The 55,610-nt window shown below is 58.2% G+C and overlaps 3 protein-coding genes and 1 non-coding gene across 7 annotated transcripts; 3 read left to right on the top strand and 1 right to left on the bottom strand.

Moving 5' to 3' along the window:
- Positions 1–6,740: 6,740 nt before the first annotated feature.
- Positions 6,741–26,256, top strand: EHD2 (EH domain containing 2). Its single transcript, XM_036302858.1, has 6 exons — positions 6,741–6,845; positions 9,173–9,660; positions 10,151–10,248; positions 14,126–14,538; positions 21,512–21,676; positions 24,592–26,256. The coding sequence occupies exons 2-6, from the start codon at positions 9,257–9,259 to the stop codon at positions 25,144–25,146; spliced, it is 1,635 nt and encodes a 544-aa protein (XP_036158751.1). The 5' UTR covers positions 6,741–6,845; positions 9,173–9,256; the 3' UTR covers positions 25,147–26,256.
- A 1,375-nt stretch (positions 26,257–27,631) lies between these two features.
- On the top strand, positions 27,632–36,713 carry NOP53 (NOP53 ribosome biogenesis factor). The gene is made up of 12 exons (XM_036302859.1): positions 27,632–27,876; positions 28,367–28,431; positions 30,423–30,531; positions 31,201–31,400; positions 31,796–31,866; positions 32,768–32,863; positions 33,974–34,078; positions 34,177–34,401; positions 35,340–35,464; positions 35,678–35,744; positions 36,449–36,525; positions 36,653–36,713. Exons 1-12 carry the CDS (start codon positions 27,653–27,655, stop codon positions 36,711–36,713), a joined length of 1,425 nt encoding a protein of 474 aa, XP_036158752.1. The 5' UTR covers positions 27,632–27,652.
- LOC118652842 lies at positions 35,790–35,898 on the top strand. The gene has a single exon (XR_004966712.1). It is a non-coding gene; the product is annotated as a small nucleolar RNA SNORD23 (small nucleolar RNA).
- A 14,069-nt stretch (positions 36,714–50,782) lies between the features above and the next one.
- LOC118652788 (saoe class I histocompatibility antigen, A alpha chain-like) lies at positions 50,783–54,784 on the bottom strand. Of its 4 annotated transcripts, XM_036302906.1 has the most exons (8): positions 54,084–54,757; positions 53,684–53,968; positions 53,177–53,452; positions 52,332–52,607; positions 52,084–52,208; positions 51,662–51,694; positions 51,491–51,530; positions 50,783–51,342 (listed from the first exon to the last, which is right to left on the bottom strand). In XM_036302906.1, the coding sequence occupies exons 1-5, from the start codon at positions 54,175–54,177 to the stop codon at positions 52,105–52,107; spliced, it is 1,035 nt and encodes a 344-aa protein (XP_036158799.1). In that variant the 5' UTR covers positions 54,178–54,757; the 3' UTR covers positions 50,783–51,342; positions 51,491–51,530; positions 51,662–51,694; positions 52,084–52,104. The 4 variants fall into 4 exon arrangements, with proteins under 4 accessions (XP_036158799.1, XP_036158801.1, XP_036158800.1 ...); XM_036302908.1 differs by having other exon boundaries at positions 51,491–51,694; positions 52,332–52,520; positions 54,084–54,784; XM_036302907.1 differs by lacking the exon at positions 52,084–52,208 and having other exon boundaries at positions 54,084–54,766.
- Positions 54,785–55,610: the final 826 nt, after the last annotated feature.

Raw genomic sequence — 55,610 nt, 5'->3', positions numbered from 1 at the left:
AGGAAGGGAAAGGGAGAAAGAGATAGAAACATCATGATGAGAGAGAGTCATTGATGGGCTGCCTCCTGCACGCCCACACTGGGGATCGAGCCCACAACCTGGGCATGTGCCCTGACTGGGAATTGAACCCATGACCTCCTGGTTCATAGGTCGACACTCAACCCCTGAGGCACGCTGGCTGGGCTAGGCAATTTTTTTTTTCCTTAGGTTTTTTTAAAAAATATATTTTTATTGATTCAGAGAGGAAGGGAGAGGGAGAGAGAGAGAGACATCAATGATGAGAGAATCATGGATCGGCAGCCTCCTGCACGCCCCCTACTGGGGATCGTGCCTGCAACCAGGCATATGCCCTTGATGGGAATCGCACCTGGGACCCTTAGGTCCGCAGGCCAACGCTTTATCCACCAAGTCAAACCAGCTAGGGCCAATTTTTTATTTTTTTTAAAGAATACTTCGATTTTTAGAGACAGGAAGAGAGATCAGAACATTGAGCGGCTGCCTCCTGCACGCCCCCTATGGGGGTCGAGCCCACAACCTGGGCATGTGCCCTGACCGGGCATCAACCAGCAACTCCTGGTGCACAGGACAACGCCCAACCAACTGAGCCACACTGGCCAGGTCAGGGCCAGGCGATTTTTTTTTTCTTTTTCTAAATATAATTTTATTGATTTCAGAGAGGAAGGGCAAGGGAGAAAAAGATAGGAACGTCAATGATGAGAATCATTGATCAGTTGCCGCCTGCATGCCCCCTACTGGGGATCAAGCCCGAAACCTGGGCATGTGCCCTTGACTGGAATCGAACCCGGGACCCTTCAGTCCGCAGGCCCTCACTCTATCCACTGAGCAAATCAGCTAGGGCAGATTTTCTTTTGTTTTTTTGTTTTTAAATCCCTTCTCCCCACCCCTTATCCTTTGGTAACCATCAGCTTGTTCTCTATGTTCACGCACCTGTTTCTGTTCTGTTTTGCTTATTCATTTATTTCGTTTTCTCCGAGATTCTGATTCATGTTAATGTTCCCTGATCTCCTGAAACATGAAATTAACGGATACTTCAAGCCTCTGGCCACAGCATTTTTGCCGAGTGATCGGAGTGTCACCTTGTCTCATGTGTGTTTCTGTTTAGAGACAACTTATCTATATTGTTGATTCATTAACATGAGGCTCACGGCCAACGGCACTCCAACTCACACCCGAGAAGAGGCTCATCCAACCCATATTTTCTCCGCGAGGCACGTCGCAGCCTTTCTGTGCTTAAACACACCAGCCAGCGCGAAGCCCCACGCCGGGGGCAGGGGCGTGGGGTGAGAGGCAAGGTCAGAGGGACCAAAGGGGGGCTGTGGTGTAGGACCTTGGGGTCCCTGACTCTGAGTGAGGCGGGAGCCTCGGGACAATTCTGAGCGGAGGGCTGGGAGCTGACAGGTGTCCCCGGCGCCCTCTGGTGGCCGCATGGGGAACAGACGCGAGGGAGGAGTCCGCCCAGCCAGGTCCCTGCCTGAGTACAGGTGACTGAGGGCTGGGGCGGGGTGGGGTGGGGGGGCGCTGGGGGGGGGGGGGGGGGGACAGACAGACTGTAGTTCTCTGCAAGCCCCTGGGGGTGTTTGTGGGGGGGAAGCTGATCCGTGGGGCCCCGGGGGTGACCCCGCCCCCCACCCCTGCGAAGGGGGCCCCAACTGATCTCCGTTCCTTAGGGTGAGCCTTGGGGACCAAAGTTGTTTGATAAGCACCCAGCTGCTGGGAACAGCTTGGTGGGTGTCTGTAGGGGGTCCCACTATCCCCCATCTGGGAAAAGGCCCCAAAGGTTACCTCGGAGCCCAAGTAACCTGGGCCCGGAGCAGGATTGGAACCCAAGACTAAAGAGTCCGCAATTCATTGAGTAACTCCGAGGCTCACTGGCTGCCTTCTCCGTCTTTTTTTTTTTTTAACTTATTTATTTATTTGTTATTGATTTCAGAGAGGAAGGGAGAGGAAGAGAGAGAGAAACATCTACCGGCTGCCTCCTGCACACCCCACACTGAGAATCAAGCCTGCAACCGGGCACGTGCCCTGACTGGGAATCGAACCCATGACCTCCTGGTTCATAGGTCGATACTCAACCACTGGGCCACACCAGCCAGGCTCCATTTTTTTAAAAATCGTGGTCAAATATACATAACATAAAATTTACCGTTCCGCCATGTTTGCTAAGCAGCTGGGTGGCATGAAGTACGCTCACACGGTGTAACCGTCACCACCATCCACCCTCGGAACTTGTTTCATCTTGCAAAACGCAGAGTTCGTCCCATGAAACATGACCGCCCGGGCCTGGCAGCCACCTTCTGTCTGTATGAATGTCCCTGCTCTAAGCGCCTCACAGGCGTGAAGCCACGCAGTATTTGGTGCTCTGGGCTGGCTTATTGCATTTGGCACAATGTCTCCAAGGTCCACCCATGTTGTAAAATGTGCCAGAATTTCTCCACCCGGTTATGACAGATGGGGAAAGAGGGAGGGGGCTCCAGAGGCTGTGGGGGCGTCGGGGAAGCTGTAGGCACGGGGGGCAGGCCTCCGAGAGCTCCTGGTGCAGGGAGCAGGCAGGGAGCTCGAGGAGACAGTAGCCCCTTATTAAGTCTCAAAGAATGTTTAATGAGGCAGGGCTTTCACGCCACGGACCCTGCCCAGAATAATGTCTTTACATTTTTGTTGTTGTTAATCCTCCCCCAAGGATTAATAACATAATAAATATAAGAAGAGGGTCACGCCTCCTGGGGGAAAGGAGATGGTCCATGGCAAGCTTTCCGGATAGACCTGGGCCCTGGCTGACCCGCTCAGTGGGTTAGAGCACCATCCCAATACCCCAAGGTTGTGGGTTCGATCCCTGGTCAGGGCACATACCAGAAGCAACCGCCAACGAATGCACAAATAAGTGGAACATAAAATATCAATGTTTTCCTCGATCTCCCTCCCTCTAAAAATCAATAATAAAAGAGAATGGAATAGGGCCTGCCTCTAAGTGGTAATATCATTAGTCACTGCACGTTCCATATCTATACTAATACAAGCCTTTGTGGTCGTCACGCCCTCACGCCGTGATGCCCTCAGGCCGTAACAATCCGTCACCAGGAGGCTGCATGCGCAGCGGGCGCGCACAGGTGAGCGAGGACGCGTGCCAGGCGAGGTGCGTGCGGGTGGGCGGGGACTTGACGCTGTGTGGGTGGCACTGAGGCGGCGCCACAGGGGGCAGAGGTGGGACCCCCCCGGCTCTGGCTTACCTCTTTGAGGCAATCTATCAAGGAGCCCTGGACGGGTGTGCAGGGCCTACCTCTTTGGGGAGATGGATCGCGGGGTTCCTGCGCTGTGAGAGGGCACACGCCAAGCTGGGGACCCCCCCCCCAGTGCACGAATTTCGTGCACCAGGACTCTAGTATTTACATATATGGCCATCGCTGCATTTAGCCACTTAAGTATTTCCTGAGAGCCTGCTGTGTGCCAGGCACTGTTCTAGGCGTGGGGGCAAGAAGAGTGAACACAGCAGACCCAAATCCCTGCCCCCGGGTAGATGACTTTCTTATGGGTTGGGGCTGGGGAGATGTTTTAAGTAACTTAGCCCTGGCCGGTGTGGCTCAGTGGATAGAGCGTTAGCCTTCCGACTGAAGGGTCTGGTCAAGGGCGTGTACCTTAGTTGCAGGCTTGATCCCCCGTCCTGGTCTGGGCACGTGCAAAAGGCAACCAGTCGATGTTTTTCTCTCACATCGATGTTTCTGTGTCTCTCCCTCCCTTTCACCCTCTCTAAAAATCATTGGAGAAATAGCCACAGGTGAGGGTTAACAACAACAACAAATAACATTAAAAATAAAATAAAAATCCATTTTAGAAAAGAAGTAAGCCCTAACCGGTTTGGCCCAGCAGACTGAAGGAGGGTTTCGGGTTCGATTCCGGTCAAGGGCATGTACCTGGGTTGCGGGCTTGATCCCCAATAGGGGGCGCGCGGGAGGCAGCTGATCGATGTTTCGCTCTCATCGATGTTCCTAACTCTCTATCCCTCTCCCTTCCTCTCTGTGAAAAATCAATAAAATATATTTTTTTAGAAAAGAAAAGAAGTAAAATAAGTAACAGACATACCCTGGCCCATGTTGATAAGAGCTGAGAAGGAGCGGGAGGAGGTGGGGACTGGGGAGGGGGTGGGGACGGGCAGGGCCGTCAGGGCAGGTGCAGGGAGGAGGTGCCTGGGGCGCCAGGGAAGGTCCTGGGAAGGAAGACAGACGAGGAACTGGGCTCAGGGAGGCAAGGAGGGGCCCACCAAGCAGGCAGCAGGGCGGGGCATTGACTGGGGCCTGGTGCTCTGAGCCCCCCCCCCCCCCCCCGCCCCGCCCCCGTCCCCCTGCCCTCCCCTGCTCCCGCCAGGAGAAAACACAGCTGGGGACCTGCATGATGAGAGCGGATGTTTCTTTCTTTTTTAAAAAAATATATTTTATTGATTTTTTTACAGAGAGGAAGGGAGAGGGATAGAGAGCTAGAAACATGGATGAGAGCGAAACATCGATCAGCTGCCTCCTGCACACCCCCTACTGGGGATGTGCCCGCAACCAAGGTACATGCCCTTGACCGGGATCGAACCTGGGACCCTTCAGTCCGCAGGCCAATGCTCAAACCGGTTAGGGCCATGGTCAACAACTGCAGCTCGCGAGCCACATGCGGCTCTTTGGCCCCTTCAGTGTGGCTCTTCCTAAGCCTTAGGAGCACCCTAATTAAGTTAATAACAATGTACCTACCTATATAGTTTAAATTTAAAAAATTTGGCTCTCAAAAGAAATTTCAATCGTTGTACTGTTGATATTTGGCTCTGTTGACTAGTGAGCTTGCCGACCACTGGCTTAGGGCAAGAGGGAGCGGATATTTTCTAAGCACCTGCCATGGACCAGGTATGGCGCTCTGGGTTTTTTGAATCCACTTCTCCCGGACTCAGTTGCCTCACCTGTAAAATGGGAATAATCATCCCTACTTCTCCGGGATATTTGAGAATTCAAAGAGCTTAGAGCAGTGCTTACCCATAGGAGGCGCTCTGTAAGCGTTAGGGCAGTGGTTCTCAACCTTGGCTGCACGTTAGAATCACCTGGGAATCTTTTTTTAAAATCCTGACTTCTGGGCCTCACCCTCCGGAAATTCTGCTTCTTTGTTATGGGGTGAGGCCACAACATTAGTAAAAAGAAACAGAATTTCCAGAGGATGAGGCCCAGAAATCAGGATTTAAAAAAAGATTCCCAGGTGATTCTCATGTGCAGCCAAGGTTGAGAACCACTGCGTTAGGGTTTCACGCAACAAATACTTACCGAGCCCCTCTCTCGGGTGCGGGGCACTGGGCTAGGCTGGGACACGGCCTTGAGCCGCCCAGTTGGAAACCCCTGCCCTCCTGGGCTCCTGCTGTTGTGGGGAGACAACCAACTTCAGGGGAGGAATGTGGAGCCCGTAGGGCGGGAAGAACTGGAGAGAAACAGAGCAGCCACAGTGGCCAGAGGGCGGCGCTGCAGTGAACAGATGCCGGAGGGCTTCTCTCAGGGGGTGGTGTCTGAGCAGAGACCGAGGGAGAGGCGCGAACAGCCATTCCTGCCAGGTGGAGGGAACAGCACGTGCAAAGGCCCTGGGGTCGGAGGGTTGCTGCTGTGTTTGTTGGAGGAACAGAGTGACTGGCGGGGAGCGAGCAAGGGGGACAGGGCGGGAGGTGCGGGCAGAGGGAGGGCGGGTTGTGGGGGACCTTGGGGGCTTTTGCTTTGAGTGTGAGGAGCCGGGGAGAGTAGCGAGCAGAGGAGTTTCCTGAACTCACTTAAGGCTTTTTTTCCATCCTCACCCGAGGATATGTTTTTTTAAAAAAATATATTTTATTGATTTTTCACAGAGAGGAAGGGAGAGGGATAGAGAGAAACATCGATCAGCCGCCTCCTGCACACCCACTACTGGGGATATGCCCGCAACCCAGGTACATGCCCTTGACCGGAATCGAACCTGGGACCCTTCATTCCACAGGCCGACGCTCCATCCACTGAGCCAAACCGGTTAGGGCTCACTTAAGCCTTTTAATCACCATTATTGTCGCTGCTGTTGTGGTTGTTCTTTTTATTCCCATGTTAAGAAGGTGGCAGAGCCCTGACCGGTTTGGCTCAGTGGATAGAGCGTCGGCCTGCGGACTGAAGGGTCCCAGGTTCGATTCCGGTCAAGGGCATGTACCTGGGTTGCGGGCACATCCCCAGTAGGGGGCGTGCAGGAGGCAGCTGATCAATGTTTCTCTCTCATCGATGTTTCTAACTCTCTATCCCTCTCCCTTCCTCTCTATAAAAAATCAATAAAATATATTAAAAAAAAAAAGGAAGGTGGCAGAGCCCAGCCGGTGTGGTTCAGTGGTTGGACCTACGAACCAGGAGGTCACCATCCCCGGTGGGGGGCGTGCAGGAGGCAGCCGATCCATCATCATTGATGTTTCTCTCTCTCCCTCTCCCTTCCTCTCTGAAATCAATAAAAATGTGTGTTTCTAACAGGGTGGCAGGGATCAGGGAGTGGCCCAGAGCCCGAGGTGGAGGTAGAACTTGAACCCGAATTTGAACGGGGAATGAAACCCCAGCTCCTACCCACCTCGCGAAGGCGCCCTCCCGCTCCCCACCAGGGGGCGCCAGAGGCCGGGCGCCGCGTTTGGGGAGGGGGGGCGCCTCGTCCCGCCCCCCCCGCCCCTCCCTTCCCTCCTCCTGGCTGCAGGCCCCACCCGGCTCAGACGGCTCCGGACGGGACCGCGAGCACAGGCCGCTCCGCGGGCGCCTCCGATCCCCGCGGGACCCCCGCCCAGCCCGCCCGCCCGCCCTGCCCGGCCGCCCGCGCGCCCATCGGTGAGTGGCCCCCGACGGCGGCGGTCGCTCCCAGCCTCCGCGACACCCAGCCCCGAGCCCGCCCGGGCCCCCGAGGCGCCCCTGCTCGCCCAGGACCCTCAGTCCCCGCCCGCGGAGTGTGCGGTCTCCCGCGCCCCCAGGCCCTCCTGAAACCGGCCTTTCCACGCCCCCAGCCCCTCCAGTCTGCAACAATGCCCCCCACTCTTGCGTCGCCCCCAGTCTCGCCCAGTCTCCACCAGTCGCTCTCAATTCCCCTCCCCGTCCTCTCCGCGGGGCGATCCCGTCTCTGGGTCTCCCTCCGCCGCCCTCATCCTTCCTGGTCCTACCCGGTCCTCCCTCACCCAAAAGTTCCTCTCCCACCTCCCCAACTCCATCGCCCTTCCAGCCACCCAGCACCCCTCCAGCCACGTCCCCCGGGCCCCACCCGCCCTAGGACACCACCCCGGCCCCCTCCCTCGGCCACAGCCCGGTCCCAGCTCCTGCCTCCTCTTTACCTCTCCTCCCTGACTCCTCCCTAAAAAAACATTCGTTATGATTTTAAAACATATTTGATCTGCAATTATTTTTTAAATATGTGCTGCTCCTCAGAGAGAAGAAGGGAGAAGGAGGGAGCGAGAGAAACATCGATGAGAGAGAAACGTGGATTGGTTGCCTCCTGCACACACCCCACTGGGGAGGGAGCCAGCTCGACTGGGATTCGAATTCGCAACCTCACGGGATGATGCTCAGCTAACGGAGCCGCTCCGGCCGGCCGGGCTGATTGGCAATTATTTTTGACGCTCAAACTGTCCAATCTGTAGCCAGTGGGAGTCCCTTCAGGCCGGGGCCGGTGCCCCTGTGACATGCCCCATCCCCCCTCTGTCTCTGAACACCTCCCCCCCATCTGACCCAGGCTCACTTCTTGCCCTGCTCCGGCCCCAGAATCAGCCGTGTCTCTAAGGAGCCCTGGTTTCTTCTGGTGGAAAAGGATATTTAGAGGCTCCAATATGGCGAGAAGCTGGCTGTGTGCAAAGATCAGTAAAACGATAAGCATCTACTCAGACTGATCCAGGAGGGGGGAGGGAGCAAAGACACCAGTGACTGAGCTCGGGAATGAACGCAGGGACATCACTACAGACCCTACAGAGGGTGAGAGGGAATACAGAGAACACAGTGTGGGGCCTGGGGGTGCTCCTAGCCGCTGGGTTGGTAATTATTTCTCTTCCTAATTTCTCAGACCGATGATAAGATGCAGGCTCTGAGGCCAGGTTGCCCGGAGTCCCAGCTTGAGCCCTTTCTAGCTTCTTGGGCACGTCACTGCTGCCGCTCTGAGCCTCCATTTCCTGGTCAGAGAAGTGAGGATAGTAACATCCCCGCCTCACAAAGGCTGGCATGCAGTGCTCACACATGCGGAGTTATTCTTCCGAACGCCCCCGGCCCCTCACGCCCCGGGCACACCTGGGCAGTGTCTCCGCTTTACTCCTCACCCCTCCTCCTCGCGCCCCTGTGTCCAGCCACCCGGTTCGTGCATTTCACACTCCAGGCCTCTTCACACACCATGCTCTCTGCCTATGCTCTTGTCCGGCCCACTCTGCAGGGAGCGGCTCTAAAATCAGCCCAGCCAGAGTTTGCGGATCCGTGGCCGGTTCGTCACGTCCACCCTGGGGCCCACACGTCCGCTGCCTGGCGTTTCCCGGGCATCCCTGACTGCGTGGTGCCCAGCCCTCTCCTCACGGGGAGCTCTGAGGGGGGTGGGGGGGGAGTGGTCTCTGGCCTGTTTCTGGGTCCATCATTCCTGACTCCTGGAGGGATTTCAGCGATGATGTGTGAGATGATGGGAGGGGAGAAGGGAGAAGAAAAGAGCGAAGGATGCCCTCGCCGGTTTGGCTCAGTGGATAGAGCGTCAGCCAGCGGACTGAAAGGTCCCAGGTTCGATTCCGGTCAAGGGCACATGTCTGGGAAGTGGGAGGCCTGCAGGAGGCAGCCAATCAATGATTCTCTCTCATCATTGATGTTTCTATCTCCCTCTCCCTTCCTCTCTGAAATCAATAAAAATATATATTTTTTAAAGGCGAAGGAATATATTTCTTCTGGTGGCCTCTGCATCCTTCCCTTGTCCATCCCTTGGTCTTCCACACCAGCCCCCCTTCTCCGTCATTCCGCCGTTAGACTGGGACAATCACCTCCATTCTCCTTCAGCCATCACCTCCTGCCAGGCATCGGCAGGGCTCGCTGCTCCTCCCTCTGCCCAGTCCACCGTCCTCCTCTTCCCGGCCCACCTCTCAGCTCCCTTCCTTCTCCTCCTCCACCAGGCAGTCCTCCGTCAACCCCCTCTCCTTCTCCCTCAGGCAGCTCTCCGCCTGCGCGTCTCCCTCAGCCGGTGGCGGCGGTGATCCCAGTGGGTAGCGCCCAGTGGGGAGTGTGCAGCCACCATGTTCAGCTGGTTGAAGCGAGGCGGGGCGCGGGGCCAGCGGCCCGAGGCCATCTGCACTGTGACCTCGGCCCTCAAGGAGCTGTACCGCAGCAAGCTGCTGCCCCTGGAGGAGCACTACCGCTTCGGCGACTTCCACTCGCCGGCCCTGGAGGATGCCGACTTCGACAGCAAGCCCATGGTGCTGGTGGCCGGCCAGTACAGCACGGGCAAGACCAGCTTCATCCAGTACCTGCTGGAGCAGGAGGTGCCCGGCTCCCGCGTGGGGCCCGAGCCCACCACCGACTGCTTCGTGGCCGTCATGCACGGCGAGACCGAGGGCATCGTGCCGGGCAATGCCCTCATCGTCGACCCGGAGAAGCCCTTCCGCAAACTCAACCCCTTCGGAAACACCTTCCTCAACAGGTGGGCACCCGAGGGGGCTCCTCTCCCTGTCCGGGGGGGGGGGGGCCCTTTCTGTCCCTTCCCCGCCTGTGTTTCTCCCCGATTCCTTTCTCTCTACCTGAACCTTCCCAGTCCGGCCTCGGCGCTTCACCGGGGGAGCCAGCCTGCCCAGCTGGGTTGCCTTGGGCAAGTGTCTTGACCTCTCTGTGCCTCCCTTGTCCTCATCTGGCAAATGGGGATCACCCTTGGCCCCCACCACAGGGTTGTTTGAGGACTAAGTGAATTACAATACATGAAGGTGCTGAGAACAGCCTCCAGCACAAAGTAAATGCGCAGTAAACACCAGCTTGGATTTTTAATGGTTTTTATTGTCTGTCCCATCTCCCTTTTCGCTTGAAGTCTTCCCTTCTCTGAGCCTGGTTTAAGCTCCGTGCCACCCTGGTTTCCCCTCTTTTGTGTCCTCTCCTCCTGTCACTCCCTGCACTGACCCCTGCCCTTCCTCCCACCCCAGGTTCATGTGCGCCCACCTCCCCAACCAGGTCCTGGAGAGCATTAGTATCATCGACACCCCAGGCATCCTGTCGGGTGCCAAACAGAGAGTGAGCCGTGGTGAGTGAGGCTGGACCTCTGGGCCTGAGGGAGGAGGGGCTGGGGGCCTGGACCCCTGGGTCTGAAGGAGGAGGGGCTGGGGGCCTGGACCCCTGGGTCTGAAGGAGGAGGGGCTGGGGGCCTGGACCTCTGGGCCTGAGGGAGGAGGGGCTGGGGACCTGGACCCCTGGGTCTGAAGGAGGAGGGGCTGGGGGCCTGGACTCCTGGGTCTGAGGGAGGAGGGGCTGGGGGCCTGGGCTCCTGGGTCTGAGGGAGAAGGGGCTGGGGGCCTGGACCCCTGGGTCTGAGGGAGGAGGGGCTGGGGGCCTGGACCCCTGGGTCTGAGGGAGGAGGGCGCTGACTACACGGGGACTCCCAAGTCAGAGGGAGGAGGGCCTGCTCCCTGCTAGGACTTGCCCTGTGTCAGCGCCCGGAATGGAAGGGAGCTGGTGGAGAGAGGCTCTGAGTCTCCCGCGTTGGCACACGTTGCCAGTGGGGGAGGCGGTGGGTGAACACGTGTGAACAGGCCGCAGCTGCACGTCTGGGCCCGAAGGACTGAGAGGGAGCGATGAAGAGAGAGAGGCAGGGAGAGATCCACAGCGTCAGAGACAGAGAGAGGTTCAGAGAGCGAGGCAGGGAGGCAGACAGGAGGCCCAGAGGGGAGGCCGAGCCGGCGGGAGGCCGTGGGCACTGGGAGCTCCTGGCTGGCCTGGGCCGATGGGGCTGGGAAGGGGCTGGGAGGGAACCTGGGCGGGGGCCAAGGGCGGCCTGGAATTTATAAACAGCTGTGCAGGGGGAGCGGCGGGGGGCGAATTCCAGCGGGGCCTCCAGAGCCCGCCCCACCGCTGCCCGGAGCGCTCCGCATCTGCGCCCCGCACCCCCGCCCAGCGTTCCTGCCCCCCGCCCCGCGCCCCGCGCCGGGGAGGCCAGGAATTGGGGCAAAGGAGGCAGCAGTGTGGGCCAGAGGGGACCGGGAGGCTGGGCGCGGGGCGGGGCGAGGGCGCGGAGGGTTACGGCGTCCCTGGCGGCGGCCCAGCGGCGCGCGTCCCCGGGGAGGAGGCAGGGGCAGCTGCAGGAGCGATCGGGAGGGCGCGCCGCCAGCCCCGCGGGGAGGCAGGGGGCGGGGTCCCTGGGAGAATGGAACCTAGCGGGTCTGCAACCAGAGCAGGGGTGCCAGGGGGGCCCAAAGGCCGTGTGTGTGTGTGTGTGTGTGTGTGTGTGTGGTGGGGGGGCAGGGTCTCCTTCTCAGGGGGGGAGAGTGCGCGCGCCTGGGAGTCTGTGCCTGGGCCTGGCTGTGACACTGTGTGCCTCTGGAGAACCGTGGGGGGCTGTGGGGACTCCGAGGGACTGTGGGTGACGGTTCTCTGCGCACAGTGTGAGCTTGTGTGTGCAAGTGAGAGTGTGAGGGGTGTGCCTCTGTGGGACTATGTGATCGTGTCCGTGCGGGCGCCTTGGCGCCTGGAAGGTTGCGGGGCTGTGCGCGCATCGTGGGTATGAAAGTGCCTCTGCTTGTGCGCGTGCTGGTGTCTGTGACGTTGTACGTGTCTCCGCGTCTGTGCCTGTGTGACCACGGATCTCTGTGAAGGTCCCAGGTTGTGGGCAAGAGTGTGTCTTGGCGTCTGCAACTTGTAGCCTGTGGCCGGGTGTGCGCTGGGTGGGCGCCTGTGAGTGAGCGTGTGTGTGATTGTAGCATAATGGAGCGCTCTGGCCAGGTTCAAATCTGGACTCCGCTATTTTTAAACAGTGGGACCTGGGCAAGCTACTTAACCTCCCCGTGCCTCAGTCTCCTCATCTGTAAAATGGGAATAATAATAGTATCAGCCTCCCAGGTTGCACTGAGGGTTAAAATTAGATGTCAGAATGTGCAGAGTGCCTGGCAGGCTCGGCTCAGCTGGCTGAGCGCGTGCAGGTTGGATTCCCTGGTCAGGGCACATTCCCGGGTGTCGGGTTCGATCCCCAGTTGGGGTGCGTGCCGGAGGCAACCGATCGATGTTTCTCTCTCACATCAGTGTTTCTGTCTCCCTCCCTCTCCCTTCCTCTCTCTCTAAAAATCAATAAAAATCTGTTTTAAAAAACCCGCAGAGCACTGAAAACAGTGTGTGCACACAGTAGGTGCTGCGGCAGTGCTAATGGGACTGTTTTCCTGGGTGAGTGCGCGCAGGCCCGGCCTGTCTCTGCCACGTCTCCAGTCCCACGCTGACTCAATCTCCCTCCGCCGGCCCTCCCGCATGAGGCACACTTTCCAAATCCGGGCTGTGTGTGTGTTTGTGTAGAAACGGGAGGGAGGGGCCCCAGCAGCCGTCCCTCTGGTGACCGGCCCTTCCTCCCCCCAAACAATGTCCCCCACCCGGCCCTCCAGGCCCAGCGGCCACAGGGGCCCGCTTCCTCCCCTCCCGGGAGGCTGGGCCGGCACCAGCTCCCCAGCTGGGCCTGGAGGCCCGTGGAGGCTCCTGGTCTGTGGCCTCTTACCTGTGTGTTTGAGGACAGCCCTTAATCCAGCGGTTCTCAACCTGTGGGTCGCGACCCCTTTGGCGGTCGAACGACCCTTTCACAGGGGTCGCCTATGACCATCCTGCAGATCAGATATTTACATGACGATTCATAACAGTAGCAACATGACAGTTAATAAGTAGCAACGAAAATAATGTTACGGTTGGGTCACAGCATGAGGAACTGTATTTAAAGGGCCAGGAGGTTGAGAACCACTGCCTTAATCTCTCCATGTTCTCATCTGGAAAAGGGGGGGAGGGGGCATAAGTGTGTGTCTTCCTGGGGCTGCTTGGAGGTTCAGTGAGTTTTCCAGCAGAGCATGAAGTGACGTCAGGGAATCAGCTCTGGCTCCCTGTTCTGCCAGTTAACCTCTCGTCCCCCAGGGGGCCACTCCGCAGCCCCTCCTCTGAGAAGCCCTCCCAGACTCCCCAGGCGGGGTCAGGCATCCCCTCTGGGCTCCCCCACCCCAGGTCTGTGTCCCAGTGGGCCCGGAGTCCGGGAAGGGCAGGACTGGGCTGCCTGAGCAAGCCGTGTCCCAGCACAGGGCAGGCGTGAATGACGCCCACCAGGTCTGGCATGCTTCCTGACTCGTTCCATGCACTCAGCGCTGCTGTGGGGTTTTGTTTGTTGGTTTTTTTTATTGATTAGGGAGAGGAAGGGAGAGGAAGGGAGAGAGAAACATCAATGATGAGAGAGAATCATTGATCGGCTGCCTCCTGCATGCCCCCTTCTGGGGATGGAGCCTACAACCCCGGCACATGCCCTTGACTGGAATCGAACCTGGGACCCTTCAGTCCACAGGCCGATGCTCTATCCACTGAGCCAAACCAGCTAGGGCAGCACTGCAGTATTTTAACAATCTGTACACCCGAACCAAGGCACACCACTAGCATCTGCTGAATGAATGAATGAGGAATGGATGGATGGATAGATGGATGGATGGATGGATGGATGGATGGATGGATGGATGGATGGATAGATGGATGGATAGATGGATGGATGGATGGATGGATGGATGGATGGATGGATAGATGGATGGATAGATGGATGAATAGAGGGATGGATGGATAGATGGATGGATGGATAGATGGATGGATAGAGGGATGGATGGATGGATGGATGGATAGATGGATGGATAGAGGGATGGATGGATGGATGGATGGATGGATGGATGGATAGATGGATGGATGGAAAAGGGAAGGGCTGATTGCCCCTGTAGCTAGATGGCTTGAGGGACTGGGGCCAGAGTGAAGGGGGGAATTCTGGGGGCTTCGGGAAGCAGGAGCAGTGGGGTACTCCCAGGACCTTGGCTATTTCACATAGACAGCGATTCTGATAGTCACCCCAAAGGGATGGCCGCCTCCGATGGCTGGAGGGGGAGGGGCTGACCTTTGCCCCCCCCCCCCAGGCTATGACTTCCCGGCGGTGCTGCGCTGGTTCGCCGAGCGCGTGGACCTCATCATCCTGCTGTTCGACGCGCACAAGCTGGAGATCTCGGACGAGTTCTCCGAGGCCATCGGCGCCCTGCGCGGCCACGAGGACAAGATCCGCGTGGTGCTCAACAAGGCCGACATGGTGGAGACGCAGCAGCTGATGCGCGTGTACGGGGCGCTGATGTGGGCGCTGGGCAAGGTGGTGGGCACGCCCGAGGTGCTGCGCGTCTACATCGGCTCCTTCTGGTCCCAGCCGCTCCTCGTGCCCGACAACCGGCGCCTCTTCGAGCTGGAGGAGCAGGACCTGTTCCGGGACATCCAGGGCCTGCCGCGCCACGCCGCGCTGCGCAAGCTCAACGACCTGGTGAAGAGGGCCCGGCTGGTGCGGGTGAGCAGGCCCGGGGCGCGGGGCAGGGAGCGCGGGAGGCCGGGGGTCGCCAGCCTTTCCTCCGACCCTCTTCTTGGCTGCTAACGGACCAGCTCCCTGAGTAGTTAGCTGTCCGATCTAAGAGAGTTCGCCAGGCTGGGCACTCTGGCGCCCAGGGGACTGGCGGGGGCGGGATTGCGTGGCGAATTGTTCCTCTACCATTGCATTCCTGTCTCTGTCTCTTTCCATGTCTCTCTCTCTCCTCTGTCCTGTTATCCCTTCATTCATCACCTGCAACCAGTCAGATTGTACCATGTCCCGCCCAGGACTCCTGTCTCAGCGAAAACCAAGCCCTCCCTGTGGTCCACAGCCATCCCTTCCACCCTCCACCCCACCCTGCTTTTTTTTTCCTCCATCATCTTCCACTCCCTTCTGTTATTCATTGCATGTCACACTGGCCTCCTCAGCCCTACCTCAGGGCCTTTGCACATGCTGTTTCTTCTTCCCATCATTCATTGCATGTCACACTGGCCTCCTCAGCCCTACCTCAGGACCTTTGCACATGCTGTTTCCTCTTCCCATCATTCATTGCATGTCACACTGGCCTCCTCAGCCCTACCTCAGGGCCTTTGCATTGCTGTTTCCTCTTCCTGGAGATCTCCCCCTACTCACCCCTCCTGGTACACCTGGCTCACTTGTCACCTACCTGCATCTTGTCTTTACTCAAGCGTCACCTCTCAAAGGCTTCCCTGCCTGCCCTCCCTTTTTATGAAAATAACACCCCCTTCGTCTCTCTCTCCACCCCTTCCCCCCTGCAAGTCCTGCTTTATCCGTCTTGCAGTTTTCTTCATAGGGTCTTGCTACCTGGTCCTAAGTTACCCAATCAGTGGGTTTTGCTCTTTATTGCTGTCTCCGCTGCTCGCATTTAAGCACCACAGAAGCAGGGATCTTTCTCTGAACGTGTTCCCTACGGCATCCCCAGCCCCTGGAACAGAGCTGGTGCTCAGTAAACATTTATTGAACAAATGACGCTGAACAAACGCATTTAACAAAATCTCTTCTGTGCCTGGCCCTGTGCCGGGTGGTGCAGGGCAGTCCCATCCCCAGCCTGTGAAGACCCAGCATGGTCAGGGCTGGGACTGGGGAGCCTGGGGGAACCCGGGAAGGCTTCTTGGAGGAGGGGGCACCTGTGCTGCAAACTGGAGGATGAGGACCAGGAGGGGAAGAGGTTCTAGACAGTGGGAGCCGCGAGCACATAGGCTGGAGATGAGAACATGGCAAGCTCAGGGAAGAGGGGAAATGTCCGTTGAACCCGGTGCAGGCGGTACTGCCTCTGAGGCTGGGAGGTGTGGGAGTCAGAGCACCCAGGGCTTGGCCAGGAATGTGCGCTTTGTCCCAAGACACTGGGGAGCCACGGAGGGTGCAGTCAAAGGGAGGGACAGCGTCAGACTAGCTGCCTTCTGGAGGGTGGATTCCCGGGCCGTGAGACGGGGCACAGACCAGGGAGGGGGCTGGGTACCGAGGATCTAGGAGGAGCCTGGACGGGGCCATGGGGAGGGCAGGGAGCCCTGGTTTCAGGGCGATTTTGGAGGCCAAATGGAACATTCGTGGGGGCGGCTGCCAGGATGGAGGTGGGGCAGGAAGCTGGGCGAGCAGGGAGGCCGGGGAGGTGAAGGAGCCAGAGGTTTAGGGAGCAGCTCGGAGCGGGTGAGTCAGAGCCCCCACCCCACCCCTGGAATCCTCTTTGGGAGGGAGGGGCGCGGTGTGGACCGGAGCCTCAGAGCCCACCTTTCTTCCCGCTCTGCCAGGCTCTGGGCGGTCTCCCTCCTACTTCTGCCTTTTTCTCAGCCTCTCCCTTGATCTTTTTCTTCCTCGCTCCTTCCCTCATTCTTTCTCCCTTTCTCTCCCTCTCTCCCTGCGTCCCTCATTCATTCTCTTCCCCTCTTCCCCCTCTCTTTCTAATTATCTCTTCCTCTCCCTCCTTCGGTCTCTCTCCTCTCCCTCCCTCATCCTATTATCTATCTATCTATTATCTATCTATCTATCTATCTATCTATCTATCTATCTATCTATCTATCTATCAATCATCTATCTATCAATTATCTATCTATCTATCTATCTATCCATCTATCTATCTATCAATCATCTATCTATCAATTATCTATCTATCTATCTATCTATCTATCTATCTATCTATCCATCTATCAATCATCTATCAATCATCTATCTATCAATTATCTATCTATCTATCTATCTATCTATCTATCTATCTATCTATCCATCCATCTATCTATCATCTACCATCATCTACTCCCTCCTCCTCTGTCTTCCTCCCAGTCTCAGCCTCCCTGGGGCTCGCCCTCGCCCCTCATGGACCCCAGCCCCCAGGCCCCTCCAGGGAGGCAGAGAGGCCGGAGCTGGATGGAGCCCAGGCCGCGGGGCCGAGGGGCAGGGTCGGGCGGACACCTGGAGCCCCGCCGGACAGGAGGCGGCTCCGGAAACCCGGACAAACCCCGGAGCCCTCCCACCTTATCTCTTCCTGGCACCTTCCCCCGCTTCCTCTCTGGAAAAGCCATCAGCGTCCCACCGCCTCCCGCTCGGGTCCCCCAGGAGCCGCCCCAGGGCCCCGCCCCCTCGCCCCATTGGCCCGCGCCACAGGCCACGCCCACACCGAGCCACACCCCTGCCCCGATTGGCCCCTCTCACCTCCCTGCTGCAGATCCAGCCGTGGCTCCCCAGTGCGGTGCCAGGCCCAAGTCCACTGTGACCAAGCCCCGCCCCTGCCCCCGTCACCTGCCCACGCCCCACGTGCTTCTGCCACAGTCAGTCCCGTCATCAAACGTGGCCAGAGCATCGTCCTGATGCACCAAGGCTGCGGGTCCCACCTCCCGTCAGGACACAGACAAGCGTCGACCAATGCATGCAGAATAAGTGGAACAGCCCATCGATCTCTCTCTCCCTTCCTCTCTAAAATCAATCAATCAAATCAAATCAAATGCTCTCGTCCTCGCCGGTTTGGCTCAGTGGATAGAGCATCGGCCTGTGGACCGAAGGGTCCCGGGTTCGATTCCGGTCAAGGGCAGGTACCTTGGTAGCAGGCTCCTCCCCGGCTCAGGCCTGGTGGGGTGCGTGCAGGAGGCAACCAATCAATGTGTTTCTCTCACATCGATGTTTCTCTCTGTCTTTCCCTCTCTCTAAAAATCAATAGGAAAATATCCTCAGATGGGGATTTAAAAAAAGAAAAGTCCTCCCCCCCAAGGATGCAAAGCCCTTCTGGACTCTTTTTGGCAGCCTCACCCCACTACCGCCCCCCCCCCTTCAGAGGCAGGGTGCAGATGAGTCCCCGGCTCTGCCCTTCCGCCAGGGGGGAGCTGCGCTGTGATACTTGAGGCCAAGGTCTTGGGAGGTCTGAGTCTAGCGAGGCCAAACGCCCTGGACCTTCATACCGAGCTGCTCTGAGCTGCCCAGTGACTTAACCAACAGTTACTGCCTGTTACTGACCTGCCCCCTCGCTGTCCCCTGGAGACACAGCAGCGAGCAAGCCGGACAGTCTTTCCTTGTTGAATCACTTTTTCTTAAAAAAAAAGTTATTTTTATTGATTTTAGAGAGGAAGGGAGAGGGAGTAGAAAAATTGATCGGCTGCCTCCTACACACCCCCATCTGGGGATGGAGCCCATAATCCGGGCGTGTGCACTTGACTGGAATCGAACCCAGGACCCTTAGGTCCACAGGCCAACACTCTATCCACTGAGCCAAACCAGCCAGGGCTAGAATTACCTTTTAATGGGGAAGTGGATATGAAATGAATCTGTAATATCGTATGCGATAAGGATTTTGAAGAAAAATGAGGCAGAGGACAGAGAGATGGGTGAGGGGCTGTTTAAGGGGCGTTAGGGAAGGCCTCCCCGAGGAGGTGATATTTGGGGAGGGGCCTGAAGGAGAGGAAGGGGGGCTGAGTGGAGATCTGGGGGGACCATACCAGGCAGAGGGAACAGCAAGCGCAAAGGCCCTGAGGAAGGAATCTGCTTGAACAGGAGCCCAGGGTGGCCGGAGGACACGGTGCGTGTGTGTGTGTGTGTGTGTGTGTGTGTGTGCAGAACCAGCCAGACTCACCAGAGAATTGCCAGCATTCTAAACGTATGATTCACTTAATAAGTGTTTTCAAGCCAACGGTTGAGACCGGCTCATGGTAAAGCATTCACGTTTGTCAGACACCCTCCCTCCCACCCCTGCCCCCAGCTCTCAGGGCTCCGCCCGCCCCACGATTGGTTTCTGTGCCTTTTCCTAGAGACATTGTTTTCGTGTAAGCACATACGTGCCATTCTTTAGCTTCCTATTTAAAATAGGATGTAGTGTGCTCATGATTCTGCTCTCGTTGTTTGCTTTTTGATAACGTACGAGACTGCGGCCCAGAGGTCCGCCAGCGCATGGGTTGCTGCTCCAAATATTTCTTGAGTGTTTGTGCGCACGTCGTGCCAGCGCGGAGGACAGAGGCCCAGGCAAGGCCCCGGCCCGCCCGGAGCTCCCCGTCTGATGGAAAGAGACAGGACAAGCCAACCAACATATCAGTAAAATAATAATGAATTGTGATAAATGCTGTGAACAAAACGATAAAGGTTGAAGACAGAAAATAACTGGATGGTGGCGGTGGGGGCACCTGCTTCCCAGAGGATGGCCTGTGTGAGGGGGTGACGGCAAAAGGAAGCTGAGGGAGCCGGCTGCAGGGAGCCCAGGCCAGAGTTCCAGGCAGAGGGTGGCATGTGCAAAGGCCCTGGGGTGGGGGATGAGTGGCATCTGGTAAAGCCAGGAAGGCAGGCGGGGAAGCTGAAGCAGCCAAGTCAGGCAGAGCATGCTTCTCAAACCTTCCATTCTCAGGACCTCAGTACACTCTTATTTTTTTTTAAAAAAATATAATTTCTTTATTGATTTCAGAGAGGAAGGGAGAGGGAGAGAGAGAGAGAGAAACATCAATGATGAGAGAGAATCATGGGTCAGCTGCCTCCTGCACACCCCACACTGGGGATCGAGCCCGCCACCTGGGCATGTGCCCTGACCGGGAATTGAACCCTGACCTCCTGGTTCATAGGTCAACGCTCAACCACTGAGCCACACGGGCCGGGCAAAAATTAACTTTTTTTGAAACAAAAAAAGTCAGGGAGGACAGGGTGCCTCTCCTACATTTTTGAAAATCTCTTTGCTGCCTGGCTTCCCCTATCTTGTAGCCTTAAGAATAACTCCACCGTCCACTCGGGCGGAAATGAAAAGTAAAAAAAGGAAAAAAGCGTCTTCTTATTATTCAAATACAGTCAGATCTCAGCTCCCCTCTGCAAGGCCTCCCATCGAACAGTTTGCTTCTCACCCCAACGCCCCTTTCGTGCTGATACCTGTGTGATCAGTCACGTCTCCCAGGCGACAAGCAAGCGAGAGAATGCGCGTCTGCCAGCCAGGAAATTGTATTGTGAATATTTTCGTGGGTGTTTTTGGCTCTTGTTGCGGCTTATGATTAGATTTTCCCTTTTTACTGCACAGTTCCTTTCCTTTCTGTTAAATGTTCATTCATATTTCATGTCCTTTTCATTTTTGAAGTGTTTATTTCTCAATTAACCAGTCCATTAGACATGTACTGTGTATAAGAAAGGTTAAAACAGGGACTCATTTGGGGTCTGGAACTAATTCAATGTACATTGTTGCTAATGGGAAGAATGACTCGGCTGTCAAACCACCTTCTGGGATGAATTAACTTTGAGAGCTGAGGTTCCACGGCACTTTGGGTTGGCTGAACCCCAAAAGGGTCTTGAGACCCCCTGGGGTTCCCCGGACCACACTTTGAGAACTGCTGCTGTAGGGACTTGTAGGAATTTTGAACTTGGATGGAAAGCAAATTGAGCCTTTGGAGCAGCATCTCTTGGTCTGGTGTTTGTTCTTTAAAAAATAAACAAACAGCCAAGCCGGTGTGGCTCAGTGGTTGAGCATCTACCTATGAATCCGGAGGTCCAGGTTCAATTCCCAGTCAGGGCACAAGCCCGGGTTGCAGGCTCGATCCCCAGTAGGGGGCGTGCAAGAGACAACGGATCAATGATTCTCTCTCATCATTGATGTTTCTATCTCTCTCACTCTCCCTTCCTCTCAGAAACCAATAACAGTATGTTAAAAACAAACAAACAAGCAAACAAACAACCAAACGAAACCCCAAAAACCTCCCGCTGCTGCTTCATGGAGAAGGGTCTGTAGGGACAAGAGAAGCCAGGAGGCCATGGGTGACTGGTGTGTCTCCCCAGGCAAGAGATGGCGACGGCCCGCAACAAGGACTCCCTGGGGTTGGAGGAGGCCAGGGAGCTGAAAGAAGATTGAAATCAGGACTGATTTCCTGACTTCTGGCCTCCGCTGGGGAGGGGTAGGTGGGGGTGCCATTTGTTCCCCAAGACGGGCACAGCTGAGGGGGACACAGCTCTGGGGGCTGGGCCCGAATTCCACAGAGGGCGCCCTAAGACACCGCGTCCCCCGGGAATGTTGACAGGCTCAGCCCGGGGCCGGAGGGGCAGGGCGAGGCTGGTCTGTATGTGGGTCTGGGAGTGGATGCTGCTGAGGGCGCTTCAGCCTGGGAGGGGCCCAGGCTGCCCACCAGAGAGGCGGGGCCCTTCCACCTGTGGCCGCAACAGCCCAGCAGCTCCCCGGTAACAGTCTGAAATGCAAAGATCTCAGGCCCCGCCCTGCACCTAGTGTATCAGCAACTCCAGGCAGGAGGCCTGGGAACCTTTTTAAAAAAAGATTTTGAGAGAGAGAGAGGGAGAAAGAGATGAGAGGGAGAGAAACATCGATTGGCCGCCCAGGGATCTAGACCGCAACCCAGGCATGTGTCTTGATGGGAAAGCGAACCGGCAACCTTTCGGTACATGGGAGGACACCCATCCCACTGAGCCCCACTGGCCTGGGCACCTGTGATGAGCCGCTGGGTGGCCTGCGGCAGGGCTCAGGCGAGAACTCCCCCCACAGGTCCACGCGTACATCATCAGCTACCTGAAGAAGGAGATGCCCTCCATGTTCGGGAAGGACAACAAGAAGAAGCAGCTGATCATGAAGCTGCCCGTCATCTTCGCTAAGATCCAGCTGGAGCATCACATCTCGCCGGGCGACTTTCCGGACTGCCAGAAGATGCAGGTGGGCGGCCGCCCCGGAGCGAGGCTGGGGGGCGGGGTGGGGGGGGGAAGGAGGGGGGCAGGCTTCTGTGGGCTCCCGGATGGGGCCTTGAAAACCAGAGGGATGCATGGCAGGTTCTGGAAGCACCTCCTGCAAATGGTTCCGTGGGAGCGTGGTTTGATGAGGTAGGAAAAGGGAGTGAAGACGAAAACCCCAAATAATTATGGCTTAATTAGGGTAGAAGTTTATCTCTCTCCTTCATAAATACAAGTCCTGGAAGAAGATTTAGGGCTGGTTTATGCTTCACAAAGCCAGGGACCCAAGCCCTTTCTTAGTTCCCCTCCAGGCCTGGCCTCCAGGCCCAAGAACCCCTCATGGGACAAAACGGCTGTGGAGACTCCAGCCCTTGCGTCTGCATTCCAGCCAGCGAGGAGTGGGGAGGGAAGGGGAGGGGAGGGGAGGGGGAGGTAATGGGACAGTCTCTCTCTTTATAAAGCAGTGCTGTCCCACGCACCTTCTACGATGATGAAAGTGCTTTATGCTGCGACCTCCAAAACGGTAACCACTAGCCACATCAGAACTGAAATTTTAGGTTGTATTTAATTTTAACTCACTTCAGTTTAAATAATCACATGTGGCTACTGTGTTGAACAGGGCGAGTCCACCAACGTTGCACTTGTAACTTGTGCTGACGTCCAGTTGGTCAGAACTTTGTCGTGGCCTTGGCCAACTGCAAGGGGAGCTGGGAAGTGGTCTCTCTTCTACGTGGCCAGGAATGCACGTAGCATTCAGGGACCCCAGTGCTGGTCTTGGGGGACGAGTGAGAGGCTCCTTGCGTATCCAGGCCCAGGGTTAACGGGTGCTGGGGAAAGCCGGGGGTCCGGGTGGACGGAGAGGAGGTGGGCAGATCAGGAGTGACCGTGGAGAGGAGTCCAGGCTCGGGCACGGAGGCGGGAGCAGCCTGGCCCAGGCTGGGCCTGTTCTGAGGGCTGACCCGCAGTGCCTGTGACCTTTGGGTCTGAGACGTCTCCAGCCCAGGACGGAGGGATTCTGGGAGAGTGCATTCATTCGTCTTGGCCGCTCACTTAGCTCCGTGAACTTGGGCAAGTGGCTTCGTTTTCTGAGCCTCAGTTTCTCCAGCTGGAAAATGGGCATCCTGGCAGCTCTGTCTGCCTGCTGCCGCGAGCACTGGGTGCTAATGCTTTCAAAGCCCTCAGAACAGGGTCTGGCTCCGGGTATGGACTTGCTCAAGGCCATTCAGCCTCACCCTGACCCGTTTGGCTCAGTGGATAGAGCGTCGGCTTGCAGACTCAAGGGTCCCAGGTTCGATTCCGGTCAGGGGCATGTACATTGGTTGCGGGCACATCCCCAGTAGGAGGTGTGCAGGAGGCAGCTGATCGATGTTTCTAACTCTCTATCCCTCTCCCTCTCCGTAAAAAATCAATAAAATATATATATTAAAAAAAGGCCTTTCAGCCTCAGCACTACTGCCATTCGGGGCCAGAGAACTGTCACAGGATAGTTAGTGGCATCCTGGCCTCCACTCACCAGTGGTAGCCCCCCCCCCCCCACCTCCCCCCAGCTGTGACAATCAAAAATATCTCTAGAGCTTGCCAACTGTGAACTGCTGGGCTAAGAGCAGCTGCTAATATTTTTAGAGTATTTTTTATTTTACTCCTCACCCGAGGATACATTTATTGATTTGAGATAGAGGGAACATTGATGTCAAAACATCGATCGGTTGCCTCCCTTATGTGCCCCAACTGGGGATCGAACTGCAACCTTTTTTGGTGCAGGGACGACCCTCCAACCGAGCCACCGGCTGGGGCTGCAGCTGTTCATATTACGTTGACATTTTTATCCAGACGAATTAATTTAGCTTTCCATCCCCCCAAATGAGGGTGGTGCTTGTTATCGACCTGTTTTACAAAGGTGGAAACTGAGTCCCAGAGAGGTACAGCCCTTGCCCGAGGACACACAGCCCCTAGTGGCAGCGCTGGGTAGGCGCCTGCAGCCTGGCCTTGGAGTCCTGCCTCCGCCTCACCATCACACCCCCACCACTTTTTGAAAAAATATTTTTATTGATTTCAGAGTGGGAGAGGGAGAGAGAGAGAGAGAGAAACATCAATGATGAGAGAGAATCATTGATTAGCTGCCTCCTGCACACCCCACACTGGGGATCAAGTCTGCAACCCGGGCATGTGCCCTGACTGGGAATCGAACCCCGACCTCCTGGTTCATAGGTCGATGCTCAACCACTGAGCCCCATCTCTTCACGGTCAGGATCAGTGGGTCTCTCCGCCTCGGCTTTGGAAATGGCGTTGCCGTTATTACGGGCGTTTGTCGTGACTCTGTGTGTGAGTGACCGAGAGCTGCCTGGGTGAGAAGCCCTGTGGCCTCAGGTCCAGCCCCACAGCTGCTCCAGCAAAAGAAGACACTCAAGGGCGGGGAGTCCCCAGGGCCCCCTAAGGGTCCCGAAGCGAACTCCCACAGGGGCAGCCAGCCCTTAGCCCTGCCCGTGCTGTGGGTGACAGAGCTAAGAGGGGCAGGAACCGCATTCTTCAACTTGCATCATGGTGGGGTGCTGGCCGGGCAGCTGGGGCGCCAAGGGGGCGGGCAGGGCCGAGCGCCGACTCGAGTGCTCTGGAGCTGATGTCAAAATGTTGCAATCTTCCTCCGCCCCCTGCCAGGCTGCTGCCTGAGTCACGGGAGGTCCCCGAGCCCCCAGCTGTCCAGTGATCCCAGGGCCCGCCCGGCACAGGGGGCGGCCGCCGGGACCCTGCTCCCCAGTCCCTTCTGAGTGGCGGGTACCAGGCGGATATTCACACACATCCGCGCCGCTGCCCGGGTTGCTCAAGCGTCCCGGTGCCACCAGGGGCCGGGGGGCCTTGAGATGGTGCCCCCTGACTTCCAGTGTCCTCTCCCCGCCCCCACAGGAGCTGCTGATGGCTCACGACTTCACCAAGTTCCACTCCTTGAAGCCGAAGCTGCTGGAGACTCTGGACGAGCTGCTGACCCACGACATCGCCAAGCTCATGCCCCTGCTGCGGCAGGAGGAGCTGGAGAGCACCGAGGTGGGCGTGCAGGGCGGCGCCTTTGAGGGCACCCACATGGGCCCGTTCGTGGAGCGGGGGCCCGACGAGGCCCTGGAGAACGGCGAGGAGGGCTCGGACGACGACGAGGCCGAGTGGGTGGTGACCAAGGACAAGTCCAAATACGACGAGATCTTCTACAACCTGGCACCGGCCGACGGCAAGCTGAGCGGCACCAAGGCCAAGACCTGGATGGTGGGCACCAAGCTCCCCAACTCGGTGCTGGGCCGCATCTGGAAGCTGAGCGACGTCGACCGGGACGGCATGCTGGACGACGAGGAGTTCGCCCTGGCCAGCCACCTCATCGAGGCCAAGCTCGAGGGCCACGGGCTGCCCGCCAACCTGCCCCGGCGCCTCGTGCCGCCCTCCAAGCGGCGCCACAAGGGCTCGGCCGAGTGAGCCGGCGCGGCCGGCGGGGCCTCCCTCCCCCCTGTCCTGCTGTGGCTCCCAGCTTCCGTCAGCTGCACGCACACCCCTACCCTGGCCACCTGCACTGCCTGCCACCCGCCCAGCTGAAGGGATGGGGGCCTCTCTGCCCCCCCACCCCCAGACAGAGGGGACCAGGGGAAGGGCCGGACTTCTCCGCTCGCCCTTCCCACCTCCACCCGCAGGCCCACTTAGGCACACCACACCCACACTAACACACAGAGGTGTCCTGCAGGGCGTCCCTCTTCAAGTATTTATTGAGCACCTACTGCGCTCTGTGTCCGGGGCCCGTTCTGGGCACCGGGGATCCCAGCAGAGAGCAGAAGAGGCACGGATGCGTGCCCTCGTGGAGCTGACCCTCCGGGAGAGCGCCTGCCTGTCACTCACACACACACAGACACACACCGGCCGAACCAGAACCAGTCCCGCCCTGCCTTCTGGCCAGGACCCCTCCCCCTCCCCATAGAAGAGCAGCCACTTGGTTGAAATGACTAATCAACAGGCCCCTGCCCCCCTTCCTCCTGCCCATCCAGGCAAGGACCCCCCCCCCCATGTCCTCAGGCCTTAGGGGACTCCCAGGGAAGACACAACCTCCTACATCCGCACATGGACCCCTTACCCCCCCCCCCCCAAATCCTCACCCCAGACTGTGAGGCATTTACATCCTCCGCCCGCCCGCCCTGGGCTGAAACCCCAAGCCCCCCCCCCCCCCCCCAGCCTCGCTGCCCACCATCAGGTCATATTTAAGTGGCGCCCCGACCGCACAGGAAAGACCCCAGGGCTTAACTTCAGTCCCCTTTTCAGGGATGTCTCGGGGGGACAGGCTCTTGGTGCTACAGCCCCCCCCTTCCCTGTAGGGGCCTCCCCCCCTCCCCCCTTTCCTGCCATCACCCCCCTATTAGTGCTTGACGCTGGTGGGACCCCATGGAAAAGACGGGGAAATAAATAGAAAACAGCTGCGGACGATGCCCGCTCCGGGGCGCTGGCTGGGATTCCCACGCTCCCCCCCCCCACACCCCCCTGTGCCGGGAGGGGCCCGGGACGCGACGGCGGCCCCAGCAATAAAGCCGAGGCTTCTCTCCACGGGGCAGTCGGCTGTCTTGGGACGGGCCGTGGGGGGATCGCCCTGCTCCGACCCCCGGGGGGGAGGGAGGAGATGGGGGGGCAGGACTTGCGGGGGTCCCCTCCGAGCTCTCAGGGGCGAGGGCGGAGGCCGTGACTCAACGCTGCGGGGCCTGATGACTCAGTCTGGGCCGCGGGCCAGAGCGACATATTTTCCGTAGAAAAGTTACTCCGGGGCCCTCCCCCCGGGACACCCCTCCCTCCGCCGCCCGCGCGGGGGCCTGGGAACCGGGCTTGTGAGCGCGCGATCGGGCGCAGCCGGCCCCGCCCGCCGACACCCAGCACCGGGCGCGCAGCTCCGGACACGTCGCCCCGGGGACGCACGGGCTCCTGGGGGGTTGGGGAGGGGCCGTGCTGCACCCCCGCACCCCGTGTGCGCTCTCGCGCCGGGGACTGGGCGGCGGACACACGCCCCAGGCCACACCCACGGCGCCCGGGACGCGGCTCCCTGCGCCCCCTGGCGGCCGCTCGGGGGCGGGGCGGGCGGCGGGCGCCCGGGCTTCCAGGGCCCGGCTCCTTCCCGGGGCGCCTCCCCGCTCCGCGCCTTTGCCTCCCTGAGACCAGAGCCGCCGCCAGGAGGCCCCGGAGCCCTGGGGCGGGTGCCAGGGCCCCCGAGCTTCCTTCCTTATTTGTAAACAGTGGACACGTCGTTGAATCCATGATGAAGCCACGGCAAGGGCCCACCTTCCGGCGCCGGGCACGCTCCTGAGCGCGTTGCAGAAATGCACGGACCTCGTTTCTGCCTCAGAAAGGCCTCCGAGGCCGAGGCGCTGCTATCGCCCCCATTGTGCAGGCGGGGAAACCGAGGCCGGGCCCCGTGGCTGGCCCCGGGTTCGCGGCCCCAGGTTCACGGCCCCGGCGGGGTCCCGACAGGGCGTGTCTAACATTCCCCGCACGTGCATTCCTGCGCCTCCACCTCCACGTTCCGAGAGCCCGCGGGGTCCCGGGGTTCCGGGGTTCCAGGGTGGGTACACGGACCGGCCGAGCGCTCTGAGGTTGGAACGTGTCTCGCTCCGCATCTGCCAGTCATGGTTCCGATTTTTCTTTTCTAAGGAGACTATTTTTTTAAAAAATAATACTCCGATTTAAAAATATTCCTGGGCGTCTGGGCAAGATGTTTGGCGAGGGCGCGAGCCAAGTACCCAAAAACCCGCGGCGGACGGGAATCCACGGAGGAGGGAGGAGCCATTTGCCCTTTCTCAAGATGGCTGCCTCCCCGCGCCTTCACCCACTTTACCAAGATGGCGGCCACCGACGTGGGTGCCGGGAGTGAGCCGCGGGGGGGGGGAGGGGGTCTGCGCGCGCATGCCCTACACTGCATTTCCGCTTCCGGCAGCCGGAGTCTTCCTTTAACAACATGGCGGCGGGCAGTAGCGGCGGCAGCGGCAAGCTCCGCTCGAAAAGCGAGGCCGATTCCGGCTTCCTGGGGCTGCGGCCCACCTCGGTGGACCCGGCGCTGAGGCGGCGGCGGCGAGGCCCCAGAAACAAGAAGCGGGGCTGGCGGCGGCTCGCTCAGGAGCCGCTGGGGCTGGAAATCGACCAGTTCCTAGAGGACGTGCGGCTGCAGGAGCGCACGAGCGGGTGCGTGGGGGCGGGACTTCCGGCTGCTGGGCCCAGTTCTGTGCGGTCCGGGGAGGCCGAGCGGGGGGAGGGGGGGGCTTCCGGGGTGCTGGGAGCGTCTGTGCTGGGGACCTGGGTGGGCGGCTGAGGGACTTGGTAGGGTGACCAGGTACGGGACTCCCGGTTAAGTTAGGATTCAGGTAAACCGGTGCTGTAACCTCCTAGAGTCAGTGTGACCCGTGCACCCGGCCTGGCGCCGTGGGCTTTAAGCATTGCGTTCTGTAAGCCGACGGCGGAAGCCTTAGCCTGAAGGGGTCCCACCCCGGCAAGAGGGTGCTTGAATGGGCATAAGCGGAAGCCGGGCCCCCCCTGCCAGGCGAAACCTACTCCTTCCGCAGCACCCTGCTCCCTCCCCGGCATCTGGAAGTCGATCAGTTCCTAGAGGATGTGGCTGACGTTCTTTATTTTATTTTTATTTTTGTGGCTGACATTCTGTATTTCCATCTCCCAGGGGCTTGGTGTCGGAGGCCCCCGATGATAAACTCTTCTTCGTGGATACTGGCCCCAAGGACAGAGGTGAGTGAGGAAGGGCTTTGTGGTGTGTTGCTAGGCAACGGTGGGTCGTTGTCCACCCCACCTCAGCCTCTGGGAGTGTCCGCGCCGATGACGTGGCTGGGATGGCAAACCCTTCCTGAAAGGGGCTTCACTGTAAACTGAAAGGTTGGGGGTGGGCCGGGGTCGTGCACCTGTGACATGAGGCCATAACGCATCCAAAAAGGTTTATTCCAGGCACCTGGGTGCAGGTGGGCTGAGACCGAGAAAGGCATCAGCCAAGAGAGCAGGAGAGAGAGGTTTTCATTTAATTTATTTATTTAAAAAAAATATTTTTATTGATTTCAGAGAGGAAGGAGAGGGAGAGAGATAGAAACGTCAATGATGAGAATCATTGATTGGCTGTCTCCTGCACGCCCCCTACCGGGGATTGGAGTTGGGCCCACAACCCAGGCATGTGCCCTTGACCAGAATTGAACCCAGGACCCTTCAGTCTGCAGGCTGACGCCCTATCCACTGAGCCAGACTAGCTAGGGCGAGAGAGGTTTTTGTCAATCCTTGCTGGCTGCCAGCCGCTCTGCCGACGTAAGGGTCCGGTCTGTCCTTGGCTCCTCCCATGCCAGGCGTCTTCTGGTTACCTGGGCTATGCTGTGCTCAGGGCTGCAAGCGTTCTGCAAGGTGTCCGCTGAGCACAAGAAGTCTTTCTCAGCCCCGGTTTATTCTCTTTAGCCCTTTCATAAACAAGAGGGCCTGGGCTGAGCAGAAAGCAGGCCAGGCCCTGCCGTAAAAGAGTCGGGTTTCCTTTTTGGGGTATCGGAGATCTCAGTGCACAGAAAAGCCGGCAGGGGTCTGTCTCGATGAGTAGATTAGACGTCAAATAGCGGGGCGCATTCGTTTGCCGAAAAGCAGGTCAAGGACCCGCAGGGAAGGAATCACCGGTTTTAGTTACTAAAACGTGCTTTGATAAGGAGTAGAGGGCGCACTTGAATGAGTAGGTGAGACAGTTGCCCAACCTGCTGGCTATCATTGGCTGGAAGGCAGGGCCGGGAGGTGCTGAGACAGGTGGGGAGTGAGTGAGGACGGTGAGGGGGTCCATGGCACCTGTAAACGGACCGCGAACAGGCACCTGCTGTAACGGGGGTCCGGGGGGGGGGCAGAGCAGGCGAAGGGGTCTGCTTCATGGGAGAGCTGACGGCCGTGTGGAGCACGTGGCAAGCCTCTAAGGCTTCACGGTCACGTTGGAGAGCAGTCAGGGGACCTGTTCTCACCAAAGCGAGTGGACCATGTCAGTGAGCAGGAAGACGGGCACCGGGCCGCCTCCAGGCAGAGGAGACCTTCACCGGGGGAAGGTGATGGACGAGGCGGGTTTCCCATCAGGACCTGCCCTCGGCCGGGGAGGAAGCAGGAGGCTCTGCCGGTGGGACGGAGGCTGGGAACAGGAGGGGCGTGTGTGGGTCCTGCTTTAGGTTAAAGAGGCGGCAGAGAGGCGGCAGCGGCTGCGCGCTCACAGGCTGCCCACACCGCCCTCGAGGTCGGCATCAGCCTCATTGTGGGGCGCAGAGGAGCCAGGTCGTTTCCACGTGGTGCCACGGTCCGTGGGCGGGAGCGGGTTTTGTCCCGGAGTTCTCGCTTCTCGCTGTGGGGTTTTGGAAGTAAAAGGCTCTTGTGCTGTCGGGTCCTGAGCCCACTTCCTGGCCTCGGTGTCACCTGGCCACCTGCTTCCTTCTTTGTTGGTCCTGGTTCTGTGGCCATGTCCCCGCTGTGTCTGGGAGCCTCTTGTGTGTGGGGCTGACCCCTCTGCGCCCAGCACAGGGCTGGCCCGGCTGGCCCGGGGGGTGGTGTGGTGGGAGGCAGAGCCTTGGGGGCGTCCTCCCCCAGGCAGGGGCCTGAGTCAGCCTGGGGCCCCCAGGTCTGCTGGGACGCAGGTCCCAGGAACGGCAATGTGGTGGGTGCGGAGCTGGTGTTGGGGCACGAGGAGGCCTCGGCCTTGACTCCTCTCCTTTCTCCACCCCCAGAGCGCGGCAGGAAGAGCACCAAAGGCCAGAAGAGGCCACTGCTCCTCAAGAAACCCCTGCGGGTGGACCTGGTGTTAGAGAACACGTCCAAGATCCCTGCCCCCAAAGAGTGAGTGCCAGTCTCTTGGGCCCAGCTTCCCCTCTGGGCGGGGCCTCCTGCCTGTGCCCCGCTCACGTCCTGGCCCTGAAGGAACTCCTGGGGAGGGGGTGTGAGGGTCACTTGGAGGGCAGGGGTGGGATCAGATTTGGGCCTTGGAGAACGATTGGAGGGAGTGAGGCAGGGCCGGGGTGCTGTGGCTGTAGCAGGCGAGGGTGGGACCTGGACCTGCCCAGGGATTTGGGGGGGGGGCAGGAGGTGGGTCAGGCCGGGCTTAGTGACTGACCCCTGGAGGAGGGGGCAGGTGGTCAGGCGATGGGTGGACAGTGGGTGGAGGGGGGGGCCGGCCCGGAGATGGGAGTGTGGCAGGAGGAGGAGCTTTGGGGACGTTGCTGAGGTCGGTGTTGTGTGGTGTGTGAGGTGCCTGGGAGACGTCGGGGCAGGGGCCCCAGAGGCGTTGCTTTGTTGGGTCTCAGGCTCAGAGAGGCCTGGGCTGCAGACAGACGGGGAGATGCTCTCTCAGGCTGCTGGGAGGAAGCTGGCCTGGGGAGGGCGCCTGGGAGAGGGGCTGCTGGAGGCGGGTGCCCGAGTGTGGGGTGAGCAGGGGTGGGAGCCCGACTGGGGAGCCAGGCCCTTCCCAGGCTCCCCTCACCACTTGGCCTGTGCGCTTCCCCCGCCCAGCGTCCTCGCCCACCAGGTCCCCAATGCCAAGAAGCTCAGGCGGAAGGAGCAGCTATGGGAGAGGCTGGCCAAGCAGGGCGAGCTGCCCCGGGAGGTGCGCAGGGCGCAGGCCCAGCTCCGCAGCCGTCCTGCGGCCAAAGCCAGGCCCGGGCCCCCGGACACCGCGGAGCGGCCCTTCTACGACCTCTGGGCCACAGACAGTGAGTGCGCTGTCACCTGGGGGCGGGCTGTCACCTGGGACGGTCTGTCACCTGGGGGCGGTCTGTCACCTGGGGGAGGTCTGTCACCTGGGGGCGGGCGCAGGGCTGCTGCACAGCTGTGCTGATGTCTAAGGGGTGCCCTGCGGGTGTTTCACACCCTCTTTGGCAGGGTCTCGAAGTGGCACCCTGAGGGCCGGCTCCCACCCTCAGCCCCGGCTCTCCTGCCTTGGGGAGCCCGCCAGCTGCTCTTTGCCTGGCTTTCGAGGTCCCTCGGGGTCTGAGAGTCAGTCTTCCCTGGTCCCGGCTTCAGAGCCATCTTTGTGAGAAGGGGAGGGTCGGAGGGGTCACGGCAGTTCCCCACACGGGCCAGCCCCCAGCACCCTCTGCCTCCGCAGACCCTCTGGAGCGGCCGCTGGCCGGCCAGGACCCCTTCTTCCTGGAGCAGACCAAGAAGAAGGGCGTGAAGGTGAGGCTGCGCCTGAGTGGCGTCTGGGCGGTCAGGGTCGAGGGAGGGGCTGGGGACGGCTCTGCATTTGGGCCGCAGAACTCAGGTCTCAGAGCCCGTCCCTGCTGTGACATGCGGGGCGGGGCCTCGAAGGGAGAGAGCAGGTGCTTCAGGGAAGCCCTTGCTGCAGAGAAGAAGGTACTGAGGGTTCGGGACCTGGGGAGCCTCCAGGCAGGCAGTGGGGGGACCTGCAGGCGTCCTCTGCGGGGTGGGTTCGGGGGAAGGCGGAGGGGGCAGCTCAGGTTTCAGAGTTTTATTCTGCTGATGTTTTGTTGCAAAGGAGAGGGTGGAATCTGGGCTCTGGGGAGACGGGGTTGAGGTGGGAGGGGGACGAGGGCAGGGCAGCCAGGGTGACCCCGGCTTCTGCTGGAGACAGGGCCTCGGCTGGGGAGGCCCGATGGGCAGGGGCAGGGACGAGGAAAGTCCGCAAGTGGAGGCTGTGAGGGTGCTGCTCTGACCGGAGGGAGCACTCGCATCACCGGGGTCTTGTTGAGGTGCAGAGGGTGCGAGTGGAGCCGGGACTGTGTGGCTGTCACAGGCCCCAGGGGGTGGAGGCTGCGCTCTGAGTCTGTCGGCAGGTGCTGCTCTGACCGGCACTGCTGCCGGGTCGGTGACAGGCTGCGGTGACTCAGTCATGTGTCGCCCCCCCCCCCCCCCCGCCCCCGTGGGGGTCACAGGGACTGGTCTCAGGGAAGGCGGGCAGAGCCAATGCGGGGAGCCGGCTGGGCCTGGGGGTGCCACTCCCGGGGGAGCCAGGTGGCCATTGTCCCAGACGCCGGCTCCCACAGCACCTCCCAGCCTGGACTCGTGCGGAGGGGCGTCCCGGAGCTCCCAGGCCTCACCTGCTTTGGGTTTTGTCCAGCGGCCACCGCGTCTCCACACCAAGCCGTCCCAGGTGCCCGCCGTGGAGGTGACACCCTCTGGAGCCTCCTACAACCCGTCCTTTGAGGACCACCAGGTACACAGCCCTCTCCTCAGCCGGTGCCTATGTTGCAGGGTCGGCATTCCCTTGCCTGGCACGTTCTCCGTGCCCACCCAGAGCTGGGGACTCAGAGTGACCGAGTTAGTCCCAGCCTGTTCTCCTGGGGCTCACAGTCCAGTGGAGGAGACAGTGATGACCCAGAGGGCGGGGCTGGGAAGGGGGGACTCAGAGGGACCACCACACCCAGCCTTGGGGTCAGGAGGGCTTCCTGGAGGAGGGGACACGGCTGAGAATGGGGCATGTGCTGTGGGAAGAGGAGAATGGGAGTTTCAGGCGGGTCCAGTGGGTACAGTTTTTGGGAAGTTCACGGCGCGTTGGTGCAAAGGGGCCTTAAACCATTAACAGGTCTGAGGCCGAGGATAGTTTAGCAACAAGAAACCTGCCTGTGAGAGTCACTGTTCATCTCACAGACGTTTGTTGAGCACAGGTGTGAACAGTGGGGACACGCCCCCCTCGGGGAGCACATGTTCCCGGAGAGAAATGAGGTCATGAGTAGATGCAGGACACGCGTGAATGCTGTTCCACATCGTGCATTAGCGGGTGTCTGAGCAACAGGAGTGGTGTCTGCAGAAACAAACCCCGCGCCCGGATGGTGGGAGGAGGAGCCTGGCCGCAGTCTGCTCCCCTCGGACAGGCGAGGGCGGCGTGGGTGCTGGGAGGAGGGGGAAGGTCAGTCATTTTCTAAAAATATGTAATGCTTTGCAGAGATGTGACTCCTGTGCCATAGGATGCGCCCACTTAGGGGCACATGTGAGTGGTGCCGCGTGTATGTGCTGAGCCCTGTAGATGGCACCACCATGCTCATCGCCCCCAGTCCCGTCTCCCCATCTTAGGCACCACCCCGCTCTTTCCTGTCCACGGATTTGCCGTTTCTGGGTGTTTCATGTAAATGAAACTCGGTGTGTGCAGCCCAGACTGTCCGTACGGGAACTGGCAGGGAAGCCAGGAGCCCCCTCTGGCCGCTGCGGGGAGGGCGGGGTGAGGCTGTAACTGGGGACCAGGGAGAGGAGGGGCTGGGGTGGGGGCCAGGTCTGTAACCCCAGGAGAGGCCTGGGGCTCGCCCTCACCCCGCCCTGTCCCTCCCAGACGCTGCTCTGGGAAGCCCACGAGGTGGAGCTGCAGCGGCAGAGGGAGGCCGAGAAGCTGGAGCGGCAGCTGGCCCTGCCCCCCGCCGAGCAGGCCGCCACCCAGGTGAGCCCACACCTGCCCGCCCGCCCGCCCCTCCTCCCATCTGCCCCTCGCCTGGCCCCTGACGCCCTCCCTGTGCACTGACACCCTCTCTTCCCCAGGAGTCTGTGTTTGAGGAGATGTGCCAGGGGCTGCTGGAGGAGTCGGATGGGGAGGGGGAGCCAGGCGAGGGCCAGGACCAGGGGCTCGAGGGGGCTGGAGACCAGGCCAGAGAGGACGAGCTCGGAGGAGCCGAGGCCACCACACCTGCCCGCCTGGCCGCCGTGGAGAAGAAGACGGAGCAGCAGCGTCGGCGGGAAAAGGCCGCCCGGATGCTGGTGAGCACCGTGGGCTCGGGTCTGCTCTCTCTGCTCCCGCAGCCTGATTTCTTCTGTCTTCAGCCTGCTTTCTATCGTGTCCGCAGCCCGCCCTCTCTGGTCCCTGCAGCCCGCCCTCTCTGGTCCCACATCCCGCTTCTGTAGTCCCCGGAGCTGCTCCCCCCCCTGCCCAGTTCGGGATCTTCGCAGCTGCTCTGCCAGCTGAGAGAGACTATTTCCCAGCGCCCTCCAGACACCACTCTGGGTTCAGGGGATGCAGGGGGACAGGCTAGACCAGCCGTGGGCAAACTACGGCCCATTTGAAATGAATAAAACTATTGAAATAAAAGACCGTACCCTTTTATGTAATGATGTTTACTTTGAATTTATATTAGTTCACACAAACACTCCATCCATGCTTTTGTTCCGGCCCTCCGGTCCAGTTTAAGAACCCATTGTGGCCCTCGAGTCAAAAAGTTTGCCCACCCCTGGGCTAGACCCATGGTCGGCAAACTGCGGCTCCTGAGCCACATGCGGCTCTCTGGCCCCTTGAGTGTGGCTCTTCCTAAGCCTTAGGAGTACCCTAATTAAGTTAATAACAATGTACCTACCTATATAGTTTAAGTTTAAAAAATTTGGCTCTCAAAAGAAATGTCAGTTGTCGTACTGTTGATATTTGGCTCTGTGGACTAATGAGTGTGCCGACCACGGGGCTAGACCAGGATCCTCCTGCCCGTTCGGGGCGCTGGGACTGATGGGTGAGGAAGGTTTGGGGAGGCCAAGCGGTGAGGGAACTGGAGCCGCTGGCCTGTTGTGACCTGGGCTCCGGTGGCCAGGAGAGCCATCCTGTGGGAGGTGGCGGAGGTCCCGGGTGGAGACCAGGCCCCGCAGGGCAGAGGGCGCTGCGCTGAGGCCTGACTCCAGCTGTCCTGCAGCGGGAACAGGCCGCCCGGATACTGTGGGTACAGCAGGCCACGGTGCAGGCAGCTCAGCTGCGGCACCAGGAGCTCTTCAGGCTGCGCAGGATCAAGGCCCAGGTGGCACAGCAGCGGCTGGCCGAGGCCGACAAGCCCCGCAGGCTGGGGCGGCTCAAGTGAGGCCCGGGCTGGGGGACCCTGGGGGAGGCCGGCAGGGGTCCTGATCCCCATCCCAGTGCCCTGCCTGTGCTCAGCCTGGCCCTCCTGCGGGACCATGTCTCCCCCCGAAGCCCCATGTCCTCAGAGGCCACTGCCCAGCCCACTCTCCCAAGAGGGGTCTTTGGACTCTGCCTGGTCCCGGCCCCTGAATGCCCTGCCCTGCTCTCCAGGTACCAGGACCCCGACATCGACGTGCAGCTCAGCTCGGAGCTGGCCGACTCGCTCCGGACCCTGAAGGTACTTGCCCAGCTGGGGGTGCTGAGGTCTGTGAGGGAGAGCCCGTGCCCGGTGATGACACCATCCTTGCTCCCCGTGCCCCCCAGGGGCTGTGGGCGACACTCTGGCTGCCCCCAGGCTGGGCCAGTGGGCTGATGCCTGGGGGCTGAGGGCACGGGTGAGATTGAGGTCCCCAGGGTTGCGGGGCAACTGACATGATGGTTTCAGAGGCCTTTTCGTCCCAGCCAGGCCCCGTCGCAGCCCCTGGTCTGCTGCCCTTGTCCCCTCCTGTCCCAGAGGGTCACCCTAAAGCTCAGAACGGACCATGTTCCTCCCCCACTTGGAGCCTCCGTGGCTCCCCAGTGCCCTGGAGGGAGCCCAGTGTCTCACCCGGCCACTGGCCTGCAAGGTCTGGCCTCAGCCTGCAGCCCCGTGCTGCCTCAGTGGGCTACTGTGCCCCTCTTTGACCCCTGGCCTGGCCGTTCCCTCTGCCTGTGCGCCCCCTTCCACCTCACCGGCCTCTTTCCGGTGATTCTGCAACCCAGCTCAGGCAGTGGGAGGTCAGTACCGTCACCCCGCGAGCTCAGGGCCAGCTGAGCCCTGGCGCCCGAGGCTCTGCTGATGGGAAAACTGTAGTGAGGCCCCCTGAGCCCTGGCTGGACCCTCGGAGAGGTCAGAGGCCTGGGGGTCTGCCCGGCGCCCAGTGACACCTCCTCTTCCCGCAGCCCGAGGGCAACATCCTCCGTGACCGGTTCAAGAGCTTCCAGAAGAGAAACATGATCGAGCCCCGGGAGAGAGCCAAGTGAGGGCCGCTGCCTGTGGGAGGGCGGGGCTTGGAGACTGCCTGGAGGGGTCCTCGGCGGCTGCGTGGGGACAACCCCCCTTGTTTGGTGGGTGTGCGTCACTAACCGCTCTCCTGTTTTCTCCAGGTTCAAGCGCAAGTACAAGGTGAAGCTCGTGGAGAAGCGGGCGTTCCGGGAGATCCAGTGAGTGACACCCCCTTCTCCTTCCCGTGGCACCCACAGGGTCCCCAGGCCTGTCCCAAGCCTGGTAACGGCACCAGATACAGAAGAGCCAAACCAGAGGGGGGTGTCAAGTGGGTGAGAACATGGGGCCCCCGCTGCCCTCGTCCACCCTCAGCCCCCTCCTCTGTCCCCAGGTTGTAGCTGATGGTGGATGCGGAGCCTCATCCTTCAATAAAGCACCTTCGGACCAACACCTGGGCCTTGTGTGTTACTCCCCCTGCTGTGGGCAGCTTCTCCGTCCGTCCCCCTCTAGCTCACAGGGATTAGGTTCCAGAACCTTCATGTCCTTCAACCCTGGTGGGAACCCTGGACGTAGCAGAGGGCCTGTCCCTTGGGGGCAAAGTGGGCCACCCTTTCCCATGAGGAGGGTCTGAGAGGAGACACGCTGGCAGGCTGTGGGGGAGGGGAGGTTCACACCTGGGTGTCTGGCTTGGGGGGGCACCCTGCTCTGGCCCAGGCATGAGGGGCGGGTCTCGATGACAGGCTGTCACAGTGGGGGTGGCCCTCAGGCAGAGCCCTCACGCCCACCCGGTGAAGGATGCTAGACTTTCCCATTTTACAGGCGAGGGAACAGGAGCGTGGAAAGGGGGACTTTTCCTTCCCCCACACGCCTAGGTCATGTTTTTCGAAACCTTAATTCTACAAGTAATAAGGGACTGTTGTCACTGTTAGTCATGGGTACGGTGCATGAAGATACCAAAACCCGTGGCCGTCATCGTGACCTGCCCTCCATTCAACCCTCTCGCAGAGCTGGCTGCCACTGCGGTTGGGGTGAAGGTGCCATTATGTCCCAGGTGCCACTATTAGGAGACGTACTCTCCGTGTGGAAATGAAAGTCTCTTTGCTTTTCTTGGGTAGAATCCTACCGTGCGTGGTTTCTAACTTGCCTTGTGGTGCACGGTAGAGAGCCAGCGGGGTCTACAAGGCGCGTGCTCACTCTGTCACAGCTCATGCACTCCCGCTAGAGAGCGCGTCCCATTCCACTCAGACGCCCATATCGCCCCGCGTGGCGCTGGAAGGAATAGCTGCACGTGCCCGGCCGCGTGTCTGCAGGACGAGCCTGGAGTGAGTCCTGGGCTGAAGGGAAGCATGTCTAAGGGCTCGTTGACGAGTTGGCCAAGTTGTTCTCTGTAGCTGTGCTGACTTACCCTCCAGCGCATAGAGCCCCCTGGTTTCCTCGTGGCTTCGCTACCGTGTGGTTTTGCTGTTTACCTTGTTGTGCCTGGTTGCCCACGAGGTCAAGCATCTCTGTAGGACCCCTGGCAGTTTCCTCTTCTGCGCAGGTTCTAACCTTTTGACCATTTTCTTTCTAGGTCGATCATTATTTCTTGTTTATTTGTAGTGGCTCTTTATTTATTACAGATCTGAAGCCACACATATTCCAAACATTTCTTCCGGGCTATTCCTTTTGACTTTGTCTAGGTCAGTAGTTGGCAAACCGCGGCTCGCGAGCCACATGTGGCTCTTTGGCCCCTTGAGCGTTGTTCTTCCACAAAATACTATATGCGGGCACGCACGTACAGTGCAAAGTTGACTTAAAACTTTAAAGTTTATTAAGTTAATTTTAGGGAACGTTGTGGAGTGAAAGAAGATGTAGTGTCAAGGATTGAGAAAGGTATGTTGAGATGGTCTGGACATGTAGAGGGGATGAACGAAAGGAGATAGACGAAACAAGTACACAAGACGAGTGTGGATGGGGGAGTTGGAAGGGGTCGACCTCAGTGAACGTACCTCAATCAGATTAAGGACGTTTTTAGCAAAGGCCAGCTTAGGAGCACCCTAATTAGGTTAATAACAATGTACCTACCTATGTAGTTTAAGTTTAAAACATTTGGCTCTCAAAGAAATTTCAATCGTTGTACTGTTGATATTTGGCTCTGTTGACTAATGAGTTTGCCGACCACTGGTCTAGGTTATCTTTTGTAAGAGACAAGTGTTCAGTATTTTTAGCTTTCTGTTAAACATGCTCTATTTTTTATTGCGGCTGCTTGGAAAGGTTTTTCCAGGACAAGATACTTATGAAAATAGAGCAAGCAATTTAGAAAAGAAATTGGTGAAGGGGGAGACGTCAGAGCCACCCCCACCCTCCCCCCAACATCCTGTAAAACATCATGACTAAGGAACTGTTCCCCTCTCCTCTCCTGTCTTAAAAATAAAAGGGAATGTTGTACAGACAAAACAGCTGGGTGGGGGAGAGGTAGGATGGTAGGCTGAGATGAAAATGAAAGCTTCCAGGTACCTGCTAAAGAGCTGTAAGCAACCTATGTAAAACTCAACAATAAAGATTTTTTTTTTAAAAAGCCTTAAGCCCTGGCCTGTGACCCAGTAAACATCCTGAGGAATGAATCTGAGGAACCTGCTGGGAGAAGGGAGGAAACCCTTAATGTCCAGAGATGGCCATTAGCGCATCCGCCGACTTCATGGACGGGGCGAGGCGGCCACAGCTGCTCAAGGGCGAATCCTGCAGCCTGGACAGGAGGCCGAGTGCGCAGGAAATTCACGGTTTTACGGCCTGAGGAAATGTGCCCGTTCCCCTGTGTGCGCAGACGGTTCTGTGGCGAAGGCATGTGCGTGCTTTACTGCACGCCAAACATTTCACATCGGAATTTTCCCGCAAAAGGAAAAACTTGGGAATGCTGAACTCCAGTTAAACGATTTGCAAGCTGAGCTGACGCCTGTGCCTTCCTTGGAAGTGCCTTAAACAATCGGGATGAATGGGCGGATGCAGCAAAAACCGGTGTGGCTCAGTGGTTGAGCGTCAACTTATGAACCAAGGGTCACAGTTCGATTCCCGGTCAGGGCACATGCCCGGGTTGTGGGCTTGATCCCCAGTGGGAGGAATGTAGGAGGTGGCCAATTGATGGATGATTCTCATTATTGATGTTTCCCTCTGCTTTCTTCTCTGAAATCAATAAAAATACTTTTTAAAAGCAACCAGAGCACAGTGAAGTGTGAGTGGAAGGGTCTCAGTGGCAGGGTACGCGGAAAGCTTGACTGTTTGAAAATATCCCTGATAATTCTGGGAGACAGGCACCTGGGCTGGAGCGAGATGCCAAGGGAGCTTGTTTGGCCACTCCTCTGTGCTGGCTCCTTCCAGGGCCCTACGCCTCCTTTTGAATGTGTAACTTTTCCTAAAGGGGTTCCCCAAACTGCAAAGCTTCAGGCACCACAGACCTGGACCTGCCCCTGCCCCTGTGATATAGAACAAATGGAAAGGTCTACCCACTAACTGGGTCATCTATGCCGCAGAATGAGGGCAACTTGACTCAGAGGACGGAGGCCATCTGTAGGCGGCAGCCTGGAATTGTTAAGAGCTGGGATGTGGGATCCAGCGTCCCGATTTCAAATCCCAGCTCAGTTGCTTATCAGCTGTGTGACCTTGTGAAGGTTACTCACCCTCTCTGTGCTTCAGGGTTCTTATTCAGAAAAATGGACAACATGATGTTACCCTCCTCACTGGTTTATCACAAGGACTAAGTGAGCCTGCATCTGAAAGCGCTTGGAACGGGGCCTGGCACAGAGTAAGCCCAGATGAAAACAATGTTAGGGAAAAAACAAAAATGGCTTAAAAAAAAACCAACATGGAAACTTGCAATCTGTGCCAAAGACCCCTCACAAAGACTTTACCTTTTGGCCCACTGATTGCACTCTTGGGGATGTGCCCTGAGGGAATGGCCGGAAACGGGGGTGGGGGGGTGGGGGGGGGTGGAAGCATAATGCAGGAGCAGGTCCCGCAGAGCGCCGTGTAGAATGGAAGGAAATGCGGTCATGGACTTGGGCAGCCCCGGCCACTCCAGGGAGGGAGACTGGCCGCTAACCCAGGGGTAGGACGCACGCGTCATAACCGACTTGTTTATGTTCTGATGCTTTATGGACAAACAGGTCCTCACGGGCTCATCAGCCTGCCCCTGCCCAAGGTCTCTGGGGACCCCAGGGGCTGCTTTCTCCTTCCTGTGACTTTTCTATCGCGGAGAAAACTTTTTAAAAAAACAGGAATTTGAAATGTGGACAAGATTCCTCGCTCTACGCAACGATGCCTGCCACTGTGCTATCTGGAAGATCAGAAACGGAAACAGTCCGAATGTAGAACAGTAAGAAATGGGCTTTGACAAGTGGGGTGTTCACACTTGTATTTCACTACCCCTTAGGAAAGATCAGCTTTTGGAGGGATTTTTAATGATCTGGGGAAACACTTAGGATCTGTCCCAGAGAACTGTTAAATGGGGCGCAATATGACCCCGACTAGTCTACAATGTGTATAAACACAGGCAGCGAAGGCCCGGGAGGATGTACGCTGGGGCTGACGGGCCACACCTGGATGGGGAATGATGGGGATTGCTGCTGTGAACCCTGAGAAAGAAGACACTAAGGACTCCTGGTGGCTAACTGTGCTCAAATTAAAACAAAAGACAGCCTAACCAGCCATGTCCACACAGAGGCCTATCATGTAAATTGCACTTCCGGGAGAAAACTGCATTGGGCTACCCGGCTCTGCACTGAACTGCCTGCCTGCACCGTGTTTCTGCCCTGTGATCCCTGAAGCAGTCCCTGGAATCCTATTTCAACCAATAGGATGGAGGCTCTCCCCATTCAATCGGGAGCTGTGCAGCTCGACCAGCCAGAGCAACTCTATTCTGACCAATCAGGACTGTGCTTTTTGGACCAATCAAACTGCAAGGATTTGGAGTCCTCATTTGCATAAGGAGAAACTACGCAGGGACCAGGGTTGGGAACTTCTATGTAAGCCAGCTCCCCGGGCTCTGGGAGCAGTTTCCCTTTCCACCTAAGACTGCAGACTGTCGCCCTGGCTGAGCTGAGACACTGGCCGCAATGCAGAGGCAGGTCCCGCAGAGCGCGGTGGAGAGGGGCCTGGCCCCAGGCTGCCTCGCTGTGTGACAGTTGAGCTGTTTTGCGCTGAATAAAATTTCCTTTGTCCCCGCACCCCAAATTGGGGATTCCTGTTGATGTTGAATTGGTGCCAACGATCATCTGTTGACATTACTCTCTCCCTCACATCTGCTTTTCTGTGTCTCGGCTTCCTCCCTGTTCTTTTGTTTTGTTAATCCTCACACGAGGATATTTTCCTATTGATTTAAAAATATATTTTTATTAATTTCAGAGGAGAAGGTAGAGGGGGGAGAGAGAGAGAAACATCAGTGATGACAGGGAATCACTGATCGGCTGCCTCCTGCATGCCCCTTACCGGGGGTTAAGCCCACAGCCCGGGCATGTGCCTTTGACTGGAATGGAACCAGCTCGGGCCCCACTGACTTTAGAGAGAGGGGGAGAGGGTGGGAGGTAAGGAGAGAGAGAAACACCAGTGCAAGAGAGAGACACATTGATTGGTTGCCTCTCACATGTGCTCCAACCAGGGCCAGGGATCCAACCTGCAACCCAGGTACTTGCCTTTGACCGGGAATCAAACCCGAGACCCATGTGCGGGACACTGCTCTAACCATTGAGCACACCAGCCAGGGCTCCCTGCTCTTTATTTTGGGGGACACTGTGGGCTTGGCTGGCCTCACTGCCGCCTCACTTCCGGGGCTGGAGCAGCCACTGCACTTCCCAGACACTCTTGCCGCTGGATTCTGGACGCAGGACGGTCCCCGCAGTTAGAGTCCCTCCAGAGAGGTGGATGGCAGAAGTGATCCAGGTCGCAGCCGGGACAATGATCTTGAACCAGGGGTGCCGGTGGCGGCCTCAGAGGCAGGAGCACCTCTGGTCCGTGGGTTCTGTGCTGTCTGCCTTCCAGGGCATCCCTGAGGCCGGGCCCACAGCCCACTGCTCCACCTCCCAGGGTTCTGTAAGCACCCAGTTCCCTGTATTCACTATCTTCCTGTTTAAAACACCTGGGTGGCTTCTGTGTAGGTTTCAATTCCTGCTGTGACAAGCATGAACTACTTTTACGTTAAAGAAAATCATTTTAAGCCTCAGGCAGGGCAAGGAGACCTAAGTGCCTGCAGCCAAGGAGAAAATGAGGCCCGTGATGCAACCTGGGACCAGACAGAGTCTCTCTGGCTGCGGGTGGGAACCAGACTGTAGGGGCAGGAGATGAAGCAGGAATAACAGCGAGAAAACAATTGCAGTGGTGCAGTGGGGTGGTGGCGGGTGGTGGTGGTGCTGGGCCAGGGTGCAATCAGTGGAGGTGAGAAGTGGTCAGATTCTGGATCTTTAAAAAAATATACAGCCCTAGCTGGTGTGGCTCAGTGGATAAAGTGTCAGCCTGTGGGCTAAAGGGTCCCGGGTTTGATTCCAGTCAAGGGCACATGCCTGCGTTGCATGCAGGACGCAGCTGATCAATGATTCTCTCATGATTGATGTTTCTGTCTCTCTCTCCCTCTCTCTTCCTCTCTGAAATCAATAAAAATATAAATATATGTATTTTTTTGTCAATGATGAGACAGAATCAGCTGATTGAGTCCACAACCTGGGCATGTGCCCTGGCAGGTAATGGAATCATGACCTCCTGGTCCCTAGGTCGACGCTTAATTCCTCAGCTACACTGGCTGGGCTTTTTTTTTTTTAAATCCTCACCCAAGGATAGGTTTTATTGATTTGAGAGAGGGGGCGGGGGGAGAGAGAGGGAGAGAGGGAGAGAGAGAGAAACATCAATCAGTTGCCTCTCACCAGGGATCAACCTGAAACCCAGGTATGTATCCTGTCCGGGAATCGAACCCACAACCTTTCTCGTGTACAGCGTGACACTCCAGCCAACTGGGCCACCCGGCCAGGGCTCCGGATCGTTTTCAAGGGGGAATGACCGATTGGCCAAGAGGCTGCGTGTGGGTGTGAGAGGGCGGGGGGTGGGGGGACCAAGGATGGCCCCAGGGTGTTCTGGTGGGGCGTCTGGGTGACGGCGGGGCCTCTGCTGGGAGGGACATGGACTGTGCTGGGAACACAGTTCCGGAAAGTGAGGCTCTAACACCCTCCTGGCTGCTGGGGAGACGTAGAGGGAGAGGGGGATGAGTGGAAAGTGAATGAATGAATGAAGGGGCAGGAGTTAAAAGCTGAGATGGGGACAGCCGGAAGAGTGGGTTTGGGGCAGAGAAACCCGACTGTGGCTGCCTACTGTGCTTGTCGGGGGTTGGGGGGTGGGGGGGTTGGGGGGGTGGGGTGGGGGGGACGTGGGTCGGCACAGGGGTTGGGGCCCGGGACTGACTGGTCTGGGGAGACGGTGCTGGCGTGGGGGTGGGCTCTGAGGCAGTGGGAGTGGGTTCTAAAAGGTGCTTGTGGACAAAGGGAGGGAGGAGGGGCCGGGCTGGTGTGGCTCAGTGGTTGAGCGTCAACTTATGAACCAGGAGGTCACAGTTCGATTCCTGGTCAGGGCACATGCCCTCCCCAGTGTGGGGCGTGCAGGACGCAGCCAATCAATGATTCTCTCTCATCACTGATGTTTCTCTCTCTCTCTCCCTCTCCCTTCCTCTCTGAAATCAATTAAAAAATATTTTTTTTTAAAAAAAGAGGGAGGTGGGAGAGGGAGATTAAGTTAAGGGGGTGGGAGGAATGAGTGGAGCTGAATGAATGGAGGGAGACAGCAAGGGGGGCACAGAAGCGGCCAGAGAGGTGGGGAGAGGGGACCAGGCGGCGCGTGAGTCACCATCCCCAGCCCACAGGCTGGAAGCACCCCCAGGCGGGCGGAGGGTGGGTCAGGGGGTGAATTTCTGGGAACTGAACCGCTGGAGGGTGGGGGCGTGGGGGTAGCTATGAGGGGGTGGGAGCACCCAAGGCGGGGACCCCAGGTGACCGCGCCAGGAGCGGTCTCGTGGCGCCGCCTGTGGTCCTGCGTGAACAGTCACATCCCTTCTCTCTGAGTGTCCCTCTGTGGACGGTCAAACGCAGGATCTCCCAAGTTCAAGGGGAAGCGACACAGATGAGAGACGGTGGCCGCCAGGGGGCGCCCAGAGCCCACACGGAACCGGCCTGGGAGGTTCAATTTCATCCGCCCTGTCAATTCCCCCGCAGGGTCACACCTATCCTGACCTATATCACCAAACGCGAGCCTCGCCTGTTCTAGAACCTCCGAGAAGCGGAATCGTGCGGCATCACCCTACATGAGCCTGGCCCGTTCTGGAACCTAGGATTCCTGTCCTCAGGGGAGAGCGAACAAGCCTGAAGACAAAGAACCCAGCGCCGCCCTCCCTCTAGAGCAGCGGTTCTCAACCTGTGGGTCGCCACCCCTTTGGGGGGCGAACGACCCTTTCACAGGGGTCGCCTAAGACCATCGGAAAACACATATATAATTACATATTGTTTTTGTGATTAATCACTATGCTTTCATTATGTTCAATTTGTAACAATGAAAATACATCCTGCATATCAGATATTTACATGACGATTCATAACAGTAGCAAAATTACAGTTATGAAGTAGCAACGAGAATAATTTTATGGTTGGGGGTCACCACACGAGGAACTGTATTAAAGGGTCGCGGCATTGGGAAGGTTGAGAACCACTGCTCTAGAGCGTGCCCACGGCCCCCTCCCTCAGGCGTGTGTCTCTGCCCTCTCTCTCCTGAGCTCCAAGGGTCTCCAAAGACTTGCAGCCAGGGGAGCAATGACCTATCCCAAGGCCCCTTGTCTCTGACTCCCCAGTGAGCCACGGCAGCCCCATCGCCTGTAGCTTCTCCTACCCTAAGCCCTTCCTGTGTCACTGTCCCTGCTTTAATGAACACACTCTCACCATCACCTGGACTCATGCTTGACATCTCTCCTGCACGAAGTCAAGAACCCACACACTACAGGCCGGCCCGAGGCAGACTCCTCCAGGCCTGGCCCCATCTGGTAGGTAACACATCCATCCACCCCACCCACCCATCCACCCACCCATCCACCCATCCATCCACCCATTCACCTATCCACCAACCCACCCACCCATCCACCAACCCACCCACCCATCCACCAACCCAGCCATCCACCCACCCATCCACCCACCCCCCCACCCCCCCCACCCACCCATCCACCCACCCATCCACCCATCCATCCACCCATTCCACCCATCCACCAACCCAGCCATCCACCCACCCACCCACCCACCCACCCATCCACCCACCCACCCACCCATCCATCCACCCATCAACCCATCCACCCACCCATCCACCCATAAAGAGTGCATGCTGTGTCCTGACCAGTTTGGCTTAGTGCAGTGGTGGGCAAACTGCGGCTCGCGAGCCACATGCGGCTCTTTGGCCCCTTGACTGTGGCTCTTCCACAAAATACCAACTTCTGCGCATGGGCCACGAAGTTTCAATCGCACTGTACGTGCGCGCCTGCACGTGGTATTTTGTGGAAGAGCCACACTCAAGGGGCCAAGAGCCGCATGTGGCTCGCAAGCCGCAGTTTGCTGACCACTGGCTCAGTGGATAGAGTGTCGGCCTGCAGACTGAAGGGTCCCAGGTTCGATTCCGTCAGGTGCATGTGCCTTTGTTGCGGGCACATCCCCAGTAGGAGGTGTGCTGAAGGCAGCTGGTCGGTGTTTCTCTCTCATTGGTGTTTCTAACTCTCTATCCCTCTCCCTTCTTCTCTGTAAAAAACCAAATATATATACATATGAAGAGTGCATGCTGTATGTTTCTCTGAGGTTCTAGAACAGGCCAAGTAAATTAAAAAAAAAAAGTCCATCTGGAAAGGCCTGAGGAGGTGACATCATGTCTCCGGTACCCCGAATGCTTTGGGGCCCCTGCAGGTGCCATATTCCTTGTGTAGCTTGCACCCAGATACCTGCCCCGGCTCCTGCAGGTTCCGTATTCACCGGAGTAGCTCCCACCAGGGTCCGGCCACCCACACAGGTGTGCCCCCTGGCAGGGCACAGTGTGCCCGTGCAAACCGAAGCGGCCTGGCGGGTACTGGGGGGGGGGGCGGGCACTTTGGACAAATCTGCCCCCAGCGGAGAAGAGCCTGTGAGCCCCCCTTTTCCATCAGAAAGAGGCCTTTCCCTTTAAGGAAGCAGATCGGCTTCCGATCAGCCTAGGGCCAGTCGGAAGGAAACGCGCTCCCACCTCCACCCCATCCAGCCTGCGGGCTTTCTCACCGCTGGCCTGGCGCTTTCCTAGAGAGATAAGGGTTATCCCGAGAGGAAGATAAGAATTCGCCGGGAGCTGACAAATGATTTAGTTCGCTTCCTGTTTCACAGACGGGGTTTACATGGTTCAATTGTTCCCAGGGTTTGTGAACATTCAAATACATGGCGTGTTGTTTTAAAGATGGGTTTGGTGAAAATGAATGATGTAGGGGACTATTTCCTTAAAGTTGCAATTGTGTGACAAATATTTCCCGAGTGCCTATTGTGTGCCACTCACCAACTGCTGGGCACGATCCAGGGAGGGGACAAAGCAGAAAATCACAGAGGGCACATTCTGGGGGGTGGGGGTTGGGGGAGACAGCTAGACGCAAAAAGTCACAGTCAGCCCTGGCCAGTGTGCTCAGTGGGGAGAGTGTGGGCCTGAGCACCCACGTGTCTCGAGTTTGATTCCAGGTCAGGGGCATGTGCCTGGGTGGTGAGTTCTGTCCGTGGCCCTGGTCGGAGCATGTGCGGGAGACGGCCAATCCATGTGTCTCTCACACCAATGTTTCTCTCTCGCCCGCTCTCCCTTCCACTCTCTAAAAACCAAAGGAAAAGGCTGTGTGTGTGTATGTGTGTGTGTGTGTGTGTGTAGCTGTGCTGTTGTGTGTCAATGTCTACCTCCAAGCATAGCAATGTGGCTGTATAGTCTCACTGTGTGTCTTCCCTGGCATGATGGTGTGTGATATTGTTACTGTATCATTGCAGCTGTGTCTCCTGGGGCAGGTAGAGGTGTGTGTGTGTGTGTGTGTGTGTGTGTGTGTATGTGTGTGTGTGTGTTGGTGTGTGTCTCCTGGGGTGGGTAGTGGTGTGTGTGTGTGTGTATGTGTGTGTGTGTTGGTGTGTGTCCCCTGGGGCAGGTAGTGGTGTGTGTGTGTGTTGGTGTGTGTGTCCCCTGGGGCGGGTAGTGGTGTGTGTATATGTGTGTGTGTGTGTGTGTGTGTGTGTGTGTGTGTGTGTCTCCTGGGGCAGGTAGTGGTGTGTGTGTGTGTGTATGTGTGTGTGTGTATGTGTGTGTCCCCTGGGGCAGGTAGTGGTGTGTGTGTGTGTGTGTGTGTGTGTGTGTGTGTGTGTGTGTTGGTGTGTGTGTCCCCTGGGGCAGGTAGTGGTGTGTGTGTGTGTGTTGGTGTGTGTGTCTCCTGGGGCAGGTAGGGGTGTGTGTTGGTGTGTGTGTCTCCTGGGCCAGGTGGAGGTGTGTGGGGGGGCACGCTGATGGCATTAGTGATCACATCTGTACGTGCAGCTGTGCTGCTGTGTATTGGAGCCCCTGACTGGCTTCTGCAGTGTGTGTCTTGTCTGTAACTGAGTGTCCCAGTGAGAGCTTGGCTCTCAGGTGAGCTGTCCTGCCCCTCCTGGCTGTGTGTGTGTGTGTGTGTGTGTGTGTGTGTGTGTGTGTGTGTGTGTGTGAGAGAGAGAGAGAGAGAGAGAGAGAGAGAGAGAGAGACCCACCCAGGAGTCCTCACTAATGCCTCCAGCCTCCCCACTTCTGGACAACAGAGACCCCTTTGTTCTCAGGGCAGAAGGGGTGCCTCTCTCCTCTTGAGGCCCCTGGCAAGTTCTCAGCTGGTCAACAAAACACCCATTGAGCTCTGCCCAGTGCCTGGCCGCTGGCTGGACGTGCTGGGAATGTCAGTGACCTGTGACGGCCAGTGACCAGCGTGGTTGGGGCAGTGATGTGAGAGCCCAGAGGGGACACTGGCCCAGCTTGTAATGGTTTTGTTATAAAATAATTTTTTTGGGGAAAAGGGAAAATCACCATTCATACAGATCTAAAAGTAAACATTGGTGAAGGTAAGGTGTTACAATCCGTTCAAGGGAGATCAAAGGACACCCATTTGTAGATCAAGGGTATTGATCAGCGGTTGAGCATTGACCCATGAACAAGAGGTCCACATTTCAATTCCCGGTCAGCGCACATGCCTGGGTCATGGGCTGGATCCCCAGTAGGGGGCGTGCAGGAGGCAGCCAATGGATGTTTCTCTTTCATGGATGTTTCCATCTCTCTATCCTTCTCCCTTCTTCTCTAAAAATTCAATAAAAACATATTTTTAATAAGTAAAAAAAAAGAATATTGAAACAGATGGTGGAAAAACATTTGTGTGGGAGGAGGTGTCTTGTGGTCTGAAGGTTTGTGCCCCCAAATCCATATGTTGACTCCTAACCACAGGGGGAGCACCGCTCAGCCAGAAGCCGGGCTCAATGCTGGCCAGCGCAGCAGCGGTGCGAGCTTCTCCCAACTGCGGGGCAGCAGGCGCAGTGGGCCAGGATGAACATGAGAACAGCACGGTGCCAGGCTCCAACTGGGGTTCCTCCCTGGCTGCCTGCCACTTAGCACACTGCTACATTCCTCAGGGGCTGTCCAACTGCTGGTTTAGGCCCGATCCCCACAGGCTGCTTAATCTGACAGTCAGACATCCCCTGAGGGGTGCCGGATTGCAAGAGGGCACAGGCCAGGCTACGGAGACTCCCCACCCCCACGCACGAATCCGTGCACAGGGCCTTTCGTAGAATACAAAGCAGAAGGTGTCACTTTAGATTGCACCTAAGAATTCCTTACCTGTTGCACCTTTTTAAAATTTCCCGCAAATTCTAACAATTCTGTTTCCCTTCTCCTTGGAATGTTCTCCCGCAGATGAAATCATATATGAAGCTGGGAGATACGCAGCCTCCTTTCCGGGCTCCAGGCCGCCCTACTGTCCCTCCTGGGACGGATCAGTCCTGACATCCACGGCCCTGACGCCATCCGCCATGGCCTGCTGGGGTGGCCCTGGCAGTGATGAGCCTGATGGGTTGGGGTCTAGGTAGGAATTGAGGGCGGGGCTGAGGGGACTGCAAGGGGCTCCCGGGTCAAGGTAGCATGGACATTGCGTCCACACGTCTACACATTACTGGCAGCATCTCGCATGCTCTTCCTACTTGCCTTGGTTTTTCCTTTGGTTTGTGTTGGTTCCATATTATTTCCCCTCCCGATTTATCAGGTGTCAGGGACATATTGAACATTGTGTAATGACTTGATATATGAGTATATTGTGAATTGATGACCATGATATGAGTAGTTAACATATCCATCCCATCACTAGTCACCACTGGTGTGGCTGTGAGAACTTTTAAGATCTACTCTTAGCAATTTTTTTTACTTCATTATTATTATTGACACTATTACCGATGCCCCCATTTTCCCTACCGTTACCCACCTCCTTCCAGCCTCCAGCCCCATCCCCTCTGGCCATCACCACACTGTGGGCTATGACCATGGGCTATAATGGGTGTATATCCTTTGGCCAATCTCTTCACCTTCTTTCTCCAGTTCCCCCTCTTCCTTCCCCTCTGAGATCTGTCAGTCTGCTCCATGTATCCATACCTGTTTGTATTTTATCAGTTTATTCAGTTCATTTACATAAGTGACATCATATGGGATTTGTGTTTCTGTGCCTGGCTTGGTTCATTTAGCATAATACTCTCCAGGTCCATCCATGCTGATTCAAAGTGTGAGGGTTTCTCTTAGCAAATTTCATGTCTACAATTCGTATTTTTGAGTCTACTATAGTCCTCATTACTTAGGCTGTTTCCATGTATTGGCCATCCTATATAATAAAAAGCTAATATGCAAATCAACCAAACAGCAGAACCGATGACAGGCACTGGCCACCAGGGGGCAGACGCTCAATGCAGGGGCTGCCCTCTGGTGGTCAGTGTGCTCCCACAGGGGGAGCACCGCTAAGTCAGAAGTCGGCCTCACAACTGGCAAGCACAGAGGTGGTTCGAGTACCCTCTCCCACCTCCACAGCAGCGCTAGGGATGTCAGACTGCTGGCTTAGGCCCAGGGGGAGCGGGCCTAAGCCATTAGTCAGATATCCCCCAAGGGCTCCCAGACTGTGAAAGGGCGCAGGGCTGAGGGACCCCGCCCCCCAAGTGCACAAATTTCGTACACCAGGCCTCTCCTTGTAAATAATACTGCAATGAACATGAGGCTGTAAATAGCTCTTCAAGATAAAATTTAATTTCTTTCAAGTATATACTCAAAAGTGGACTTGCTGGGTCATATGGTAGTTCTACCAGTCATGGCAAGAACTAAAAAACCAGATCAGCCTGGCTGTGGTTGCTCAGTGGGTTGAGCGTCGCCCCATGGACCAAGAGGTCCTGGGTTCGATTCCCAGTCAGGGCACGTGCCTGGGTGGCAGGCTTGATCCCCAGTGGGGGCGTGGAGGCAACCGATCAATGAGTCTCTCTCATCATTGATGTTTCTATCTCTCTCTCCCTCTCCCTCCCTCTCTGAAATCAATAGAAATATTAAAAAAAAAAAAACCAGAAAAAAACCCCAGGTCAATCCAGAGTCTCATTTCAATATGGAGCAGGAAGTTGCAGCTCACAGCCCCAGGGAGTAAAGGCAGGGATCGGGAGGGCCCAGCCTCGCCTCTGCTGACAGGAAAGCGTGGGGAGCAGGGCTGGTCAGCCCCCCAATCAGAGGTTCCTGAGTCAGGAGGTGGGAGCGTGAACATCTTCCATCACTCGGTCCCCAACAAGGCAGGCCCCTCACGCTGTGGAGGACAAGCATCATGAGCACATTCAGGTCAGTGGCTGTCACTGGTGACATTCTCAGAGTCCACTTCATGCTCACAGTGTCCCTCAGACTCCCCACCACCCAGTCCTCCCCTCTGCCCACCCCTCCCCACGGCAGGGTCTCACCTCTAGAAAGACACATCAGAGCCCTGGGCACTGTCACTGCCTGAGGGACACACACCAGGACGAGGTCAGAGGTCCAGGGCAGGAGACTAGGAGGAATTACGGGGGGCGGGGGGGTGAGGCATGGCTCCCGTCTGCACTGTCACAGGGTCTCAGGGTCACCCCCATACTCACTGGCAGCCTGAGCGTAGCTCCCTCCTTTCCCACCTGCGGGAAGAAAACATCCCGTGAGAGACCAGGGAGGAGGCAGGGCCATGAGGTCCTAAAGGAAGCCTGAGCCCTGGGCCCCAGAGAAGTTTCCAGAACCCTGTAGACCCAGGGCAGGATCAGGAAACCTGAGGGAAAAGCATGGGTGGGGACTGGACCCACCGCCCTCCTGGAAGTCTGTGCTCAGCAAGGACCTGCCCTCTGACCTGGGGCTGCTGGGAACGGGGTCCCCAACACTAGCTCCCACGGGCCTCACTAAAGAGTAAGTGTGAGCACAGAGCCCCACACTGGCCATCACTCCGTGGGGATAGTGCTTCCAATGAATGAGGCGGGACACACGTCTACCTGGGCTTGAACCCCCAGTGGGACAAGACACTTAGACCCCACACCTGTCCACGTGAGCACCTCCTCTACCACATCACAGCTGCCCGTCTCTGCAGAACCAGGACCCCGGCGATGCCGATGATGATGATGATGATGATGATGATGATGAAGAAGGTGTGAGAAGGCGGCTCTGGGAGGAGAAGGGAAGGGAGGGTCAGGGCCCTGAGCCCAGGCCTCAGTCCCGACCGTACTGAGGTCCCCCAGGGTCCCTGCTGCCCTGAGAAGAGGCTCTGTGCCCACGGCCCCTCCTCACCCCATCTCAGGGTCAGGGGCTCGGGCAGCCCCTCGTGCTGCACATGACATGTGTATCTCTGCTCCTCTCCAGGGGGCACTCCCACGGCCGCCCACTTCTGGAAGGTGCCGTCCCCCGCAGGCCTGGTCTCCACCAGCTCCATGTCCTGGGTCTGGTCCTCCCTGTCACGCTGCCAGGTCAGGCTGATGTCCGCAGGGTAGAAGCCCAGCGCCCAGCACCTCAGGGTGACCTCCCGCTCAGAGACGCGGTGGTGGGTCACGTGAGCCTTTGGAGGGTCTGAGGGGAGGGGAGAAAATGCAGGAACTTTGCATCTGCCGTGGGACACTCCAGCAGCGCCCATGTGACCATCCTGAGAGTGGACAGCACACCTGGGTGGGGGAGGGAGCACACAGCCCACCCACCAGCCTGCACAGAGGCTCCTGGAAGGACCGCGTAGTCTTTAGAAAGTTCTAGAATCAAAGTGATGCAGCCACGGGCAGGAGGCAGGTCTCTGAGGGGAGAAAAGGGATTTGTGGTCCGGACCTGAGTGGAGGCCACGTGCCTCAGAAAAGCTGGGGTCAGGCCTCAGACACAGTGGGTGTGGGCAGTGCACAAGACCTGAGAGAGAAGGTCCCCGTGGGTCCCAGAGCCCCTGCAGGGCGCATGGGTACAGCTGCTGGGCTATTTCGGCGGGTCTCCCTGCACCCCAGGAGAGCCAGCACCCCTAACTGTCGCTGAGAGGGAGAGTCCCTCTGGTACCTGAGCTGGACATCCAGGGGGCTCCCTCCCTGACCCAAGGAGGGGTGTCTGACACTGACCCCCTGTCCTGTCTCCTTGTAGGAGCCCCAGCCCCAGGCCCCTGGTACCTGCGCGCTGCAGGGTCTCCTTCCCTTTGTCCAGGTACATTAGCAGCGACTCCACACACCGGCCCTCCAGGTAGCTCCTGTGACGCTCTGCCCAACCCTCCGCCTCCCACTTGCGCTTGGTGATCTGAGCTGCCATGTCGGTCGCGATCCAGGAAGTCAGGTCCTCGTTCAGGGCGATGTAGTCGGCGCCATCGTAGGCCCACTGCTCGTACCCGCGGAGGAGGCGCCCATCTGGTCCCACTTCGCAGCCAAACATCCACTGGAGGGTGTGAGACCCTGACCCCGCCCCGCGGTCAGCCCCGCCCGGAGGTCAGCCCCGCCCCGCCCGCCCCGCGGGGACTGAATCTAAAACTCAAAGTGAAACCGGGACCAAGTCCCCGCGGGCTCCTCCCGGGTGGGGGCCGGGCGGGTCCCGCCGCCTCGGGGTGACGCTCCGACCCGGACCCTCGGGCGACCCCGGCCCGTCCGTGGGGAGGGGGGTGGTGACGGGCCCGGCGCGCGGCTCACCGTCCTCGCTCTGGTTGTAGTAGCCGCGCAGGGTCTGCAGGCTCACTCGGAAAATCTGGGCGGCTGCCTCGAAGTTCTGCGTCAGCTCCTCCCAATACCCCGGCCTCTCCCGCTGCACCCACGGCTGCTGCATCCACGGCGCCCGCGGCTCCGCCCTCGGACTCGCCGCGTCGCTGTCGAACCCCACGAACTGCGTGTCGTCCACGTAGCCGACGGCGAGGAAGCGGGGCTCCCCGCGGCCGGGCCGGGACACGATGGTGTAGAAGTACGTCTGGGAGTGGGGGCCTGGGGGGCGGACGGGGGGCAGGGCCGGGGCTGGACACGCGCCTTCCGGGTCCCGCGCCCCCGCCGGGTCCCCTCGCTCCTCCCGCACAGCCGCCCCCTCCGACCCCGCACTCACCGACCCAGCTGGGGGTCAGGACCAGCGCCCCCGAGAGCACCAGCAGGAGGGTGGGGGGCATCAGGACCCGCATCCTTGGCGTCGGGGGTACCATCTGAGTCCCGGCGCTTCCGCGGAGGAGTTATAACCGGGGTCGCGGGGACGCTGATTGGCTGCTCTGGAAACCGCTCAGCCAATGGGAGTGAGAAGTGTGGCCGCGTCACGAGTCTCCAGGATGGAGGCGCCGACACAGGTTGGGAGAGGAGAGGTGAAACCCAGGCGCTGGGGAGTCCCCCACAGGGAGCTGCACCCCAGACTCTGTCCCCTGCCGAGCCCTGAGCGCAGGCCTGGGCCCTGGAACTCGGTCCTGACCCTCCTCCTGCGCGGGGCGCCCGTCACACTGTCCCCGAGGCCTGGCCCAGGCGCTGTGCTGTTCAGGAACTTTCCAAGATTTTGGTGTCACCATCTCTGTGCGGCCTCACACATAGGCAGGCGCCCAGATAACCTTGGGAGTCACACAGGGTGAAACAGTTATTATCCATGTCGCATGCTCACTGCCTGTGTGAGGTGATGTCTTGTTGTGGTTTTTACTTTATTTGCATTGTCTTCATGATCAGTGATGTGTGTGCTAGGGTGAGGGACTGTGGCATGGAAGGGTTACAGAATGTTACAGAATGTGCTGGGAGGGGGGACTGACGTATGGAGGATTGTGTCAGGGTTAGGAACCATGGAAGAAAAATTGCTAAATTGTCTTAGAAAAACAATGTGTTATGATATGCTCCAGCCAGGTGTGACTCTGTTTACCCCCCCTTTGTGCTTATGAACTTTCTATGAACTTCTAAGGTAACACTGTTGTGCTATAAAGGATCATACTGCACCCTTGATCTCTGCCACATGCTCCGAATCTCCCAGAGGGGGAGATAGGCGCTGTGGTCAGCTGGCCAGCTTAATAAAAGGCTCTTAAATTTAAATTCTGAGTCAGTGGTCTATCTCGTTGAGCCAACCCATAACATTTGGAGGCCCGCAGCGAGATACCCGGCAGGGAGGAGAGGGACCCCTTGTTTAGGGCAGGAGGCTCTCCCGCGGCAGGGAGGAGAGGGACCCCCTATTCAAGGCAGGAGGCTCTCCCCCACTTGTCGCCGGGCACTCAGCGAGATACCCCACACCTGTGGACAACGACTACCAAGGAGGCCTCCAGTCCACCCAAAACTTTCAATTTGGAAACCGAGCCACCTGGGCTCTCGAGAGAGGTAAGAGACTGGTCGTTAAACAGGAATTGGGACGTCCCACGGAAGGACCTATACGGAGGGCTGGACGCAGCGGTACTCCTGGTCCTGACCCGCGGCCACGACGGTGGCCGGGGTCCCTGGTTCGTGTGGCTGTAGGCTGCACTGGGTTTGTCTGTCTGGTATTTGTTTGTCTTGGTGTTTATTGTCAAAAAGTTGTCTGCTTCTGTGTACACCCTGCTGCAATGTGTTTTGAAAAATTTCAGGACTTCAAGGAGCGAGCTGCAGGTTCCGGGCAACCTTGGGTTGCATTTGGCTGATT

Source organism: Myotis myotis, unplaced genomic scaffold, assembly GCF_014108235.1.
Source record: "Myotis myotis isolate mMyoMyo1 unplaced genomic scaffold, mMyoMyo1.p scaffold_m19_p_34, whole genome shotgun sequence".
NCBI lineage: Eukaryota > Metazoa > Chordata > Mammalia > Chiroptera > Vespertilionidae > Myotis > Myotis myotis.
The sequence above is the reverse complement of the archived record's forward strand: the minus strand, read 5'-3'. Positions and strand labels throughout refer to the sequence as shown.

What these genes read in the sequence shown, in the direction of transcription:
- LOC118652788 (XM_036302906.1), bottom strand. Translation starts at nt 54,177, where the DNA reads ATGGTACCCCCGACGCCAAGGATGCGGGTCCTGATGCCCCCCACCCTC. An exon ending in CCTGACCCCCAGCTGGGTCG is followed by an intron (nt 53,969 to 54,083) that starts GTGAGTGCGGGG and finishes TCCGCCCCCCAG; the next exon opens with GCCCCCACTCCCAGACGTAC. An exon ending in CTACAACCAGAGCGAGGACG is followed by an intron (nt 53,453 to 53,683) that starts GTGAGCCGCGCG and finishes GGGCGGGGTCAG; the next exon opens with GGTCTCACACCCTCCAGTGG.
- NOP53 (XM_036302859.1), top strand. Translation starts at nt 27,653, where the DNA reads ATGGCGGCGGGCAGTAGCGGCGGCAGCGGCAAGCTCCGCTCGAAAAGC. An exon ending in CTGCAGGAGCGCACGAGCGG is followed by an intron (nt 27,877 to 28,366) that starts GTGCGTGGGGGC and finishes TCCATCTCCCAG; the next exon opens with GGGCTTGGTGTCGGAGGCCC. An exon ending in CCCGGATGCTGGTGAGCACC is followed by an intron (nt 34,402 to 35,339) that starts GTGGGCTCGGGT and finishes CTGTGGGTACAG; the next exon opens with CAGGCCACGGTGCAGGCAGC.
- EHD2 (XM_036302858.1), top strand. Translation starts at nt 9,257, where the DNA reads ATGTTCAGCTGGTTGAAGCGAGGCGGGGCGCGGGGCCAGCGGCCCGAG. An exon ending in GGAAACACCTTCCTCAACAG is followed by an intron (nt 9,661 to 10,150) that starts GTGGGCACCCGA and finishes CTCCCACCCCAG; the next exon opens with GTTCATGTGCGCCCACCTCC. An exon ending in AGAGGGCCCGGCTGGTGCGG is followed by an intron (nt 14,539 to 21,511) that starts GTGAGCAGGCCC and finishes CTCCCCCCACAG; the next exon opens with GTCCACGCGTACATCATCAG.